At 40.6% G+C, this 72,089-nt stretch overlaps 1 protein-coding gene across 1 annotated transcript; it reads right to left on the bottom strand.

Annotated features, from left to right (window-relative positions):
• Window positions 1–12,672: 12,672 nt before the first annotated feature.
• Window positions 12,673–51,091, bottom strand: LOC126182147 (frataxin homolog, mitochondrial). Its single transcript, XM_049924827.1, has 3 exons — window positions 50,771–51,091; window positions 14,969–15,089; window positions 12,673–13,066 (listed from the first exon to the last, which is right to left on the bottom strand). Exons 1-3 carry the CDS (start codon window positions 50,959–50,961, stop codon window positions 12,818–12,820), a joined length of 561 nt encoding a protein of 186 aa, XP_049780784.1. The 5' UTR covers window positions 50,962–51,091; the 3' UTR covers window positions 12,673–12,817.
• Between the last annotated feature and the right edge of the window lie 20,998 nt (window positions 51,092–72,089).

Genomic DNA, 72,089 nt, shown 5'->3' with positions numbered 1-72,089 from the left:
TTAGTTTTTACAGTTTCTAACACACAATTCAACAAAACCTGACATTTTAATCTCACCGAATGGGCATATGATTAGTGAAACTGAACAGTTCAAATTCCTAGGTGTTCAGATAGAGAGTAAGCTGTCGTGGAAAGCCCACGCTCAGGATCTTGTTCAAAGACTTAAACCTGCCATTTTCACTATTCGAACGGTATCGAAAGTGAGTGATACTTCGACACGTAAACTAGTCTACTTTGCTTATTTTCATTCACTTATGTCATATGGTATCATGTTTTGGGGTAACTCTTCCCATTCTAGAAGGATATTTTTGGCTCAGAAGTGGGCGGTTCGGGCAATAAGTGCTGTGAGTTCACGAACCTCTTGTCGACCTCTGTTCACGAGTCTGGGTATTTTGACATTGGCCTCTCAATATGTATATTCCTTATTGTCGTTTCTTGTTACCAATATTAGTTTATTTCCAACAATAAGCAGCTTTCGCTCAGTTAATACTCGGCAGAAATCAAACCCCCATTTGGATCGGACTTCCTTAACTCTTGTGCAAAAAGGTGTGCAGTATACTGCTGCATCCATTTTCAATAAGCTGCCACTCGAATTAAAAAATCTTAGCAGTAATCCACGCGCTTTCAAATCAAAACTGAAGAGTTTCCTCATGGGTCACTTCTTCTATTCTGTCAAAGAGTTCCTTGAAAAATTAAGCTGATTCTCATTGTATTGCTGATAGTGTTTGCTTTAACTTATGGACGGATTTTCTTTCAGGCTCATGAACATTTATTTTTATCTGTTATTACTTTTATGTTGTAAGTTCATGTACTGACATGTTCCATGACCTTGGAGATTTGCTCCTCAGTTTGGTCCTATGGAACTTGGCATGTAAATAAAATAAAATAAATAAATACATAAACAAAAGCAAAACAAGGATAATGGAATGTAGTCAAATTAGGTCAGGTGATGCTGCCAGAATTAGATTAGGGAATGAGACACTTAAAGTAGTAAAAGAGTTTTGCTATTTGGGGAGCAAAATAACTGATGATGGTCGAAGTAGAGAGGATATAAAATGTAGACTGGCAATGGCAAGGAAAGCGTTTCTGAAGAACAGAAATTTGTTAACATCGAGTATATATTTAAGTGTCAGGAAGTCGTTTCTGAAAGTATATGTATGGAGTGTAGCCACGTATGGAAGTGAAACATGGACAATAAGTAGTTTAGACAAGAAGAGAATAGAAGCTTTCGAAATGTGTTGCTACAGAATAATGCTGAAGATTAGATGGGTACATCACATTACTAATGAGGAGGTATTGAATAGAATTGGGGAGAAGAGGAGTTTGTGGCACAACTTGACCAGAAGAAGGGACCGGTTGGTAGGACATGTTCTGAGGCATCAAGGGATCACCAATTTAGTACTGTAGGGCAGCGTGGAGGATAAAAATCGTAGAGGAAGATCAAGAGATGAATACACTAAGCAGATTCAGAAGGATGTAGGCTGCAGTAGGTACTGGGAGATGAAGAAGCTTGCACAGGATAGAGTAGCATGGAGAGCTGCATCAAACCAGTCTCAGGACTGAAGACCACAACAACAACCACAACAACAATAACAACAACAAGTCCCTCAGCATCACCACATTTAATTCAACTAAATTCCATTAACAATGTTTTGATTTTGTTGATGTTCATCTTATATCCTTCTTTTGAGATGCTGTCCATTCCATTCAACTGCTCTTCCAAGTCCTTTTCTGTCTCTGACAGTTACAATGGTATTGGCAAACCTCAAAGTATTTATTTCTTCTCCCTGGGCTTTAATTTTCCTTTTGTTTCCTTTACTGCTTGCTCAATATACAGATTGAATAACTTCAGGGATTAGCTATAACCCTGTCTCACTCTCATCACAACCACTGCTTCCCTTTTGAAGCCCTTTGACTCATAACTGCCACCTGTTTTCTGTACAAATTGGAAATAGCCTTTTGCTCCCTCTATTTTACACCTGTCACCTTCAGAACTTGAAAGAGTATTCCAGTCAACACTGTCAACAGCTTTCTCTAAGTTTCTAAACGCTATAAATGTAGGGTTCCTTTCCTTAACCCATCTTCTATGAGAAGTCATACGGTCAGTACTGGCTCGCGTGTTCCTACATTACTCCGGAATCCAATCTGATCTTCCCCAAAGTCAGCTTCTACCTGTTTTTCCATTCTTCTGTAAAGGATTCGTGTTAGTATTTTTCAGCTGTGACTTATTAAACTGATAGTGCAGTAATTTTCACACCTGCAAATATCTGCTTTCTTTGGAATTGGAATTATTATACTCTTCTTGATGTCTCAGGGTATTTCATTGGGGGTGAACAAATCGAACCGTCTTGAAAGCCTAGTTTAAAAGGGTAGGTGAATCCATAAGGTATTGATCAGGAATATGTTGAAGTGTACATGGAGACACAAAACTATTGGAAAGAGGCTGTCCCTTGTGCCAAAAATGTTTAAATCCGTAATCCTTGCATATACTAAAGATGTATATGGTATGGATTCTGGTTAAATGGAATGCCAAAGGGATCGCCAGAATTGAGAGTGGATAAAACTTTAGGGACCACTTTTCAAGATGTGGAGTGATGAAGATAGTGGCATCCTATTCTCTGGCCCACCAGCAAAGAACCTCCCCCAGGAGGGTAGTCCAGGCTGGGGGTGGGGTGGGGAGGGTACCTTGCTTTGGGATCTGTCTTCTGTCCTCCTTCCATCATTACACTCCTAGTTCTTCCTTTTCCTTTCTTTCTTTCTTCCCCTGTTAGAGTACAGGTACTATCCTCCCTCTATCCACATGAAATAAATCCCCTGTGTGAACCCTTCTTTACATCTGGTCTATAAAACTTGTTATAACAGGACTGACCCAAGATAGTTCAGCTCTAGAGGTTTTACGACCCCCGCAGTGTAAAAGTTAGTTGGTAACTATTAGGTATTACTCAGCACCATAATAATATTTGAAAGACATTTTCATTAATTGTGTGCAATGATGAATTTGAACAGTATATTACCAAACATTACATTATATCGAATTGCCATGTTTCATGGGAAAAATAAGCAATCTGCTGTTTTATTAATTACATACCTGCCACCTAATTTCAACATGATGGGAGATGGACTTACTTTTCCAGGTATTTTGTGATCAAGGTATGGAAATAAGTAATTTCGTTTAGTAGAAGTGAAATCTCCTATTAATTTTGAATATAAATGAACGAGCTTTATTAGTAGAGTTATATGCATTTGTGGGATTCAGGATAACTGTTCAGAATATAAAGTGTTAATTACTATGTAAGAACATTTATTAGAGGACAAGTCATGTTTTGTGTATTTCATTATTGCATGAGGTATTCCGTCTGGTTGCCATGCTGTTACAAGAAAGAAGAAGACGTACTTGGAGTCTTGACAGGCAAAGTAGTCAAAGGCAGCAAAGAGTCTTCTGTGCCAGCCACACTGGCAAGGAGTATCAATGATGAGAAGTTCATGTCAATAATGTATATATGTAAGCATCAGAAAAAAGATAAGAGTTTCCAAGTCCTGCATTTTAGTAACAATTCAGTTATTCTACAGATAAGAAGAATATTTGACAAGTTGGGGTTTTGACACAACTCCGAGCTGAACATCACAATGAGGTAACTTAAGATATAAACAAACCCTCACAATACATCTCCTTCAATTTGCAACCATTTGATTTAATATAGTTGAAAACATCTGCATAATTCTATAAAATTTTGCTGAGTAATGTGTCCAGCTACCTCCGTGCATAATTATTTGGGCAAAAAGGCAGCAGCACATAACCCACCCATAGATAAAATCGAGTCGAAATTATTGTAGCTTGTGTGCTTGATCAATCTCAAGTTGCTACTGACAGGACCACGGTGAACATGCGATTGATTTACTTGTAAGGAAGTAGCCAATGAGCTCACAAATAGTACCTAGAAGTAGGAGTCAGGCATTGTAAAGGAGCTACTTAAAAATTGGGCATCCTTACTGCACCAATTGAGTACAGCTATCAATGTGTGGTGCATATCAGAGAAAACATCACGAAGTATTTCAATAATAGTTCTAAATATAATTATGGAACAAGAGCCTGTTTGGACTTACATACACTAAGAAAGAACAAACAAAAAACCCAAAATTGCATTTTCTATCAGGGGAAAAAACTGTATAATTAACAGTCAAATGAATTGAAAAATAATACTAAAATACATCTGTTTGAAAAACCAGCTGACATGTTCTTCATAAGTAATGCATATTACACAATAAAAGAGTACTTGGAGGGCTCATAGTTGTGGGAAGCATTCAATAAGTGATCACAGTTTACTGCTATCACAAGGAAATCTTGTGTCAAGAAGTAAAATGCAAGACAGTAATATTCTGTCATTTTCATGAGTTCAGCATCTCACTCATCATGAAAGCTGGCTCACAAGTTTTTCAGTTGGGATGAATATGTGCAGACACACAATGTACTCTCTGAACAAACTAGAGTTGGTGCAAGGGACACAGTATCATCTTCACAGACCAGGAGTGTCCAACAAGAGCACTTAATGTGTTGAGTGATGAACAGGGCTGTTTTATATATGAGATTATGAACTTGAAACAAACTGTGCGCAAATCAAAAAACAATGTACAATAGGGATCAAAGAAATGGGGTAGTGTGGCTTTTGAAACACTGTTCTCATATTCTGGAGGATGGGGTTGGCCTGCTCTGATATTCTGATTTGGGTTTTCCATGTTTTTCGTCAATCATCAAAACAAATGCCGGGGTGGTTCCATAGACTCAATGCCAACCTCCTGTCATATCCTCATAAGTACATGTCCCACCCCCATAAGAAACTGTCCTTTACTGACAAGGATGTTACGACTTGTGTTGTATATTTTGAACTACTGATTCTTACTGCATTACCTTGACAATTCCTCTATCACATCAGCTGTTCCTCTAATGAAAAAAGAAACAACAACAACACTAGTATACTACCTCAACTTTATATGCTGAATCAAAATCTGTTTTCAGTTTTTTCCTAACACATACAGTTTCGCCACCATTTGACTTCAAGGATGTACTGCTGTGTCAGAAGGTTATGCATACTGTTGAAGGGTAATTTCTCAGTACGGCCCTGTATACCTGTAGGTTGTTATGCCTGTTGATGCTAGTTGTTACGTGACCCTCTAAGTGTTGCTTGCCTCACAGGCTTGGATTACCAGTGCTATGTTGTGATCATTCTGTATATTTAAGACAGTATTAATAAAACACAACAAGGGATGGGCACCAGAGACAGTTTGCTGATATTGTGTGCAAAGAATAAGATTGTGGACAAAATAAAAGAAAACATGCATTCCATCTATGGTTCCAGTGGTGTGGAGGGAGCCTAAAAATCACTTTAATTACTTTTCCTTCTGCTTAGATAATGTTCAGGGGTGCAGTTCGAAAAAAACGAGGCAAATTGTGTACCCAAACATTGATTCGGCCATTAGCCCAGTTTGTGCATGGAGAAGATGTGATTGCTTCTCTTCCTCCAGCTGTTTTAGAGAACGTGGCAGAAGATAGGTAGGTAGGTTGGTTGGTTGGTTTAAAAGAGGGGGAAGGGACCAGACTGCTAGGTCATTGGTCCCTTATTCCGAATAAAACAATGTCACAAGGGTGAGAATAAAACAAGCGAGACTGACAACACAAAACAGAGAGAGAGAGAGAGAGAGAGAGAGAGAGAGAGAGAGAGAGAGAGAGAGAGAGAGAGAGAGAGGAAAAACCAAAAGAATGATGGAAGGGCAAAAAATACTTAAATGGACAAAAGGGGAGAAAAAACCACAGAAACACAAGAAATAGGCAGAAGAGATTAAAACGACAAAACAGGTTACCATGGCTGGCTGACCATGAGAATAAAAAGGAGGAGGCAGCCACTCTACAACACATTAAAACCTCCACCCTAAAAGTACTAAGGAGGAGGACACAGAGGGACAAAGGACATGTGCTAAAACTTAGATCAAATCATAAGACCCACCCTCACGAATAAAACTGAAAACTAAATCAGCCAAGGAGGCATTGTCAGATGAAATTAGTGGCAACGAATCCGGTAACTGAAGATTTTGTCGCAGGGCAGTCAAAGTGGGACAGTGCACCAGAATAGGGGCTACTGTCAACCGGGTGCCGCATTGGCATGGAGGCGGGTCTTCATGGCGCAGGTGGTAGCCGTGGGTCGCCCAAGTATGGCCAATGCGAAGCCGGCAGAGAACCACAGAGCCCCTGTGAGAGGCCCACATGGAGGACTGCCACACACTCGTAGTCGCCTTAATGTTACGCAGTTTGTCGTGCGTACTGAGACTATGCCATACCGTCTCCCAAAGCCAAGAAACCTGGTGGCCCAAAAACAAACAAAGGTCAGTTATTGGAATGCTGATCTCCATAAGCGGTTTCCGTGTAGCCTGTTTGGCCAGACTGTCATCAAGTTTGTTGCTTGGGATTCCGATGTGTCCTGGGGTCCAAACAAACACCACTGAACGACCAGACAGTTCCAGGGCATAGATGGACTCCTGGATGGTCGCTACCAAAGGATGAGGAGGGTAGCACTGGTCGATAGCTTGTAGGCTGCTCAAGGTGTCAGTACACAGAAGAAATGGCTCCCCAGGTCATGAATGGATGCACTCAAGAACATGAGATATAGCCACCAGCTCTGCAGTAAAAGACTACAGCCATCGGGCCAGGAACGCTGTTCAATATGTCCTCTATGGACATACACGAAGCCGACGTGACTATCAGCCATTGAGCCATCGGAGTAAACCACTTCATGGTACCAGTACATGTCAAGAATCAAGAGGAAGTGACAGAGGAGAGCCGCGGGGTTAACTGAGTACTTAGGACCATATGAAATGTCCAGGAGAAGCTTCAGCCTAGGTGTACACCATGGAGGTGTACGTGAATGGACCTTGAGTATAGGTGTAAAGGCGAGGACTCCAGTACAGATAGAAGGGATCGGAAGTGAACTGCAATTGTAAGCCCTGAGCTGGGCCACCGAGGCAGGAGATGAAATGCCGTGGGTGGGAAAAGGAGATGGTAATTCGTGTGTGCAGGAGAACTACAAATGTGTGCAACATAAATGGCAAGCAGTTGTGCATGCCTGACCTGCAATGGAGGGACTCCAGCCTCCGCCAGTATGTTGGTCGCTGGACTTGTCCTAAATGCTCCTGTCGCTAGTCTAACGCCACAGTGGTGCACTGCGACGAGTAAACGCAACACTGAGGGTGCTGCTGAATCATAAACAAAACTCCCATAGTCAAGGCGGGATTGAACAAGGGTTCTATAGAGCTGCAGCAGTGTAGAACGATCTGCACCCCAGTTGGTGTTGCTCAGGCAGCGGATGGCATTGAGGTGCTGTCAGCACATCCACTGAAGCTGACGAAGGTGAGGAAGCCAAGTCAATCGGGCGTTGAAGACCAGTTCTAAAAATTGATATGTCTCCACTACAGCGAGGGGATCATCAGTAAGGTAAATTTCTGATTCCGGATGAATGGTACGGCGCCAACAGAAGTGCGTAACACATGATTTTGCGGCCAAAAAAATGGAAGCCATGGGCTAGAGCCCATGACTGCACCCTGTGGATAGCTCCCTGTAGGTGCCGCTCAGCAACACCAGTACTGGTGGAGCAGTACAAAATGCAGAAGTCGTCTGCGTACAGAGGGGGTGAGACAGACAGCCCTACAGCTGCTGCTAGACCATTAATGGCCATTAAAAATAGGGATACACTCAACAAATAGCCCTGCAGGACCCCATTCTCCTGGATATGAGGGGAACTGTGGGAGGCACCAACTTGGACATGGAAAGTACAATGCGACAGGAAATTCGGGATAAAAATCAGGAGCGGGCCCCGGAGACCCCACTCGTACGAGTGTTGGAACTTCGATAGTGGCCAATATTTGTTTACAGCTCGTACAAAATAGATACATGTTTCAAAGTTTTACTGGCCTTCAAAGTAGTCACCAGCATCACATATAACCCGTTGTCGTTGTGGAAGTTGTAGGATACTCTTAGCAGTGCCAGTTGTGTTGACATTTCGAGAAGCGCGGTCTATTGCTCAACGAATTTGTAGCAAATGCCTTGAACACCTCTTGGGGTCTAGTACCCAAAACCTCACTGATCTTTGCCCAAGACTAGGGGAGGTGACATGTGGCACCCAATAGTCAAGACGTACCTCTCCGAACACTCCTGTTTCTGTCGTTTGATAAGCTGGCAGGGGTAGGCTCGGAGCCGTTCAAAGGCTATGGGGTGCTGCAGGGAAGGATGCCGCTGTAGAGCTCACCGACGCTCCTTTATGGCCTCAGCGACTTCAGGCAACCACCAAGGGACTGTCTTTACCCAGAGGCACCCTAAGGAATGAGGGATCACATTTCCCGCCGCAGAAATGATTGTTGTAGTTACCTGCTCAACCGCCACATCGAAGTTAGCACGTGGAGGAGATTCAAAGGTGACAGCTGATGTGAAGGCTTCCCAGTCTGCCTTGTATAAAGCCCATCTGGGCAGGTGTCCATGGGCCTGACACCGGGGCAGTGACAGGAAGATGGGGATGTGGTCACTACCACACAGGTCGTCATGTGCTCTCCATTGGATAGATGGGAGAAGGCCAGGACTGCATCAGTGGCTGAATATGTGCCATGTGCCACAATGAAATGTGTGGGGGCACCTGTATCTAAGAGGCGGAGGTCGAGTTGTGACAGTGCCTCAGTCAGTAAGCACGGTGTCACCCCACAAGGGGTTATGAGCGTTAAAAACTCCCGAAAGTAAGAAAGGTTAGGGAGTTGATGAATCAGTGCAGCCAATGCGTTCAGGGGTACTTCACCATCTGGAGGAAGATATATGTTGCAGACAGGTATTTCTTGCGTCATCCTTATCCTGACAGCCACAGCTTGAAGAGGGTTATGAAGGGGCACAGGATCACAGCATACTGAGTTCAGGATATAGACACAAACTCCACCTGACACTCTATTATAGTCATTACGGTTCTTTTAATATACCCTGTAGCCGTGGAGAGCAGGGTCCGCAGTTTGGGGAACCAGGTTTCCTGAAGGGCAATGTGCAGAAGCAGGTGTAAAGCTTAACAGTTGCTTTAGCTCAACCAGATGGTGGAAAAAACCACTGAAATTCCACTGGAAGATGATGTTATCATGAGGCTGGGAAAGCATGAAGTGCGCAAGGAGGCAGGTTATGCCTCAGGGTCACCTGCTGCCTCCGAATGAGTATTTGCAGCTATTTCTATGGTGGATGAGACATCAGTGAGATCCAGGTCTGCAGGGGATGCTAAGATCTCCAATGCACCCTCAGATGCAGAATTGATAGGGAGTGCTGGTGTTGAGGCTACCAGAGGGTCCTGTTTCTTAGCAGACTACTTCTTAGTTTTCTTGCTCTCTCACTTCTCCTTAGGAGCTTGCTACGAAGATTTCTCCGAAGCAGCTTCAGGCATGGAGTAAGACCACGAAGCTCTTCCGTCCAGCAGTTTTTGGCCTCTTGAGCCACAGGCGAATGTCCGCCGTGGCTTTAGTGGAGACCTCGGGAGAGAGGGCCCCAAAGGACCCCTTCCGCACGAGAGGAGCAGGAGGAGGGTGTTGCTTCTCCGGTAGGGGGGGAGGAGACCAATGTCCTCTGCGTTTAAGGCGGGGGGGAGGGGGGTCACTTGCTTCCAAAATAGGTGCTTTGAGAGCCATGGAGGAAGATTTGGCCCCTACTACCAAGGAGGCAGATGTATTCTGGTGGCCCGGTGGACCCACTGTTCGTGGTACAAAAGGAACCACTGGTACGTGGCACAGCGATGGTGACGCAGGTGCAGCATATGTCAATTCAACCAAAGGGGGTGTAATCTTTCAAATTTACGTTTAGCCTCTGTGTAATTCAACCGGTCCAGGGTCTTGCACTCCATTATTTTCCGCTCCGTTTGGAGTACTGAGCAGTCTGGCGAGCAGGGGGAGTGGTGCTCTGCACTGCTGATGGAAGTGGGAGGTGGAGCACATGCAGTATCTGGATGCAGTGATGTTCCCAGTCTTGACATGTGGTGCTGGAAGTGCAGCGGGAAGACATGTGCCCGAATTTCCAGCACTTAAAGCACCACATAGGGGGAGGGACGTATGGTTCAACGTCACAGCAGTAAACCATCACTTGACCTTTTCAGGCAACGAATCACCCTCAAAGGCCAAGATGAAAGCACCAGTAGCAACCCTGTTGTGTTTTTGTTCCTTGTAAAAGCACCGGATGAAATAAACACCCCGCCATTCTAAATTGGCGTGGAGCTAGTCTTCAGACTGCAAGAGGAGATTGTGATGGAAAATGATCCTCTGGACCATGTTGAGGCTTTTATGGGGAGTGACAGAAACTCACCCAGCTTGTCACAGGTGAGTAACACCCAGGATTGGGCTGGGGATGCTGTCTGAATCAAGACTGCCGTGTTTTGCATCTTGGAAAGCGCTGTCACTTCTCCAAACTAATCCTCAAGTGTTCAATGAAAAATTGAGGCCTCGTAGATAGAAAGGAGTCCATCAGTTCTGCTACAGACTAAAAACTGAGGCGAATATGGCTCTCTCCATTCTGTAGCCCCACATTCCTCCCATGGTGTAGCGAGGGATGGAAATGATTTAGGGTCATACCTGTCGGCATTGTATTCGATCTTGCCCTTCTTACAGACTGTTGGTGCCATACGGTCATCAGCAAGAGATGACAGTCTGCTTCATTGCGGGTCATCTGCCCTGATGCCACCCACACCGATCAGGGGCTCTCCCCACGGGCGCCACCCAGCCACAGCAGAGGCCACCTGACATGATGGTTGTTGCTGGGAGTCCTCATGCCCCAGGAAGACAGGCATCTACTATTTGGCATACGTGTGAAGTTTACAACTCAGGCATCAGCAGTGTGATCCCTGTGTTTTCAGGGGGCTACCACCAAAAAGGTACATGATGGCCCCACCACAACGGACTGGCTGCCAGACTGGATATTGGGCACAAAGAAATCCAATAATGTCACGCGGAGGGGGGGGGGGGGGGGGGGGGGGGAGGACAGGAAACAACGGAAGAAGATGACATAGCCCAGAAAGTGTCCATGCACAAATAGTTGAATCACAGGTGGAGATGCAAAGCCTTGACAAGAGATTCGGGAGATCAAATCTAAGAGCACTATGGGTAACTTGTGCACCACACAAGGCATCCTTCCCCATACGACCCGCAGTTCTCTCTAATTTTGAAAGTGGCAGGTCAAACCATAGAATTGGGCCTGAACTCATAGGACTGAAAAGTGAGACACTCCCTTTTGTCACTTCTTATGACAGGCAGAAATACGTAGGGCCTATTCCAACCCCCAGACCTGCAGGGGGACATGGCAGAAGAGTGTGAGTTTGGTCAGAGCAGAGAAATTTTGTGCCTGTAAATGAAAGTACCCAGCACAAACCACTTGTAAAAAAATCTTGCTTCCACCCCTAAAATAAAATTGGGCTTGATGAAGTAATTTTGTGAAGTCTCTACCACAGGGTACACCCTGCACTAAGCACCTTTCCAAGAAATATTCCCTCACCACATGAGACAAATTTAAAGGTGGGACTTCTTTCATTCTGAGAAGACAATAAAGGAAAGAGGAAAAGGTACATGACCATCTTCCGATCGGTAACTGATAACTTTCTATGAAATAACAAAGATCTCTAATTACAAGGCGATTGCTGAAAAAAGTTGCAAAATTTCAAGATGATGGGTTGTTAAATGAGTGTGAAACTCCACTTTACTCACATGTCGACTACTTTCTGGGGATTTGGAACTTTATATTGAAGAGCAGAGTGAACATTTTCACCGAGATATTAAGAGGAGGGACCAGCGGCATTGAACAGCATCTGTGTTGGCTGACTACTGTCGTATGTTAAAGAGGGACAGTCATCATCAACAAGAATCGGCAAGGAAGCCTTGTTTTTATACAAGGTAGTCAAGAAACAAATTAGGGGAGTTCTGAGCCCCGTTTTTTAATGTATTTTATTTTTTTAATATATTTTGATTAAAATTTCACCTTGTGTGAAATGATGTTAGAATATTACTTCTCATTTTGTATTAAAACCTGATGTGACAGACAAAAACATTAGTTATTTCTAGGATCAGCATAAAAAATTGATTCAAGAACACCTACTTTCAACAAACCATCTGACACAATGTTTTAAAATTCTGAATAGTGTAATAACAACAACAATAACAATAAACAAACAAAAATAATAATCAATATTTATACATCATTATTGGGACAGTATGATATGGTCTTACTTTAAATTACTAACTGTGTAATGAGAACATATGAGAAATCAGGAAACTGAAGTGCAAGAATTGTGAAAATTCAAGAGGATTTTAAATTCATTACAGATTATACATTTGCTAGTTTAAACACATTGTGTAGTATACAGATGTTCATTCTGTGCATTTTCTGCAATTGTATGAGGTTCAAAATTCATATGTGTTTTAAATTTCATTCATATTTTGTTAAGAAAAGTCAAGACTTTTTAAAACTTGACAACTCTTTTCATGCAATGTGCAGTTAAGATGTGCATGTCAGTGCCTATATGAACATCACAGAGTAAAACAAATATATGTGCTTTAGCAAACAGGCACTGGTATTTTCAAACAAGCAGTACATTTCAAAGAACAAACTGATAAAGGTGCAAACACAACCACATCTATCTCTGCCAACATTTATTTTACAGGAACAAAACACATCAAAATCATATACAGAGGTTTTAATGCGCCATTAATCTGCAATACTGCCACACAAATAACTACAGTAATTTACTTACATACATACCTAAGTTATCTATGAAAGATCATTTAACATTTACATTAGGCAAACACTTTGAGAAATCTACAGTTTGTTTAACAATTTGTGATATTTCTGTATCAAGAAGTTTGTGCAATGGTACTCCATCATGTTTATATATCCACTGTCCACTGATGAAATCGTATCTCTTTGGTCCACTTATGGGTGAGGAAAGCCAAATCTGCTCGTTTGGTGTCTGCCTGTTTATTACATATGTACCATAAGGACTTCCAAAATTTACAGTGAGAACACCATCCTAAAAAGAAATAATCATGGTATCACAGAAAACTAAATACAAAATCAGATTTGCAATGCGAAAGACAATGAGACACCTAAAATTAATATTTTCATTTAAGGAGTCCATGTCAGCAAACTTATACATGTTTCAGTTAAAGCTGTGATTTTTAAGTGAATTCTTGACAAGTATTTCATTATGAAGGTTGGATAGAACAGTCAAACACAGTATCACTCTAATATAAAATCTTCATATGTGTCTTATCATACAATGGTTCAAATGGCTATAAGCACTATGGGACTTAACATCTGAGCTCATCAGTCCCCTAGACTTAGAACTACTTAATCCTAACTAACCTAAAGACAACACACACAGCCATGCACGAGGCAGGATCCGAACCTGCGACTGCAGCAGCAGCGCAGTTCCGGACTGAAGCGCCTAGAACCGCTCGGCCACAGCAGCTCGCTCATACAATGAATAAGAACCATTTACCAATAAAAATGAAAAAATGAAAGGAGAAGTAACATAAATGGCCATTACATCAGCCAGAAGTAATACTAGCCCTACAAATTTTTTTTCATTAGCCGTTACTGTTTACATTTCAACAACATTTCTTACAATAATTTGTACCTTAATTATAGCTAGCTAACTACAGTGTGAACCCTGAGCTAAAGGGGCACAAATACTGCTGCCTTGTTTACATTGTTCTGGGAACTGGCATTAGAATCCTCTTGTTATGGGATCAGCAGTTTGATAAGGGCTATAGAGAAAGTGACAGAAAAGATTAATATTACTATTTCGGCACTGTTCTGTAAGGTTTCACATTCAACTTGATTGCAGAATGTAACCAAAATCAGCACCACGTCTAGCAATATCTCCCATGTATAGCAAAAAAATCTGATATATATTGTAACTGTTAAAGTGACAATGTTCTCATTGTGCTGAGAAGTGTTAAACTGGTAATAATTGCCATAAATGTGTGGCAATTCTATAATGAATAAAAAGGTCAATACCCAGATTCCAGGAGCGGGCAGGTGGCCCCTCAAGCCCATCCCTGCGGACACCTATAACCATACCCCCCCCCCCCCCCTCTCTCTCTCTCTCTCTCTCTCTCTCTCTCTCTCTCTCTCTCTTTCCCCCCCTCCTCCCCCCCCCCTTTCTGCCTTAAAATACCTTCTTTCCTGTCCTGGCTATACTAAACAGCTGCTCTAATCTTCTGGGTCTTTTAAATGTGCCTGTACACCCCTTATTAATCTTCAGATGAGTTGGTGCCTTTCTTTATTTTTTATTTGTTACACAGTTCGGAGGATGCCATTTGTATAGCAAGTGGTCATGTGTATCATGGTAGAGACATCACAGAACATCTTTACTGAAACATTCATTTAAACTAGTCCAGTTACAAACTGCAGACACTCTTAACATAATGCCCTTCAGATATAGCTCTAACTGCAGCCATCAAACTTACAGTATTCATTACACACTTTTCATGAGCACACCATCTTTTTGGTATATGGAAAGCTTTATTCTCATATGATAGTATCAATTTGTATTGCTATCTATCACTGTAGTGTTATTACAAATAATACATCTTAATTACTCTCATAAATTTTCAGTCCCATTTAAGGACAAACGAAATTACACAAAGGACAAAAAGAAAGTGAGCACTATACATTTGCTCCACCTGCAACACAAAACTGTCATCACAATCAATTGATTGATATTATTTAGCTCTGATATGGAGCATAATGACTTAGTGCTGTAGTCTCAAGTAGTAGTCAAGATCACGATAAATTCTCGCTTGGTGCTGTTAGCTCATGGTTGTGTACCTTCCTGTGATGGTTTAAAATTGGTATGAGGGGAGCTTAATGTAAGAGTCAGAGCCACACAAACAAAGCACCTTACACTTATACTTGATGTACTTACACTGTATGTTACATCAGCAGACTTTAAGTGGCCACAACCTTCAACAAGTTCTTCAAAATAGTCAGAAAAGGCTTCTAATGTTTCATCACATACATATTCAAATGTCCCCTTGTCAGAGAATCTGTGAAAATACAATAAAATAAAGTCACCTCACATGACAAATTATTTTCTCCATATGAAAGGTGAAGCCACCTCAAAAATTTTATTTTTCAACACTATCAACCACTTTGGCAGGAAAAAAATACTGTAAGCAATAATGTTTGCTCACTCAGTTGGGCTTCTCAGTACTATTTAGCACAGTCACTCAGACCCTAGGATGAATGGTATCTGCCTCTTGTGAGAACAAGGGTACTTATTTGTCTCCCCTCAATCTCTGCCTGAATGACTTGTCCTTCCTTTTTAATCTTCCCCAAGCTATCCCTCTCTCTTCCTCAAGTAAGGGACTAATAGTCTCAAAAGCTACGATAGTTTCATGTACCTTTAAATGTATCTAATGGCAGTACTACAATTCTTCCTGAAGCTAATTACTAGCCAGCCATTCCGTCACTTTATGACTTAAGAGTTACATCACATATCTCTACAGAAAAGTAATATATCATACTTCTTAAAGTGTCTGCTTAATTTTATCAGGATTCTTTTAATGAAAATATAAAACAATTAATAATACAGAGTTTAGGACAAAAGTTCAGGTTATCAATAATTTCCTTTTGATTTCAATGAGATGTGTGTCTTCATTTCAAATTGAGATTTAGTGCAAAGTTGTTCATGCAAATGCAGTCTGATGTACCGATTAAACATGTGCAATCCAAACATCAAACGAACATGAAAAAGTGACCACGTGGAATTAATATTAACTAGACTCCTGGTCAGGTGAATACAGGGATATAAATACAAAACCAAACAGGGGTAATGCAGGAGTAGGTTTAATAATGAATTAAAAAAATAGGAGTGCGGGTAAGCTACTACAAACATAGGGAACACATTATGGTGCACTAGATAGACACGCAGCCCACACCCACCACAGTAGTACAAATTTATATGCCAACTTGATCCGCAGATGACGAAGAGATTGATGAAATGTATAATAAGATAAAAGAAATTATTCAGATAGTGAAGGGAGATGAAAATTTAATAGTCACGGGTGACTGGAGTTCGGTAGTAGGAAAAGGAAGAGAAGGAAATGTAGTAGGTGAATATGGAATGGGGGTACGAAACGAAAGAGAAAGCCACTTGGTAGAATGTTGCACAGAACATAAATTAATCATAGCTAACACTTGGTTCAATAATCATGAAAGAAGGCTGTATACATGGAAGAGGGCTGGAGATACTGTATGGTTTCAGATAGACTATATAACGGTAAGACAGAGATTTAGGAACCAGGTTTTAAATTGTAAGACATTTCCAGGGGCAGTTGTGGACTCTGACCACAATCTGTTGGTTATGAACTGTAGATTAAAAATGAAGAAACTGCAAAAAGCTGGGAATTTAAGGAGATGGGACCTGGAGAAACTTAGAGAACTAGAGGTAGAGAGTTTCAGGGAGAGCATTAGGGAACGACTTACAGGAGTGGCGGAAAGAAATACAGTAGATGAATGGGTAGCTTTGAGAGATGAAATAGTGAAGGCAGCAGAGGATCAAGTAGGTAAAAAGACAAGGGCTAGTAGAAGTCCTTGGGTAACAGAAGAAATACTGGATTTAATTGATGAAAGGAGAAAATGTAAAAATGCAGTAAGTGAAGCAGGCAAAAAGGAATACAAACGTCTCAAAAATGAGATTGACAGGAAGGGCAAAATGGCTAAGCAGGGATAGCTAGAGGACAAATGTAACAATGTAGAGGCATATATCACTAGAGGTTAGATAGATACTGCCTACAGGAAAATTACAGAGACCTTTGGAGAAAAGAGAACCACTTGAATGAATATCAAGAGCTTAGATGGAAACCCAGTTCTAAGCAAAGAAGGGAAAGCAGAAAGGTGGAAGGAGTATACAGAGGATCTGTACAAGGGCGATGTACTTGAGGACAATATCATGGAAATGGAAAAGCATGTAGATGAAGATGAAATGGGAGATATGATACTGTGTGAAGAGTTTGACAGAGCACTGAAAGCCCCAGGAGTAGACAAAATTCCATTAGAACTACTGATAGCCTTGGGAGAGCCAGCCTTGACAAAACTACCATCTGGTGAGCAAGATGTATGAGACAGGCGAAATACCCCTCATACCCCTCAGACTTCAAGAAGAACATAATAACTCCAATCCTAAAGAAAGCAGGTATTGACAGATGTGAAAATTACTGATCTATCAGTTTAATAAGTCACAGCTACAAAATACTAACACGAATTCTTTAAAGACAAATGGAAAAACTGGTACAAGCCGACCTCACAGAAGATCAGTTTGGATTCCGTAGAAATACTGGAACACGTGAGGCAATACTGACCCTATGAATTATCTTAGAAGATAAATTAAGGAAAGGCAAACCTACATTTCTAACATTTGTAGACTTAGAGAAAGCTTTTGACATTGTTGACTGGAATACTCTCTTTCAAATTCTGAAGGTGGCAGGGGTAAAATACAGGGAGCGAAAGATTATTTACAATTTGTACAGAAACCAGATGGCAGTTACAAGAGTCAAGGGGCCTGAAAGGGAAGCAGTGGTTGGGAAGGGAATGAGACAGGGTTGTAGCCTATCCCCGATGTTATTCAATCTGTATATTGAGCAAGCATTGAAGGAAACAAAAGAAAAATTCAGAGTAGGAATTAAAATCCATGGAGTAGAAATAAAAACTTTGAGGTTCGGCAATGACATTGTAATTCTGGCACAGACAACAAAGGACCTGGAAGAGCAGTTGAACAGAATGGACAGTGTCTTGAAAGGAGGATATAAGATGAATATCAACAAAGGCAAAACGAGGATAATGGAATGTAGTCAAATTATGTCGGGTCATGCTGAGGGAATTAGATTAGGAAACGAGACACTTAAAGTAGTAAAGGAGTTTTTCTATTTGGGAGCAAAATAACCAATGATGGTAGAAGTAGATAGGATATAAAATGTAGACTGGCAATGACAAGGAAAGCGTTTTTGAAGAAGAGAAATTTGTGAACATCGAGTATTGATTTAAGTGTCAGAAAGTCGTTTCTGAAAGTATTTGTATGGAGCATAGCCATGTATGGAAGTGAAACATTGGACGATAACTAGTTTGGACAAGAAGAGAATAGAAGCTTTCGAAATGTGGTGCTACAGAAGAATGCTGAAGATTAGATGGGTACATCACATGACTAATGAGGAGGTACTGAATAGGATTGGGGAGAAGAGGAGTTTGTGGCACGACTTGACTAGAAGAAGGGATTGGTTGGTAGGACATGTTCCGAGACTTCAAGGGATCACCAATTTAGTATTGGAGGACAGCGTGGAGGGGAAAAATAGTAGAGGGAGACCAAGAGATGAATACACTAATCAGATTCAGAAGGATGTAGGTTGCAGTAGGTACTGGAAGATGAAGAAGCTTGCACAGGATAGAGTAGCACGGAGAGCTGCCTCAAACCAGTCTGGACTGAAGACCACAACAACAATAACAACAACAACAACAGCAACAACAGACTGACCAACACAATGGGGCACCAAGGCAGGCAAAGAGCATAGGTATTAAGTGTACTAACACAATGATCACCATGAGACTGTTGCTAGTAACATTGGTGCTTTACACAGTATCCCATGGGGCTGTCACTAGCCAGATTTTTCAATGCATTTACGAATAATATCACTGGATAGCATGCTTTGTTATACAACCCTAGCTCACATAACAGTTTGTTGAAGTACACACTATAGATATCACGTAGCACGCAGATGATATCTCGAGCATGTGAGACATTATAAGTCGAGTCTCGGTTGCAGTTACAGCTTCTTGCAATTCTACTCGTTACTAGCTTCATGCTGTAGACATTAATTAGTAATACCTTAATGTGGAATATAAAAACATGATATGATATATGTTACTGTTTTATAATTTATTTGCAAAATTTAGTTTGAGCTAAATTATTACTAATTATTACAAAATATCAATGTCACTATATTTTCTTTTTATAGTGGACTTCTTGTTTCTGCATTGTTATGAACAGTGAGTATTGCGTCATTGAAGGCTTTAGATAAAATGGCTCCCACACATAAAGCAGAGAGACTTTATGACTTTGTAAACTTATCAAAATGACAGTTTTGACTGATTATGGTATTAGTGGTGATGACAGCAGTGGTGGGTATGATGACTGATTATAATCATGGTGGTAATGTAAGGAGTCTTGTGGTCCTAGCACATGTATTAATCACCTCAGTAAAGGTTGTTTGAAATGAATTGTGTTAACTTGCTAGGAAAAAGATAATCAGGAAAAATACAATCATAAATACTTACAGATAAGAATGATTGGAATGTACATCCAAATTTTTAACATACACTCCTGGAAATGGAAAAAAGAACACATTGACACCGGTGTGTCAGACCCACCATACTTGCTCCGGACACTGCGAGAGGGCTGTACAAGCAATGATCACACGCACGGCACAGCGGACACACCAGGAACCGCGGTGTTGGCCGTCGACTGGCGCTAGCTGCGCAGCATTTGTGCACCGCCGCCGTCAGTGTCAGCCAGTTTGCCGTGGCATACGGAGCTCCATCGCAGTCTTTAACACTGGTAGCATGCCGTGACAGTGTGGACGTGAACCGTATGTGCAGTTGACGGACTTTGAGCGAGGGTGTATAGTGGGCATGCGGGAGGCCGGGTGGACGTACCGCCGAATTGCTCAACACGTGGGGCGTGAGGTCTCCACAGTACATCGATGTTGTCGCCAGTGGTCGGCGGAAGGTGCATGTGCCCGTCGACCTGGGACCGGACCGCAGCAACGCTCGGATGCACGCCAAGACCGTAGGATCCTACGCAGTGCCGTAGGGGACCGCACCGCCACTTCCCAGCAAATTAGGGACACTGTTGCTCCTGGGGTATCGGCGAGGACCATTTGCAACCGTCTCCATGAAGCTGGGCTACGGTCCCGCACACCGTTAGGCCGTCTTCCGCTCACGCCCCAACATCGTGCAGCCCGCCTCCAGTGGTGCCGCGACAGGCGTGAATGGAGGGACGAATGGAGACGTGTCGTCTTCAGCGATGAGAGTCGCTTCTGCCTTGGTGCCAATGATGGTCGTATGCGTGTTTGGCGCCGTGCAGGTGAGCGCCACAATCAGGACTGCATACGACCGAGGCACACAGGGCCAACACCCGGCATCATGGTGTGGGGAGCGATCTCCTACACTGGCCGTACACCACTGGTGATCGTCGAGGGGACACTGAATAGTGCACGGTACATCCAAACCGTCATCGAACCCATCGTTCTACCATTCCTAGACCGGCAAGGGAACTTGCTGTTCCAACAGGACAATGCACGTCCGCATGTATCCCGTGCCACCCAACGTGCTCTAGAAGGTGTAAGTCAACTACCCTGGCCAGCAAGATCTCCGGATCTGTCCCCCATTGAGCATGTTTGGGACTGGATGAAGCGTCGTCTCACGCCGTCTGCACGTCCAGCACGAACGCTGGTCCAACTGAGGCGCCAGGTGGAAATGGCATGGCAAGCCGTTCCACAGGACTACATCCAGCATCTCTACGATCGTCTCCATGGGAGAATAGCAGCCTGCATTGCTGCGAAAGGTGGATATACACTGTACTAGTGCTGACATTGTGCATGCTCTGTTGCCTGTGTCTATGTGCCTGTGGTTCTGTCAGTGTGATCATGTGATGTATCTGAGCCCAGGAATGTGTCAATAAAGTTTCCCCTTCCTGGGACAATGAATTCACGGTGTTCTTATTTCAATTTCCAGGAGTGTATTTTTGTTGAGGAGATTTTTGTTATTAATGATTAATGTAACTGATGCAATGCAAATGCAGCACAGCTTTTAATTGTAAACTACCTAAGCCCAACTGCACAGATGAAGTATAGTTGTTTAGCTTTTTTTTATGTACACTGCACTGGTGCTGTATCCAAAAACAGATTACAAAAGCACAAATACCCAGTTCAACATTAACCTTTGCCTATAGTTTAAGTCAGAATTCTGATTCAGGTATTCGTTGTGTGTACTAAATGTGCAGACAATAAACCAGTTAAAAATGTAATAAAACCAGTAACATCTAGGAAACATTAGATGTTGTAGAGCAAATTTTGTGAAGAAGATACACAAGATAAATCCACTGCCACAGATGAAACCATGGCATCATTTAGAGGATGACCAAACAGAAGTCATAAATACGAAGTTAAGATTTTAAAATTATGTAGTAACTTTGAAAAACTATTTTGAAGTATTGCAGAATGAAGAAGATGAAAATACAGAGACAAATCAGAATTTGAAGGTAACTACTGACGCAACTAAAGAATTAAGGAAAAACAAGAATGGCTGGCTGAAGAATATGAGGAAGTTATACATGAGAGACAGCAGACCGAATTGCTATGGGTACACAATAACAAAGCAATATGCAGGAATAAGTAAAATCAAAGTTTGAAGAAATATGATGGCAAAACAGGGCATGTTAAGAACAGCAAACGTAAGATATGTAAGAATCATCATGGAGGAAACTCAGCAAGACTTTCATGGAAATAGATGTAAAGAATTAAATAGGAAACTGAAGAGGTTTACAGAAGATCAAACCACCAACACCAAATCATAAAACTTTGCAATGGAAGGGGGCTAACAGGAGATCAAGAGATTGGGATAAGATAGGTGGAATACTTCGTGGACCTACTAAATTTCAAGGAACCAACTGAATTACTCAAGTTTACTGACCCAGTAACAATGGACCCAGAAAATCCTCTACCCACCATTGAGGAGATAAGAAACCAGATAAGAAAACTTAAGAATAGCATGAGTCAAAAAGAGGATGGAATTCCAGCTGAACTTCTCAAAGCCGGGGACGAAGCCCTCTGCTCCAAAATCCACAAGCTGATTGAGTTAAGCTGAATAAAACAGGTAATACCAGAGGAATGGAAGGTAGCTGTGATAGGTCCCATACACAAAAAGAAAGATAAATCAATATGTGACAGCTATAAGGGTGTGGAACTACTCAATATCTGCTATAAGATGATCAACTATCTACTACAATAAATCGAATCCCTGGCAACAGAAATAACTGGAGAGCAATGAGGAGGTTTACAAACAAGATGATCAATCACCAACCAGATATTTATCTTACAACAGATCAGCGAAAAAAAAATTATATATATATATATATATATATATATATATATATATATATATATAAAAGAAAGATGATGAGACTTACCAAACAAAAGTGCTGGCAGGTCGATAGACACACAAACAAACACAAACATCCACACAAAATTCTAGCTTTCGCAACCAACGGTTGCCTCGTCAGGAAAGATGTAACATAAAATCTGAAGCAAATCTAGGAATAAAATGACAAAATTTCCACATGGAGTGTTATCACAACTAGATGGATTATAAACTGATCTTTTCAATCTGGCACTCAAAAAGGTAATGCAGGAATTAACAAAGGGTGACTCCACGTGAAATCAACCAATGGTTTAGTACTTAACCTTTCAGATTATGATACTTTTTTGTACATTTGTAGTAGTAGTAGTAGTAGTTTGCACGGAAAATCCCAAATTAAAACTTTTTGGATCTTTCATTTTTGAGTGATTAATTTTTAAATACCCAAAATTATGCAACTTTTGTTACAGTTTTAAACCTTAAAATAACTATATATCAAAATCTATTTAAATTACAGATCTAAAATTTGTACCACTTTATCCAGTCTCTTATAAGATTTAAAAGTGTGTGGTAATTGGCAATATTCATAACAATGCCTAATTTTCCCAATATTTTTAAATTTTGAAAATTTAAAAATCAGATTTGTCTCAGAAAAAAAAGTATGTCAGTCATCCACTATTAATACATGTGCCAAGTTTCATGATGGTGTTCCAGTGGGAATATACTGACATATGTTTCACATCACTTTGCAATATTACACCTAGATATTTAAATCACCTGACTGTATCAAGTAGCACACCACTAATACTGTGTCAGACCATTGCAGGATTGTTTTTCCTACACATCTGCATTAACTTACATTTTCTACATTTAGAGCTAGCTTTCATTCATCACACCAATTAGAAATTTTGTCCAAGTCATCTTGTATCACCCTACAGTCACTCGACTTTGACACCTTCTCGTGTAACACAGCTTCATCAGTAAACAGATGCAAATTGTTGCTCAACCTGTTTGTCAGATCGTTTATGTATACAGAAAATAATGGCGGTCCTATCACACTGCCCTGGGGCAACCTTAACAATACCCTGGTTTTTGACGAACACTCGCAGTCAAGCACAACATACTGGGTCCTATTACTAAGAAGTCTTTGAGCCACTCACATATCTGGGAATCTATCCCATATGCTCACATACCTCCGTTAACAGTCTGCAGTGGAGCCCTGTGTCAAGCACTTTTCAGAAATCTAGGTGTACAGAATCAGCCTGTTGCTTTCATCCACAACTCGCAAAATATCATGTAAGCACAGGGCAAGCCGAGTTCCCACAAGCGATGCTTTCTAAAACCATGCTAATTTGTGGACGTAAAATATTCTGTCTCAAGGAAATTTATTATATTCAAACTGAGATTATGTTAAAGAGATCTGCAGCAAACCAATGTTAAGGTTATTGGTCTGTAATTTTGTGGGTCAGATCTTTTACTCTTCTTTTATCAAGGAGTCATTTGTGCTCTTTTCCAATTGCTTGGGTCTTTGTGCTGCCCAAACTGGGATTCCATCCCATCCTGGCAACTTATTTGTTTTCAACTCTTTCAGTTGCCTCTCTATGTCAGTGACACCTATTACTATGTCCTCCATATGGGAGTTTGGGTGAGGATCAATACCATACACACAAGAAGAAACGAAAAGAAGTACTCAAGACCTTGGAATCACTGGTATTGAGGTTCGGGCTATGAATTAGTATCAAAAGGACTGAGCACATTACCACTGAAACAGTGAATTGTAGCAGGTATAAACATGTGAAAGAATTCAAATAATTTGGATTGATTTTTACTGAAGCAACATCAACTTAAGTAAAGATTAAGGGAAGGCTGCAGGGTGGGAAACAGATGCCAATACTTGCTAAACCCAGTATTAAAATGTAGAAACTCTTAACAATTAAGACTATACAGAACTTTAGTAATATCAGCAGTCTGGGACCCAAATACTGGAGAATATAGATGGGGCCAGAATACAGGACTAGAAGAGCTGTACAAGGCACCTAGCATATAGAGAGTGATGAAAACCAAAAGACCTCTATGGGCAGGACATGTAGTTAGAATGGGAGAAATCAGATGACAAAATGACAATGGACTGGATTCCATCAGGCAGCAGATCAGTGGGAAGACTTAAGAGATGAATGTGTGGGGTAAGATAATGCTGCAGCTGGGCGTCTTTGAGAACTGGAGACAAGCAGTGAAAGACAGAAGCAAATGGACAGCCCTAACTGTGACGTCGTGCAGTCCTCTAGACTTGATCACTTAAAATAAAGCAGCATAATAACTGTTGGTGGTTACCTGCATTTTGATAGCTACCATTCCTTCCATACCCCCAAATCCCTCCCACATCCTAGCCACCCGTGGACAACATATCTGCAGTGATGAGAATCCCCTTGTTAAGTATGGTGAAGGCCTCACAATGACATTCACAGACAGGCAATACCCCCGTAACCTATTCCAGAGACAGATTTACTGTTCCATATCCTCTCACACCTCACATCCTCCCACCATCCCCAAGAATCAGTTACAAAGGAAACACCCCCGTCCCACCCCCACCTCCCCAAAAAAATCACCCAATATCAACCTGGACTGGAACAACTGAACCACATTCTTCACAAGGGCTTTGATTATATCTCATACTGGCCTGAGATGAGGGTCATCCTTCCAAATATCCTTACCACCTCTCCTAAAAAGATATTCCATCACCCAACCGACCTACACAACATTCTAGTTCACCATCCTTGTGGCACTCGCACTCCCACCCCCACCCCCAGCCCCACCCCTTGCCACAGGGATTATAACTCGGTGGCACCAAGGTGCAAGACCTGCCCAGTCCACCCAAGTAGCAGCTCCTACTCCAGTCCTGACACAGTCTTATTCCACAGGCCAGGCCACCTGTGAAAGCAGCCACATCATATACGAACTCTGCTGCAAGCACTGCCGACCATCACAATGTATGGCTACTGCCAAACTGTTGCCAAGAACACAGATGACCATCTGGTGGTACAACATACAGCTGAGCAAAACATCTCAATTTCAATGGCTGCTTCACAGCTCAAAGCACCTGGATGCTTCCCTCCACCACCAGATTCTCTGTTCAATGCAGACGGGAGTTATGCTTACAACATATCATCTCCCATAATCATTCTGGCCTTGACTCAAGTAACTCACTGTCCCCACACCCTCCACCCAACAGTTTCTTCTTTCTCCAACCTGCCATCCCCTCCAAATTCACATTCCCAAAACTCCTTCAGTGTGGGCTGCTACCTACCAACAGCTACAACTGTCCCAGCCCACATACCTGTCATCCCCCCCCCCCCCCCCCCCGCATTACTAGCTGGCAAACAGTCTGCCTCCATCCAGATTGCTAGCCACCCACCCCCAATTCCTCTCCCTGCCTTCCTCTTCCTCTACCAACCCCACCCGTCACTACCCACACCACAACCAGACCACCTGCTGCAAAATAACATTGGAACTGTCAGTCTAGCCAACAGCATGTAGGGGCATAAGCATGTATAATGTGTGTGTGTGTGTGTGTGTGTGTGTGTGTGTGTGTGTGTGTGTGTGTGTGTGTCCTACCTACAACTCAACGCTTCTGCTTTTAAGCGAGTGGCCTCCTTTAACCCTAAGGCGTGTACAGTCTACAACAATTTTGCTGCAACATTTGTGAGATAGCTTGTAGTTGCTTTTTGTGACATAGTGCAGTAGGGAGAATGGGGAATTGCCTGCTCACTCTTCAGTTTGCAGACCTACCAGTAGGATTTTGGTGTATATACTGTACTCTAACATTATGAATCACCTTGAAGAAAACGACTTATTAATACATAACCAACATGGATTCAGAAAATATTGTTCTTGTGCAACACAGCTAGCTCTTTATTCCCATGAAGTAATGAGTGCTGTCGACAAGGGATATCAGATCGATTCCATATTCCTAGATTTCCAGAAGGCTTTTTATACTGTTCCTCACAAGCGACTATTGATCAAATTGCGTGAGTATGGAGTATCGTCTCAGTTATGTGATTGGATTCATGATTTCCTCTCAGAGAGGTCACAGTTCGTAGTGAATGACGGTAAATCATCGAGTAGAACAGAAGTGATATCTGGCGTTTCGCAAGGTAGTGTCATAGGCCCTCTGCTGTTCCTGATTTACATAGATGACCTAGGTGATAATCTGAGCAGCCCCCTTAGATTGTTTGCAGATGATGCTGTAAATTACCGTCTAGTAAAATCATCAGACGATCAATTCCAATTACAAAATGATCAAGAGAGTATTTCTGTATGGTGAGAAAAGTGGCAATTGGCACTAAACAAAGAAAAGAGCAAGGTCATCCACATGGGTACTAGAAGAAACCCGAAAAATTTTGGGTATACAATAAATTAAATTGGAAAGACCACAGAGATAATATTGTGGGGAAGTCAAAACAAAGGCTGTGCTTTGTTAGCAGAACACTTAGAAGATGTAACAAACCCACTAAGGAGACAGCCTACATTACACTTGTCCGTCCTCTGCTGGAATATTGCTGTGTGGTGTTGGATCCTTACCAGGTAGGACTGACGGAGGACATCGAAAAAGTGCAAAGAATAGCAGTTTGTTTCGTGTTATCACGCAATAGGGGTGAGAGTGTCATTGATATGATACGCGAGTTGGGGTGCAGTCACTGAAACAAAGGCAGTTTTCTTTATGCGGCAAGATCTATTTACGAAATTTCAATCATCAACTTTGTCTTCCGAATGTGAAAATATTTTGTTGACACTCACCTACATAGGGAGAAATGATCATAATAAAATAAGAGAAATCAGAGCTCGAATGGAAAGATTTAGGTGTTCCTTTTTCCCCATGCACCATTCAAGAGTTGAATGGTACTACCAGGCACTTTAATTGCAGAGTAACCACATAGATGTAGATGTAGACCTACGAAGGTGGGAACTGCATGACTACAATTCGGCTGCCTACCTTCCCTTATGCTAACCTCCACCCCTGCCTTTCCACCCTGTTACAGCCCCAGATCACAATTTATGGTTCTAATGCTCTTTGATGTGGTACACACACACATAATAGTTGTTTTTAACTCACTTCAATTAACAACAACCTCAGTTTTATACCATTAAAACACTATTTTTAATAATCTGCGAGTTTTCCATCCTGTACAATGCAGAAACTATTAGTCCTAGATGAAAAATGAACAAAACCTTTCTTGTAGGAAATTTAATGTATCTTAATTTTGTACTGGGAAAAATTTCCACTGCAGTTTTCCAGATAGTCAAGAAAAACCTAAAAAGGTGACTTTCACATCCTCCGCTTCTCCCACTCCCAAGCTCACATCCCACTGGTCAGGGTATTTAGTATGTAGTTCATGACACTCGCCTACATCACTGTTCAAAAATTTGTGACCATACCAATTTCCCCCTCCCCAGGTGACATTTTTTTGTTACTGGCTTACTGGGAAAAATCATGTAAATTGCAAATAACCAGAAACATAAAAATTTAACCTTGAAATTAATTTTTTATAACATGTCCAGTTCCATCACAGCTCAAAAGACTAGTCTGGAAACAGTCTGAAATGGAGTTAGTTATTCCACTACTTTTAATAAACTTCAAGTTATTAATATACTAAGCTTCAAATCTCTCATAAGGGAGAAAAATTCAAAATGTTTGCATCTTAAGTAATTCCTGACATTTACTGCCTTTTTCTTTTTTCATGGCGCTGGTCTAGTACGGTTGAAGTGATAACATTCTACATAATACAAAAAATATTAGTCTAACAGATCATGGGAATGGTGCTGTTGATGGAGTTACTGATGAGAGTGAGTTTGGTTGGCTGGTTGGTTTGGGATATAAAGGGACCAAACTACAGGGTCATCAGTCCTGGTTTCCTGGCGAAAGCAAGGCTCGACTTACTACACGTTCTAGCAGCTTACAAATAACATTGGTGAGGCTGATGGACAGATAACTATCCACATCAAGCAGGTATTTGCTGGGTTTGAGCACTGGAATGATAGTGCTCTCTAGCCATTGCGATGGAAGATGCCATCGCACCTGATCCAGTTTAAGATGACGAGGAGCTGTCGCTTGTAGTCGGATGAGAGATGTTTGATCATCTGACTGTGGATCTGATCTGGCCCAGGAGCTGTGTCGGGGCAGTGTGCAAGGATGCTGAAGAGATCCCACTCTGTAAATGGAGCATTACAGAGTTCACTGTGACGTTCGGTGAACGAGAGGGATTTCCTTTCCTGCCGTTTGGAAGTGCAAAATGCTGGGGGATAATTCTCCAATGCGGAGACTCAAGTATACTGCTCAGCAAAGTGCTCGCCAATTGCAGTTGCGTCGGTAGATAACACACCATTGATATTAATGCCAGTGACACCTGTTGGTGTCTGGTAACCAAAAACATGTCTGATATTTGTCGACTTGAGAAGGTGGCATATGGCACCCAATGGTCGAGACGTACCTCTACCAACATTCCTGTTTCTGTCTCTTTACAAGCTGGCGAACGCGGGCACGGAGCCGTTTAAAAGTTATTAGGTGCTCTATGGAAGAGTTCCACTTATCTCACTGCAGAGCTTGCCGACGCTCTTTAATGGCCTCAGTAATTTCCGGCGACCACCAAGTTACTGACTTTCGCCACGGGCACCCTAAAGAACAAGGGATTGTAGTTTCAGCCACAGAAATGATCATTCTAGTAACCTGATCAACAAACACATTGATGGTACCATGTGGGAGAGATTCAATGGTGACAGCAGAGGTGAAAGCTTCCCAGTCAGCCTTGTTTAAAGCTCATCTTAGTAGACGTCCGGGGGAATGGTGCTGGGTGAGTGACAGGGAGATAGGAAAGTGGTCACTACCACAAAAGTCATTGTGGGCTCTCCAGTGGAAAGATGGGAGAAGTTCTAGGTTGCAGAGGCATAAATCAATGGCTGAGTAAGTGCCATGAACCACACTGAAATGCGTGGGGGCCCCAGTATTTAAGAGGCAGAGGTCGAGTTGGGACAGGAAAGTTTCGACATCCTTACCTTGGCCAGTAAGCATAGTGCCACTCCACAAGGGGTTATGCACATTAAAATCTCCAAAAAGTAGGAAAGGTTTAGGGAATTGATAAATCAGTGCAGCCAATGCGTTCAGGAGTACTGCATCATCTGGAGAAAGATATAAGTTGCAGACAATTATTTGCTGTGTCGTCCTTATCCTGACAGCCCGGGCTTCAAGAGGGGTTTTAAGGGGCACAGGCTCACTGCATACTGAGTTCAGCACTTCGACACGAATTGCACCTGACACTATTATAGTTGCTACCGTTCTTGGAATATCCCCTATGGCCGTGGAGGGCAGGCGTTCGCATTGCCGGTAACCAGGTTTCTGGAGGACAATGCAGAAAGCAGGTGTAAAGCTTAACAGTTGCCTTAGCTCAGCCAGGAGGTGGAAAAAGCCGCATCAATTCCACTGGAGGATGACGTTATTGTGTGGCTGGGAAGGCCTGAAGCACGCAAGGAGGCAGGGTACGCCTCAGTGTCACCTCCTGCTACAGATGAGTATTTGTACCCATTCCTATTGTAGATGAGGCATCAGTGAGATCCAGTTCCTCAGGGGACACTGAGATCTCCACCTCATCTGCAGGTGCAGGATTGGTAGGAGGTGGTGCTTCTGGGGCCACCGTAGGGTCCTTTTTCTTAGCAGACTTCTTTGTTTGCTTGGCCTTTCGCTTCTCTTTAGGGACTTGTTGGGAGGACTTCTCCCAAGTAGCTTCAGGCATGAAGGAAGACTGTGAAGTTCTTCATCCAGCAGCTTTTGGCTCCTTTAGCCACGAGCGAGTGTCTACTGTGGCATTAGTGGAGACCTTGGGAGAGAGGGTCCCAAGGGATCCCTTCCGCACAAGAGGAGCTGGGGGAGGCTGTTGCTTTTCCGGCTGGGGAAAGGGGGGGGGGGGTCCATGTACCCATCATTTGGGGGGGGGGGGGGTGGCACTTGCTCACGAAGTAGGTATTCTGGGAGCAACGGAAGGTGATTTTCCCCCATCACCATGAGGGCAGATGTATTCTGGAGGCCTGGAGGGCCCACTGTTCAAGGCACAGAGTGTGGTATAACTGGTACTTGTGACGGCAATGTTAATGTAGCTGCATCATAGGTGGACGTCAACCGAATGGGATGTAATCTTTCAAATTTACGTTTAGCCTCTATGTAAGTCAACCAGTCCAGAGTCTAGTATTCCATGATTTTCCGCTCCTTTTGGAGTACTGTGCAGTCTGGCGAGCAGGGGAAGTGCTGTTCTCCACAGTTGACACAGATGGGAGGAGGAACACATGGAGTATCTGGATGCAGTGACTTCCACAGTCTCGACATATGGTGCTGGAATTACAGCAGAAAGACATGCCCATATTTCCAGCACTTAAAGCACCGCATAGGGGGAGGGACTTATGGTTTAAAATCACAGCGGTAAACCATTATCTTGACCTTTCAGGCAATGAATCACCCTCAAAGGCCAAGATGAAGGCACCAGTAGCAACCCTGTTGTCTTTGAGTCCCCTGTGAATGCGCTGGATGAAATGAACATCCTGCTGTTCTAGATTGGAGCGGAGCTGGTCGTCAGACTGCAAGAGAAGGTTGCAATGGAAAAATAATCCCCTGGACCACGTTGTGACTTTTTGAGGAGTGACGGAAACAGAATTATCACCCAGCTGGTCACGAGCGAGTAATGCCCAGGATTGGGCTGGGTATGCTGTCTGAATCACTACTGCACTACTTCTCCTCTTGGACAGTGCTGTCTCTTCCCCAAACTTATCCTCAAGATGTTCAACAAAAAATTGAGGCTTTGTAGGTAGAAAGGTGTCCCCATCCATTCTGATACAGACTAAATGCTGAGGCGAATATAGCTCTCTTCTTTCTGTAGTCCTAAGTTCCTCCCATGGTGTAGTGAGGGAGGGAAATGATTTAGGGTCATATGTCAGCATTGTATTCTATCTTGCCCTTCTTAGAGACTGTTGGCGCCGTACAGTCACCAGCAAGAGATAACTTAGTCCGCTTCATTGCGAGTTATCCGTCCTGATGCCACCCACTCCGATCAGGGGCTCTCTTCCCATGGGCGCCACCCAGCCACAGCAAAGGACACCTGGCATGATGGCCATTGCCAGGAGTCCTGATGCCCCGGGAAGACAGTCATCTACTCCTTGGCATATGTGGGGAGTTAACAGCTCAGGCATCAGCAGTGCGATCCCTGTGTTGTCAGGGGACAATCACCAAATGGGTACATGACAGCCCCACCACAATGGACTGGCTATTGTGCTGGATATTGTACGCAGAGAAATCCCCAATATTGTCATGTGGGCATTGTGCTGGATATTGCGTGCAGAGAAATCCAATATTGTCATGCGGGCAAAAGAGGACAGGAGACAACGGAAGCAAATGACATACCCCAGAAAGTGTCCTCGCCCAAATAGTTGAATGGCAGGTGAGGATGCAAAGCCACGATAAGAGGTACAGGAGATCGAATCTAAGGGCGCTATGGATAACTCATGCACCACGTAAGGCGTCCTTCCCCATATGGCCCGCACTTTTGCAGAATTTGGAAAGTGGCAGGTCAAACCGTAAAATGGGACCTGAACTTACAGGGCCAAAAAGTAAGACACTCCATTTAGTCACATCTTATGACAGGCAGGGATACCCCAGGTCTATTCTAACCCCCGGACCCGCAGGGGGTGGGAAACTTTGAAACAATGATTCCTGAGCACATTAATAATGAAGTCAAACACCAAATGTGTGACAAAAAGATATACTTGTGAGTTCTTTTGGTCTTAAATTTACAAAAATAAAAATCTATTAAGCATGTCATGCAGCATGTACGAACTGCATACTTTCATCATGAAGATGTGACTTCTAGAAAGCATAGTGCATACAAAGAATTTCCATTCAAAGCCGATAATATTGCATGGGTGCTAAGGTCTGATAGTCTTCGAATTCTTGATGTATTTGATACTGATTATTGACAAAGGTTTTCATTCCCTGGCCTGGCTGTCAGTATTTCATAAACTGGTATAATTTCCATAATACTTACAATTTGTATACTTGTTGATGTTAGAAACTAATATTTTCTACATAAAATATGTTAAAATTTCTGTTTTATACTAGTCTCACTCCATCACAACAAAAGGTCCATTCTGTCACGTGAAGGGTTAATATAACTGATGATAATTAAAATAACAGGTAATAATTAAAAAAGTAATGCAGATTAGACCCCTGGCATCACCCACTTAAAGTTTCAAAATTAAGTTAGGTGTAATTCCATAGAATTTTTATACTGTGATGCCACAGATGGATCATATATCATGTTGGTTTCACGTTCCATGGAACATTTGTACAATTAATCATAAAGGTGTGGAACAAGTAGTTTTAGACTCAGGTTCATATATAAATGTGGCTACATGCTAATCATTTGCTTTTTCTTCTTTTTTAGTACTATTGTGGGTTAACAATTCCTACCCACCATCTTTTATATATCATGCACAAAATTAGATTTTCTTCTACAGGTACCAACTTTAAATTTGCTGTCTTTCAGATGTTTTATGCCATTGGGTTAGGGATCAAAAATTTTGGTGGCGGCATTGTGCACACCTTTTTGCGCTAAAGACAAACTTACTGTGGAGTAATGATGTCATATTTTCTTCTGGTCCTGTAATTACGTACATCATTGTGCCTTTTGAACTACAGTGAATTATTTACAACAAACTTCAGGAGGGAATATATACACTGTGAGGTGGTAGGATGCCCAACTCCTTAAATAGATGCCTACAAGATGATTGTAGGTGAGCACCACCTAGTAGTCTTACACCACATTTTTGAGCAATGAAAACTTTCTTGCTTAAAGAGTTGTTGCTCTAGAACATTATTCCATATGACATTATTGAATGAAAATATGCAAAATATGTAAACTTACTGATTTGTTTCTCACCAATATTTGCAATTATGCAAAGAGCAAATGTAGCTGAAATAAGTTGTTTGACAAGTTCCAAAATGTGTTTAAAATCTCATCAATACAAACGCATAATAATTTTGATGTTTCCACCATAGTTACTGTTTTCTCGTATGTGTTACACAATTATTGTTCGTGTAATACTTCTATTAGTGCAGATTTGAATATGTTGTGTTTTTTGAAATTGAGAGTGAGACCATTCACAGAAAACCACTCAACAATACCTTTTAAGAACATTATTTACCATTTCTTCTGTCGTCTGGATTGATTACAATACTGGTGTCACCTGCAAAAAGAACTAATTCTGCTTGTTGCATGGTAGAAAATCAATTACGTATATGAGAAGTAACAGCAGATTTAAGACTGGGCCATGTGGAATGCCATAGACATCTCTCTCCAGTGATTTCTCACCATTCCGAAGAATCCCCCTTCCTTACATTGACTTAATTATTAAGTATCACTTACTGCATTATTTTTAGTTATATATGACATCATTCACTGGTTGACTATACTACTAATTCCACAAAACCTCAGATCATCCAATTGGAGATATTTTGTTATTTAGTACTTCTAATGTTTGGTGAGTGAACAGTTAAATAGCATTCTCAGAAGAGCAACTCTTTTGAAAGCAAACTGCAATTTAGCCTACTGCGGATGTTGCTGTTGCTCATGTCACACATTATTTTAGAATATATGACCACCTCAAATGTTAGTGATGTTATCCTGGTATGTGAATGTTTGCTCTGTTTCTCTTTGTACTAGATTCCCAATAGCCTTAAGTCTGATGTCAGAATTATTGATTTCTGACAATGTGTATGTTTCTTTGTTTATTAATAACTTTTCTTAGTAATGTTGAGTTATTTTTGTGGTATAGAACTACTGCGGAATCTTTATATTATTCTTATCCACACATACAGTTCCCTTTTTTCTTATGGCTGTTCCATGTCCTTTCCAGCAGGTTTATGAGAAATGCTATTTTCAAATAATGATATGAATTTATTGTGGATTAGATTAAATTTTATGTCAGTATTTGATTTATTATGAATTTCATCTCAGGTCGTCTCCTGTAAACTACTCTCAAAAATGTTTATCTTGGATCACTAATTATCCTAACTGATTTCCACTGAGGCATACTATATTGTAATACACACACTCATTTACTGTAACTGTGCATCATGATCAGAGAAGACATTTGTTACTGAGTACACAGTTATTTTCTTGCTTTCAGCTTCATCAAAGGAAACACTAACAATTACAGTCCTCCGCTCTTTACTCACTAATGTTGGAAGGTTAATGATGGAGATCAAATTTTAAGTTCCAAATAAGGTTTCCAGATCATTAATACTGTCACAGTGCTTTACAAAATCTACACTGAAATAATCACAGACTATTAACTGTTTGCTGCTGCCTGACAGTTATCCCAGTGGGTATCCATATACAGATTCAATTAAAAACTACCTTTTTTCCGTAGTAATTCACAAGCGCACACATCTATGTGCTGATCGCTACAAAATTTACGTGTCTCAATGTTTCTGAATTTGTGTATTGTTTAATGTATGTAACACCTCATTTTCCCTTGTTACTTATACATGAGTAAGATGCCAAGGTGTTATCTCTTATATTTAACTTTTCTAACTCTGTGATTATGTAGCGTTCAGATAAGCACAGGATGTCTTATCTTTTTAGAGATCTCTAAATTTTCCAAACAGACATGATACTCTTCTACTTTGTTACTCAACCTAACACTCTGATGAAATAAGCTAACCTTACTTTTCCTTGCATTCTTAAGCATTCTGCAGGGCTCTTCTCTTGTTTGTTGTTTTAATTCTTTCACAACGGTTCACTGATTCCTTACTCTAACCTAGAAAAAAGGTACCCTCCTGTCACAATTAACCACATTAACACCAAAAACAAGTACTATCATAACAATTAGAACTGACTTAATTTTACAAGGTCTCACAATAGATTGTGAGATGTCAGTGTTGGCCTGTGAGTAAGAACCATCCTAGAGTCAACATGGAATGATTTAAGAAAACCTTTGAACACTGTAATTAGACACTCTGACTTGTCTCCAACTGCACATTTCTTTCCTGCCCTTCAACCGCTTTTTGGGTCATTCCATGTCAATTCAACCAATTTGAGAAAATGTTCCAGCTGATAGTCTCAGTTTTGGCTGAAATTTAGCACACCAATGCTACCAAGTGTGGAACACTGATGTACAAAATTTTAAGTTCCCTGCCAATTAGTTCCAGAATTATGAATTGTGAAAGAAGGTGGCGTGACCCAGAAATTGCAACCCACATCTGGCAATCTATCTTCAGACCCAACTTCAGGTCTTAATAACTTTGGAACTATTCTGTACAGTTCAGTGAAATTTTTATAACCCAGTAACATCCACTTAGAGAACACACTCTATGAATCAAAACTCCAACAACATATTTCTGAGGGAAAATAAAAAATTCCAAAATATGAATAATAAATGTAATATGTTAAAAGGTACATATTGTAGGTGACCTCTATGCCAAATATAATTCACTCAAAAAGGGTATAATTTTTTTGTGGTAAGCTTAATGTGGCCTAAACACACACAGAAATCATCTTTGCCATATCAGTCACACAAACAAAGTAACATGCACAAGAAAATACAGAAATTTGAAAAATTACCTGAAAAACATGGATTTTCTAAGTGTGGTAGCACAAACGGGACAAGTGATATCCAAGCCAAATTTCAAACACTGCATAAATAGATCATAACATAATATGTGGCAAAATTTCAACTTGTTATTGCAAGGCATTTGTGTACAATAAAAGTTGACAGAGATGTATTTGGTTACATTTCTTTTAACACGATTTAGCAAGTAATAGTGATGATGCAGACAGCTTGTTTCAGATAAAGCTGCAGCAATTGTTGGGAACCATTAGGCAACAGACAGTTAAACAATGGTAGTTTTCAGGGACAGAATGAGTCATTGTTAGGCAGGAACAACAAAGTAAACAAGCAACAATTACAGGTTACTCATGCTTTTAAGATTCGGGTTCAGACTGGTCAGTACTGTTGTGGAAAGTCAGTATGGCAGCAGAAGAGTGTACTAGTGGTGCTTTTGTTCATACAAGTTGCAGTATTGGTAGAGCACAAGCATCTGAATGTCATAAAACAACATATGGAACAAAATGTGGCATTCGCTTTGTACTGTATGATCTGGATGAATCGGACCAAAATTTGTTGCTATGGAGATCTGGGATACACCCTGTGGGCACAAGAAGTACAGTTCCAGGGAACTTTAGTGTTTGTTATCATCATATGAAAGATTTTCTGGATAAGTATTCTTTCCTACAAAGAAGTTGTTTTGATCCATTTCGGATTCATAAGAAGACAGTGAAGTGTAGCCTCAGAGAAATTGATATAAAATCAGTAGTGAAAGTGAATCAGTGCTTGGGACTTAACATGAAACCAGGACAAAAGTTATGTTCCAGGTGTGTTACACTGCTAAAAAATGAAGAATGTTCTGATAATTTACATGACAGTGATGAAGAGTTTCAGCCATCTACAACCACAGCGGATGAGAAATTAAAGACTTCAGTGACTGCTCTTGGTTTGTCTCCCATGAAGACACACAAAGTTGGGAAAAGAGACAGGCCCAACTATGGTGGAAGAAAACTACAAGAAGCTCAAATGGAATTAAAACACAAAATAGCTGACACACTAACGGTGGAAGAGGAAGAACTATCTGCTCCAAAGGAACAGAAATCATGTCAGATATGCTCTGATTTGGACCAAATTGTGCATGATTGGAAAGAAAAATGTGCCATACCCACACACCAGAAAAGAGTAGCTATTCTTACTCTTGCACCTTCCAGCTGGTCTATTGACTACACTGCAAAGGAATTCAATGTTTCTACATATATGGTAAAGCAAGCTAGGAAAATAAAAGCAACCCAACAAGTGCTTCCACAACTTCAGCAGGCTAAGGGTAAGCAATCGAGTTCAGAAGTAATGGTGCTAGTGTCGGAGTTTTATGAAAATAATGACTACAGCCCAATAATGCCAGGAAAAAAAGGCTAATGTAACAGTGAAAATGGGAAATGTACATGTACAGATGCAAAAAAGACTGTTGCTATGCAACATATCAGCACTATATAGACTTGGCCACTGTTTCTATGTTTCGATACAGTGTATCGATACGTGGAACTGTTTCAGTGTTTCGGAACGGCGACGGTTCACTGTTTCGAAACAGTGGTGTTTCATTCCACCCCTGTCTCGGATAACTGGGCCAGATTCGGTCTCGAGCCAGACACAGAAACTGTATCGTTGTTTCAAAATAAGGCTGTTTCAGTCCACCAGTGCTTGGAATGGACTAATTGTATCGAAACAGTGATGTTTCATTCCCCTCTGTGTCAGACGAGATTCGGGCTCGGCACAGGTACTGAAACACATTTAACATACCACTTCATGAAACACTTTCAAGAGTGTTAAAATCTTTTTGACAAGCAATAGCATGAAGCTTAAGATATCCGAAAATAAAGCTTCGTTTCTAGCTGACTGTCATATTCCAAAATGACGTAACATCTGCTTTATAAACACCAACCAAGCAATAAAACAACGCATACTATTCACATTCAAAATAATAAATATGTGAAAATCATTAAGTTAAATTACACTTTTTGATAACATACGCTTCTCTGTTCATGTACAGTAATCATATTAAGAAGCGTAAGTAAGCCTACAACATTTTGAATAAAAAAGGTGTAGAGTGATAGTTATTAGACATATACATAAATCTGATGTAGGTATAATTGCAAGCAATCTGTTTGACATATCACTGATAGTGTAATGGTGAACGGGAAGGACTAGGAAGCATGGTGAATTTATAGTAACGGTTCGAAACACCTTGAAAGACAAAATTTTTTTCTGTTATATTTTGTTATTTATTCAAATTATTTGGCGTTATTTGTGAGTCTATAGTCACTGTGCCTATTATCCTCAATGATTCCCTTTGTGTGCATGGCAATTAGCAGGATGGGTATATTACCCATACTAACGGAATGTGGGAATTCCAGTAGCATATCCGTTGTTTCTGCAGTTTGCTCCCACCTCCAGTTCCGTTCTTGGTGGCCTCTCTGTCTTCAGCTATGGCTGTCCTCAGCCAATTGAAAAGTATGAAAGCCACACGACACGAAAGCAGCGCATTTTCTGCAGAAATACGAAACTGCCAAGACGCCTAAGTGATAATTTCATACTTTCTGCGATATGATTAGCGCTCTCGCAACTCATTTGTGTTTATGTGGACATACTTATACAGTAAACATTCAAGATGATAAAATGTGTAGGTTTATTAGATTACAAAACACAAACTGTTTCACTGTTTCGAAACAGCATATCGAAACATTACATTGTACTGTTTCATTTGTTTCGAAACAGTTACGTGTTTCAGTTTGCCCATCTCTAGAACTATATGTAGAATTCAAGGAAAAGTATCCCAATACCAAAGTAGGTTTATCATCTTTATTCAATCTTCGGCCAAAATGGGTTGTACCTGTAAGTGCAAAGGGCACACACAATGTTTGTGTATGTGAGACCCATCAAAATGCTAAGCTGATGTTTGCTGCTATAAAGGATTCTGGTCTGGATTACAAAGGTGCAATGAAGCTGCTAGTGTGTGACATCAATTCCTACCAGTGCATGATACACAGGTATGAAAAAGTGTCCTGGTAAGGCAAATCTTGCAGACCACATGAATAACAAACTGTATGGTGAACTCCTTATGGATGACGATGAACTTGTTTCTTATAACCAATGGACACACATCGATCACACAAGTCTTGCAACAAAGCAAAGTACAGTCGAAGATTTTGTTGAAATGTGTTGTCAAAAAAACGGATGAACTGACCACACACAGTTTCACAGTAACAGCACAATCAGCTTATCTCCAGTTTTGTATGGATAATTTGAAACAAGATGAAATTATAGTAAGACTAGACATTTCTGAAAATTATGCATTTATAGTTCAAGATGCCATCCAAGGATATCATTGGGACAACAGTCAAGCAACTCTCCAGCCATTTGTGATTTACTATAGAGGTGAAACAGGTGATGTGTCTGTCATGAATCTGTGCGTTTTTAGTTACTGATTCATGATGCGATTGCAGTTCATGCCCACATTCGCACTGTCATGGCATATGTGAAAAACACGCTGCCTCACATATATTTTGCGAAATACTTCAGTGATGAGGCAGCTAGTCAGTACAAAAACTATAAAAATCTCAAAAATTTATGCATGAAATTACCATGATTTTCAGATTCACACAGAATGGAATTTTTTCGCAACAAGTCATGGTAAAAATGTATGTGATGGTATTGGTGCTACCATTAAGTACATGGCATCACGAGCTAGTCTGCAGCACCCTACAGGAGGTCACATTTTAACACCTCTTCAATTATTTACCTGGGTACAGAAAAATATGTCTGGCATACAATCATTCTATGTTTCAAAAGATGAGGTGAAATCGGTTGAAGAGTTGCTAAAAAGCACACTAGAACACGTTAAAACTGTTGCAGGCACAAGGAGCCACCATCACTTCTCTCCAGCGGACTCTGACAATGTGCAGATGAGCAGACTGTCTGGTTATAACTATAGGTTCATGCACAACATGTGTCTTCACAGTGTATCTGACACAGGATTCAGAAGCAAAAGCAGCAACATGCAACCAGGTTGCTATGTTATTGCTGTTTATGATGACAAATGGTACTTAGGATGTGCTGCAGAGTGCTGTGAAGCAGAAGGTGATGTATTTGTGAACTTCATGGCACCAGCAGGACCAGCAAGATCATTTCATTGGCCATGTTTGGCAGACAGGTGTTGGATTCCTTTTGAACATATTCTTATAACAGTTCCAGCTCCCACCACAGTGTCAGGAAGACAGTACAATTTGCCACTCAATGTACAGAGTACAGTAGCTAGAGTGTGCGAGAACTTCTGTTCGAAGCGCAATCGTCTGGTTTTTAGCAGTTAAGGTGCAGTAAACATTAATGATAAGTTGTGTTAATCTGTCTATATGTTGTTGCTTAGTGATTAAACAGTTGTGGGAGAGGATAAGAAGAGGCAGAACAGTTTACAACATGTTTTTACAAAATTGTGTTGTGGAACAATGGCCACATCACCAAATACATCTCCCAACTTCCATTGTACACAAATGTCTTGCAATAACACGCTGAAATTTTGATATATGTATCATTATGGTCTACTTATGCAGTGTGTGAAATTTGGCTTGGATACCACTTGTCCCTTTTGTGCTACCACACTTCAAAAATCATGTTTTTCAGGTAATTTTTCAAATTTCTGTATTTTCATGTGCATGTAACTCAGTTTTTGTGACTGATATAGGCATGATGAGTTCTGTGTTTGTTTAGGCCACATTAAGCTTTCCACAAAAAATTTATACCATTTCTGAGTGAATTATATTTGGCACAGAGGGCACCTACAATATGTACCTTTTAACGTATTACATTTTTTAAATCACATTTTGGAATTTTTTATTTTTCCTCAGAAATATGTTGTTGGTGTTTTGATTCAAGGAGTGTGTTCTCTAAATGGATGTTACTGGGTTGTAAAAATTTCACTGGACTGTGTTAAATAATTCCAAAGTTATTAAGACCTGAAGTTGCGTCTGAAGATAGATTGCCAGATGCGGGTTGCAATTTCCGAGTCATGCCACCTTCTTTCACAAGTCATAATTCTGGAACTAAATGGCAGGGGAAATTAATACTTTGTACACAAGTGTTCCATACACGGTAGAATTAGTGTACTGAATTTCAGTCAAATCTGAGACTATGAGCTGGAGCCCCTGGTTGAACTGACATGGAATGACCGTTTTGCAACTTACAATTTTTTTAACACAATTAAATAGATCCAGAGTATTCCAACAAGAAAAAGCTGTCAAAAAACTGAAGATCGGTTTGAATAATGGTAGTTTTACTAATCACGGTTCTATTACAGGTGGTATGCTGTTGCTTTCCTTTGAAATGACTTACCCAGTCAGTTATGGGAACCTGCACTTTAATGTGCACTTCTCCATTTTGCACATTAACAAACATTGCCAGAGGTGAAATAAGTGAAAGTAACACACAAAAATACTATGACTGACCAGGAATGAAATCCACGATGTTTGGATCCCCTAGTCCTGCACTTTACCACTGAGCCATATTTTCGTTTATAAAGAGTACTTGCTACTTCCATTTATTTAATTGAAATCACATTCTCATAACACAGTTAAGTAATTCTGCACAGAAAAGAAAGAGCTTGCAAGGAGAACAGACATCAAGAGACAACAGGAAACCCGTTTTTTCTCAAACAGTCTTAAACTTGTGCTCGTGAAACGTCAGAAAAACCATCAAACAGATGTCAGCTGGAAAATTTTAGACAGCAGCCAACAGGCAGTTTTTCAACAAGTGGTCACAAAAGCCTTACCAATGCCTCTACTGGGAGGAGATTTGCATACTGTACTGACATCTTGAGCATGGCAGCTGGATGAAGGGGCCACACCACAGTTCTTTAATTCACCACCATGCAAAAACATTATATCTACAACAAAACGGAACAAGCTTTCCTTCAGAGTGAATTCATACAACACGGAGATACTTGGTAAGAACAGATGAGGAACTGCTGGACGTTTTCTATCAACTATGTTGCTGCATGCATCAAGACGACTGGGACAAGATCGACAGCATCACTCACAGGAGCATGCAGAATGAACTTGACTGCTGCACTGAGTGACAAAAGAAAAAGCTTGCAAGATGCGGAAAGCAGATTGAAAAGGCCCTTAACGAAATGTTATGTACAGTAGTCAACCTCACTGAATGACAACTGACCAAAGAGGAACAGCCTGTCCTTCAACACTGAGAAAAACCACCACCTTGTAACCCGAAGAAAGAACAGTTACAATCTATCAAGAGTCTTAATGTTGACAAGAACACATTGGTACTGCCTGCCAATAAGGGAAATGCAACTACCATAATGAAAGAAGAAGATTATGAGCAGAAGATATAGGAGCTATTTGCTCCAACAACATACCAAAAACTAGGTGCAAATACAATGCAGTAGATCACACGAAATACAAATCAGATAATCAAGGCATCTTCTCTCTCAGCGGACATTCAGAGGAACCTGCTCAACACAGAAACACTAGCATCTCAGACATATGGATTTCTGAAGATCTAAAAGACTATCATTCCATTAAGACCAATTGTTAGGCTCCTGGTTCATTGACAGATAAACTAGCAAAACACTTCACCTCTAAGCTTCAGTCATATGTAGGAAAGAGTGAAACATACTTGAAGGTCATAGAACAGTTCACTGAGAAGCTGAAGAAACAAACTTTAATAAAATGAAATCCTGGTCAGCTCTGATGTTTAACAAAGTGCCACTCAGCAACACTCTGGAGTACATCAGTTCTATTTTCCCACAAGACATAACCAAGCTCTTTCATGCACATTTCACAATGAAATATTTCATGTGGAATGACAACTTCTACAAAGAACAGCTGGAAGGCTTCACCATGGGTAGTCCACTTTATCCAGTCGTGGTCGGCTTCACAAAACATTTCACAGCACATGTATCGGACTTGGCTCTTTGTAAACATAAGGTGTGGTACACATGTCAACAGTACCTTTGTTGTGTGGAACCACAGTTAGGAACAGCTCGGAGAGATGTCCTAAAACAGCTGAGTAGTCCCTATGCCAATATAAAATTTACCATGGAGGCAGAAAAGGACCAAAAGCTACCCTTTTTAGATGTGCTGGTCATGATCAGTTGTGAAAACCTGGGATACAGTGTGTATCAAAAACTGATGCACACAGATTGCTACCTGCACAAATTATCCAATCATCACCCAAGTCAGAAAAGAGGCATTATTAATAGACTCATAACACGAGCAAAACCAATGTGAGTGCCACAGTGCAACAGACAGTATCGCATCGGAAAAGAAATGTCAAGTACGATCTTTCTGCCATACAGTCCCAGAGTGACAGATAGAATAGGCTCTATATTGTGTAAACACAGTGTAAAGACTATTTATAAACCAACAAAGAAAATCAAAGAGTGTCTCAAATTGGCAAAGGAGAAAAGCACCCACTTACAATGTCTGGAATATACCATATACATGTTGGAATAACTTGAAAATCAATTCACAGCAGTATCAGCAAACATAAGTGGCACTGCAGGTTGGGGCAGGTGGACTACTCAGCCGTGGCGGAGAACCTACTGTGCGAGGCCAACCACAAAGTAAAATTCGCCAACACAGAAGTTCTTGCTGTAGAGAAGAGCTATTACACAAACATGACAATACATTCAACAAGAAAGAAAATGCTTCAAGATGAACGGATCCTGGATTCTTGTGCTGCAGCAAACAACCGTTGCAAGTAGCAAAGGGAAAAACACAGTGGAAACGCCTACGAAAAGCCCTTCGACGTGAGCTCGACTCCAGTCCACCACTGGCAACGAAGGGTGAAGCTTTGACAATGCAATCCACCCATGCTGGCACAACTTCACAAAAATCACGAATATATATCAGCCAAAGAACCCTCGACAGAAGCCAACAGGCAGTTTGTCAGCCCTTAACTCTAGTGCAGCCCAGAAAATGTATTTTTTTAGGAGAACTATACACTTTAGTGAACAATATGGAAGAAAGAGCTTCCACCAAAGCTCATACTCCTGCCTCGTGTTCATTTTTAAAGTGCGTAATAACTGCAAATCTCTTACCTAAGTATGGTAAGGATGTGCAGTTCAACTCTAGACATGCAAATTGAGCCTGACTAACCTCCGTGTCATCCTCTGCCATTGGGATCGCCACGTGTGGTATGGAGACACATGAGGTCAGCACACAATAGTTCCTCTGTTGGCCTTGCACTTGTAGAAGTCCTCTCATCAAGAAAAATCCCTGGCAGTCCCAAGAATCGAATCCAGGTCCCCCACATAAGAGTCAGCCATGCTGACCACTCAGCCTAACTGGGGGAGAGTTAAAATACTTGAAGACAGGGGATACTTGGAACACTCAATCTTTCTCACCTGTGCTTGATATCACAATACAGTGTTTACTAGTTTTTTACAGAGGAAAAAATACTGTCTAGGGGTGGATTTGAAGTCAAGCTGTCTGTTTATTGTGAATAATGAAATACACAGTTTTCAACTTTTTCTTTGATATAATGACTTAAGTAATTGCAGTTTAATCTTAATTTTTCTGTAATAGTATGAACAGCTGTATATGTAACAGCCACTTGGACAAAATGAGTGCTGGCAGGGATACCTGTCATACTCAAGTAACTTTCATAGGTACATATTCCAAACTACATTATTTTTCACAAACAGTTATACAGCTTTCACTACATAAAAATGTTTCTAAAGGCCTTTAGATAGTCTAATTTTTTAGTAGATTTAAAGTACATTTGCCAAATTTTGCTGGAATAGTACTTTGGTTAACGTAAACATACCTATCTCTCTCTCTCTCTCTCTCTCTCTCTCTCTCTCTCTCTCTCTCTCTCTCTCTCTCTGTGTGTGTGTGTGTGTGTGTGTGTGTGTGTGTGTGTGTGTGTGTGAGGAGGGGTGGGGTCTACATTAGATTCCATAAAATTGTGAATTTAATAAGCTACAACATCAATGCCCATGAGTGATACAAACCCATGAAAAGCCATTACTAATAACATTATGCAAGCTAACTGCAAGAAAATCACTGAAAGAGTTTGTAAAGTTCGTCTTCAATTCAGAAATTAGACGCAGACAAAATGACACTGACCACAATATGTAGCTAAGGATAAACAACCTGAGTGATCAGGTAGTCTCCCAAAAAATTTCTGAGTCAGATGAATTGCTACCAAAGACAAGAAAGAAATGCTGAAGTGCAGTATTACAGTCAACCAGATTCAACAATGGAACCTAGGGAAAATGTGTGAATAAATTAGCATTTTGTTATGACCAACAACAAAAATGTATACCAAAGCTGAAAAATTTCATGCCAGTATTGACTGCATTCAAGATTTTATAAGACCGAAGACACAGAACCTTGTCTCTCAGAAGGCACCAAGCAACAAGCTAGTCAAGAGCAACATATTTCAGCTGGGCTAATGTGACTTCCTTCTTTGTCTTTAAACTTGAACCTTTCTTTTGGAAAGCACTCTTCATTTATCCAAAACTCAACATAAAACATTGTTTTTTTGAAAGCTGTTCAACTGTGTTCAGAATATGAATCTGACTGGCTTGCTGCAACAAACTCTGAACTCTATTTGAAGCACTGCTTAAAATATGCCAATGCTCCAAGGAAAATACAACACTGATGCTTTTTAACAATATTAGGAAAAGGATAGTCGCTACTCACCATATAGCAGAGACACTGAGTCACAGATAGAAACAACAAAAAGACTTTCATAAAGTGAGCTTTCGGCCAGTAAGGCCTCCTTCGAAATTATACAACACACAACTTACGCTTGGCTGTGTGTTTTTGCACTGATATTCAAGTCAGCCAGATTTCATTTGCTTCACTGAATTTGACCAAAGACAATGTCAGCACACTTCTCACCTTTCTCTACAAACTAGCCACAAATTACAGTCGCTCAAATGGACTGTTTATGGACCAGTGAAATAATATTACAACAATCTTGTTGATGGAAAGTTGTTAACACATCCCAGGCTGGCTTACTGCTATCTACAATGTGGTTGAAATAGTAATAGTTACCTACTTTCACAAGTATGAACACTTAAGGATTCTGAGTGAGAACCATCATTTTCCTATACAAAAATATTTTCACTGGCAATGAACTTCTAAATTTATTTGTACCTGACTGGCCATTGATAGTCACAGGTTTCTGTGTAAGACATTGACACCTCTTCTAAGAGAAGGTACCAAAAAAGGTATGGTTGGACTTAGGTCTTCTGTCACCATAAGTCCCATACTGATTAACTATGCAGAGTGTTTAAAATGTGTTGTCTAGTGAACAGCAAAAGCAAACAGTATATCCTTTGAAGTGTGACATCAATGTTGCATAGACAGCATCTTTGATGTTTTTATTTGTATGTTTCAGTTGGAGATGTCTCTAATATGTTGTGAATACAATATGTCATTTAGTTCTTGTGGGTGATGCCTTAGATTGTGTTATTTGCTAGACACTTAAAGCTCTATGAGAGATGGCGACTTACTAAAGACCATGATACTGTCATACTGCTTCGACAACTGACATCTAGTGTGCTCTAGATTTATTTGTTGTGTAACAATTTGGAAGAGACATCAATGAAAACATTGGCCAGAAGGAAAGAGAAAAAACTCTTAAGCACATCTTCCAAACATACAAAATATATCCTGAAAGACTCAAATGTCATAGAAAATGATAAATACTCTAGAAAGAGAGTATAACACTAGTGACATTGTAAAATAGGTTATCAAAGGAAGCCAAGCATCAACGATTGGTTATTGGTAAAATTTGAGTGGGGGAGGGGAGGCAGTGTCAAGTTCAAAATGATCTGATGGAAACATTATTAATACAGAAGTGTAGGGACTGAAAGTTAAGTTTGCACGAAGAACTGCTCATTTTCAGTTTAAATGAAACTTCATTGATGTAAAGAGTTAGATACTATACACACAGTATAACTTGGTCCTTTTCTGAGAGTGTAGGAACCGGTCCGAGCCAGAAAATTTAGGGGAGGTAGTGTGCTCCTACTTGTCGCCAAACATAGCTACTAAATAATACAACATGTTGAAGCATTTTAGTAGACACTGTGAACACAATGTTGATTTTAGTGTGCTACCTGGCCTGTGACAAAGAGGCAGCCCACAACCTTTGCAGCATCCCCTGCAGGAGAGCCAAGTTATGCTGCACTTACAGTAGTGAATCAGTGAGTTCCCATAATGATTTGTTATTCACATACAGGGGCTCCAGAAACACACAACCAAATAGACACCTTTGAACTTAATCTAACCTACACCTCGAGTAGGTCAACAAAAGCTTGCAGTACCATCCATCTCCTTTGACCTACGATGCAACTGTGCTGCCGACCACATGGTGGTACAGTGTGTGTGAAATGGATTGTGACTGCATAGGGCATGTTGGAGTATGTGGTGGAACACACCAGTGTGGAATGTTTATGTTTCTGAATTGTTTGCAGTTATTTTAGTGATTCATTAGACTACAAGAGTGCTGTTTGTGAGAATAATATTGGAGGAATTTGTAACAGTTTATAAGTGAATTATTTTTATGCGTTTTTAGGTTTGGAAATGTTAGCGCGGTGTATTGTTTGTGGTTCAAGACTTAATTTTATGTTTTATTTCATTAGTTATGGGCCAGCCAACTGAAGTTGACCCAGTTGTGGATGACAAAGTTCATGTGTAGGTCCCTATGTGACAACAAGTTGACCATGATTAAATCCCTACAGTTATTCAGTCTGTCAACTATGTTAAGCATTAAGATTTTTGGAGAAGGTATAAAACTAACCATATCTGGTGCCTACCAGACCAAGGATCAGTATAACCTGAATTGTTGAGAAATCTAGGCTGGCCATTCGAGAGATTGTGTTGATGTCACGGGTAGGTATTGTGGGTTTGTGGACTTCATTTGTGCAATATTCAAGGCAAATTTGCTATACTAGTTCTCTCTCTCTCTCTCTCTCTCTCTCTCCCCCCCCCCCCCCCCCATAGTGGTTTGCATAGTATAGATATAGATGCAGATATTTAGTTTGTCCCACTCATAACCCCCACATTTCAAGTTGTCCTGTTAATTCATTATATTTCTGCAATTAAATATTTCTCATATCAACTGAGTAATGAATGAAAGGAACTGTTTGTGAACTGGGAACGGTGGATTTTATAGCAGAGGTAATGTTGAAAGCGGGGAGAGGGGGGAGGGGGGGGGGGAGAGCCAACACCCTCTTGTTGCCATGGATCAAAGGTGCCAAGTGGTACAACAATATTCTGACTCGACCCTCAGGTTACACTACAGATTAATCTGCCAGCACAACCCAGATTTCAGCAGCAAGAAAGAGGGGGATGGGGGGGGGGGATTGCACTATCACACTTTTAGTGCAATTTCTGTTGTTTATGATGGTTAAGTGAAGATAATTCTTCATCCTCCAGCCAGTACCAAAAACATTTGTATGAGTCATTCCATACAGTAATACAAGATTTTAAATCCCAGATGTTTATAGATTAAAAAAATGGTGGTCTTATTTTCCAAATCAGTATCTTCATACCATCGATCAAATGTCACCATCAGGGTCCTTGAGCTGTGCTGCATATAGATGCACAGTGGTGGACTTCAGGGATGTCAGGTAGGTGGGCATCCAAAGGGAGTTCTTTACATGAAAGAATGACGTGAGATAAAATTAATTATAGTCAAATATATGGTGCACAATCAGTTGTGCCCTGGTGTTGTAGAACAGACCACCAGCCAGTCACGATAGTTATGGCAGGTGGCGTTCTGAAGTGGAATACAGTCCAAGAATCATCCGGAGAGAAGAGAGGAAAGGATGTCATGCCTCAATGAGAGTCAGTAAGAGGGCCAGACTTTCATCCAATGCTCCAGTTGCATCTCACAACCAATATGAGACTTTCCTCCCACCCTCCCCAGTGATCACCAAGATTTGGAGGATTGTCAGTCAATGTATTTTACCGGAAAAGAGAACTTATAAGGTAATGGTTCTCCTCATCTTACAGACCACAAGACTCAACATGTGGGTATTTAATGTGAAAAATACAGGAGGAAAAAAATGATTAACAGTAAAAATTATTGACATTTTCATTTAATTATGCAGTAACATCGCTGAGATACTTAGAAACGAAAATTTGGCACACTTGCCATTCTTCTCCACACAGTACTTCGATATCAGATTAAGAATCGCCATCTCATTAACAGAATTCTACACGATTTTATGAATCGATACCAAGTACGTCTAGTTGTTGCCTGCTCTACAAATACATTAAAGAATTTTTTGAAGTTGGATCTTCTTAAGTCTTGCCCAGTTTCTTAATTTTCTTCTACATGGACATGAAGTATCAACTTATCCAGGGCATCCTATGGGCCTACAACACCATCAAATGATAATCACTGCTCCATCATCAGTAAGTGCTCCTTTTCGCAACTCGAGAAGGGATTATTGTTTCATGGGATAATAAGTGTAGCATCATGCAGCATCTACAGACATGTGCTTTCTGCTGGCAATCAAGATTTTTGAAATAGAGTGATACTCACACGCGTCGTTGGCTTTGACCAGTGATTTACGAAATGTGCGACAAATGCAATAAGCAACTAAAATGTTATATCAGTAATGATAATTTCATTGAGGCGGCTATGTTACAGATCAGTCTGTCACCATAACCAAGCTGCCACCCCCCCTTTTTTTTTACTTTCAAATTCACTGAATTTCCATCTCACAACCAAACTGTCAGCTTAAACATAAACTGCAATGCTGTAGATAAGTCTTCCCCCCCCCCCCCCCCTCCACACACACATTTGTTGACTTTTGACTTCTCTAACTTTCAACCGAACCGTCATCATCCAATCATCCAACCTAACCTAGACCTTGGTCTCAGCTATACCTCAAAGTCTTCACACAACCCTTCATTGGTTTCACAAACTAACAAAAAAACTGTGAAAACATGCTCCAAAATGTGACATTACAGCAACCATAAATATTATATCACCAGTGAAAGCTGACGACTTATCAAATATTCCTCTTGACCTGATAATTTGAGTACATACATTCTTAGTTCACAAGTTTTCACTACAGCAGATGGAGGGAAAAAATGAATAATATTGTCACTATCAACTCACAAAGTAATAGCGGCCTGTATACATTTTTAGTTGCCAGTATCGATAAAGTTTTAGGCAATTTTATACAGGTTTCTACAAGCAAAATGAGGTGCACCTAGGAAATAAAACTTGTGTTTCAGAATAGCGTGTTTCTATAATTTGTAAATGGTTTCAAATTATTCGCAGTGAGCATTACTACAAGGTGCAGGATGGTGTATTTTTAATGAGGCAAGGGAAACCTTTGCTAGAATGAGGCCTACACGTATTATCAATAACACTGACACAGCTTGGCACCTGGCTCTTACACGTTACCACCATTCCAAAATATTAACTAGCCTATATTGTCATGAAATTTGCATGATACACGATTCTGTTATACACAACTCGTACAGCCAAATATCTTTCACTAGATAACATTCAGTAGACGTTAAGAAATTATACTGTACGATGATGACCGATATTTTCATGCCGTTAATGCATAAATCATTTAGATACTATCATTACGTTAAAATGACTTGCACATCCGACAAAATGAGTTGTTTCGCATACATCCACACACGACATTAAATTTAATGCGTGTAAATGCTGTTTTCATTTATACACAAATAGTCTATTGACAAGTACTTTCATATTTCCACATGCAAAAGATTTTCGGCCAACTTTCACCACTGTCGTACAATTTCGTTTACTACCAAAATCATTGGTAACTAAATCCTATCGGCTTCATTTACCTGATTCCAACAACAATAAAAAATGTCAAACTTACTGCCTGCAAGCGACAACTACCGTTGTAATCAAATTTTCTGGGCGTTTTGTTCTATAAATTACCGGTGCTTTCGGTAACACGTTTCCATATATCGAACTATACCGACTTAATTTTGACACAGTGAATATCTCTCCATTCCAGTTTCTCTTGGCCTCATTGTACAGGCAAGCGACAGCAACTTTTCTGAGCATGCCTATACTATTCAACAACTTTCAAATTTTGCTAAACTCCATGCCTTTTTTAAAGACACTGCCACTCCACTCACTGTCGGTGCAACCATGGCATACTAGTTGCTACTTGCTACATAGTACACATGCATTGCATAACCTTCAAGTTCGCGTAAATAAACAGTAACCAACCACAGCTATCGCCAGTGGTAAAGTACTTTCGATTCATACCCCATGCGATATCGATCTTTCTGACTCTGTACCACTTCAAAAGTACGACCATAAGTGGTACCAAGCTTAATTTGTTTCTGGATTGAAGATTAATTGCAAAGAGAACGTAGTGCTTTAGCTCCGATGGAGTCGTCAACAGAGGAATCAAGAATCTTTATTGGCCGTTGATCATACAGGATGAATTAGGCTTCGTCTTTTACACAAATCATAATAAAAATTTCTGACACTATTTACATTAAATAGAGTTGATACACAAGTAATTTGTAAATACCATAAGTATTTACACAGTGAATATAGTGTTCATTTCAAATTACAGTACCAACTTGGTGATCACAGTTAACATAAAAGCTAACACATACAGTGATTGAGTACAATTAATAATTAATGATTCACAACATTGCTTATCTGTTATCTTACATGCTAATAACCATTATAAATTATATTGTTATTTCAATAAACCTCTTCCTAAGGATAAAAAGTGAGTGTAGTCGCATTTACAAACTGATCTGCATACACTAAACCGGGTTGTGTGACACCCAATAACACCATCTTTCTTTAAGAAGTTTTAATGGCGTGGTCTGAGCAGTTTGTGATAGTTTACTAAAGATTTTTAAATTACCGGTATTCACCTTGTCTGAGTTACAAGTATTTGTTATTGTACCTATAATGTCATAATCTGCCTTCTTGCTAGTGCTGTTGCCATGAATTTCTCTCCTCGAAACCCCTTTTAAGCCATTGCTTTTTTCCAAATGGGCCTCTAGCACACAGACGCACATGTGCAGGTTTACAACAGTCAATAATCTGAGCCTGATAAAGAGAGGACGACAGTGTTGCTCCAGAGAAGTAAGTTCGGATGTGCCCCAGGGAAGTGTGTGGGGACTTGCCATTCATGTTGTATATTAACGACCTCACGGAACTGGACGTCACTTTACGTCACTCCAAAACATTCCACAGTGCATTGCAGGGACGAAATTCACACAGGGCGTCAATGTCACGGAGCGTCACGTCATAGTTTCCAGAGGAAAACTAATTTCTGACTTTGGTAGCTGTCTTGTCGTCTCCTAACATCGTAAGTATTGCCTATACTCATTTCTGATGTTGTTTCTTCTTAATTTTCAATTTATTGTTTTGCTTTGTTTTCGTGACAAATTACAAATCTTCCATAACGGCTTGGATTTTTTTTCCATTGAGTGTTCTTTTATAAACGAGGCCAGATACCTGAAAGTTTTGCAGTAACGGAATAGAGCTGACACCTAACGGTGTACAAACGACAGCCCAAATCGAGGAAGCAGTTTTTATTAAATAACGTGGCCTTCTGTTAACTGAAAAGTCAGCTATATTGAAAGATTAAAAGACAGTTATTTTGACATTATTTGCTATGTTGGAAAAAAACACCGTAATAGATATATAGGCATTCTACTGTATTTGGACTGTCGATAGGAGAGGAGCGATAGGGGCAGACAGCATTGGCTGCTTGTCGCAGTCCTGTCACCATTACACTTAACAACGTACACAGTAATGCTTCGTGGCTAGAGGCAGTTTTACCAAACTTTTTATTCAACAGTAAAGGCATATTGCAACCTTTCACACAGAGTAGTGTGTATAAAACCAAATGCAAGCAGGGTGAAACAGAGTGCTGTATTTTCACCAGTCTGACAGAGCTGTGGCATTTAGATTATTTAAACAAGGGAGACATTGAAGATCAATGAAGAAAGATTCACCCTTTGCTGAACACCATTTAACAGAACCAAAACCATTCATATTGTGATGACGAAGTAACCAGAATTCGACTCAAGAACAACTGCAAACATGAGTAACTTAGAAGTAGATATCCTTGGTGTTGCGAAGCAGCTTAAAACAGCAGTTTCCCGCCGCAGAGCACGTTGCTGGCGGTTGCTACGGAGCCATGGCGAGCGACTAGCGTTACGCAGCCTTGGAACAACCCGAGCGGACGCTAGGCAGAGAGGCATATCGCCGTGTTTGCGAGCTTGGAGAAATTTATATGCTAGAGAAAAATAGGTAAAAATAAAACTAAGAGTGACATGGAGGTGCGAGTTGGCACTCACGGACAGAAAAATATGTAAAGCTAAATTATCTGGACGCGCCACAAAATAATACGAGGGCAGTTCAATAAGTAATGCAACACATTTTTTTTCTCGGCCAAATTTGGTTGAAAAAACCGGAAATTTCTTGTGGAATATTTTCAAACATTCCCGCTTCGTCTCGTATAGTTTCATTGATTTCCGACAGGTGGCAGCGCTGTACGGAGCTGTTAAAATGGCGTCTGTAATGGATGTGCGTTGCAAACAACGGGCAGTGATCGAGTTTCTTTTGGCGGAAAACCAGGGCATCTCAGATATTCATAGGCACTTGCAGAATGTCTACGGTGATCTGGCAGTGGACAATAGCATGGTGAGTCGTTGGGCAAAGCATGTGTCATCATCGCCGCAAGGTCAAGCAAGACTGTCTGATCTCGCGCGTGCGGGCCGGCCGTGCACAGCTGTGACTTCTGCAATGGCGGAGCGTGCGAACACACTCGTTCGAGATGATCGACGGATCACCATCAAACAACTGAGTGATCAACTAGACATCTCTGTTGGTAGTGCTGTCACAATTGTTCACAAAAAATCTGAACAAACTTCTCCTTCTTCATGACAACGCAAGACCTCACACCAGTCTTCGCACCCGAGAGAAGCTCACAAAACTTCAGTGGACTGTTCTTCCTCATGCACCCTACAGCCCCGATCTCGCACCGTCAGATTTCCATATGTTTGGCCCAATGAAGGACGCAATCGATGGGAGGCACTACGCGGATGATGAAGTTATTGATGCAGTACGACGTTGGCTCCGACATCGACCAGTGGAATGGTACCGTGCAGGCATACAGGCCCTCATTTCAAGGTGGCGTAAGGCCGTAGCATTAATTGGAGATTAAGTTGAAAAATAGTGTTGTGTAGCTAAAAGATTGGGGAATAACCTGGTGTATTTCAATGCTGAATTAAACAACCCCTGTTTCAGAAGAAAAATGTGTTGCATTACTTTATTGAACTGCCCTCGTACAATAGTTTAAAAGTTATTGTTGTCTTACAAATAGTAAATTTATGAAAGTTCAAAAGCTAATATCTCGGCAATGCTTTGTCCGACTAATATGAACAAAGTGTCTACAGATGCGGCTAGTAGAGCTGCATCGAACAATAATAGTCAATTTAGCAAAACATGTACCAGTTTTGAATGAGAGGTCGGAATATAGGATTCAGAAAAACTGTGTTTTTGGTAATAAATAAATTTAAAGAGACAAAATTAGCGACAGCATTCTAAAGTTTAAAGAGGTAGATGAGTAATGAACTATGTATTTTTATTTGTTTATTTATGTTAAGTATCAAAAATCTGGGAAAAGCAACATCACAATACGAGAACATTATTTATGAAAAAACGGTGGCAGATACAAAAAAAAAGGACTTTAAATTGTTATTGCCCAGAAAATTTTCCATATTTTTCAATGTATCAGATGAGTTTTTATGTAAAGTTTTAGAATATTCATAATTCTTTTTGTCAAACATTGTTTTGAGTTAAGCAGTCGTTTTGAGGGTGCATAGGGTGGCCATTTTTGATGTCAAGGGAGTTGGGTTTGAGCAATGCTAAGAGACGGATGTGCTGCCCATCTGAGGGTAGTAGTTTGTAGCCACGTTTTGGGACAAGTATGTAGGTAGCGACATTCAAAAGCCATCAAGTGGAGAGCAATATAGTGGGTTAGGACAGCAAACAACACTGTATTTTGTGAACTGTGAACAGACTCTCGAGTGTTGTGATTGCAACAAATTAATTTTATAGTGAACTGTTGTATCATCAGTTATTGACAACTGCACTTATGTAAAAGTCCCTCAGACTGCAATTTGAGTGTTTAGTGAATATATTGGGGAAAAAATAAACCACTTGTTCAAATTACAAATCAGCATTAGTGACTCAATATTCTAAATTTCACCACAATACCTGCCTGCATTGTTTTGTTATATTTTATTTCAGCTTAAAAACTGAGTTTACGACAGGTGTGAGCTGGCACTCTATGACGAAAACGTAGCCAAACATTGAGACCAGCCGGCCGAAGTGGCCGTGCGGTTAAAGGCGCTGCAGTCTGGAACCGCAAGACCGCTACGGTCGCAAGTTCGAACCCTGCCTCGGGCATGGATGTTTGTGATGTCATTAGGTTAGTTAGGTTTAACTAGTTCTAAGTTCTAGGGGACTAATGACCTCAGCAGTTGAGTCCCATAGTGCTCAGAGCCATTTGAACCAGCCATTGAGACCAGCCACATCTCTGGACCACTCAATTACGATGAGTGTAACAAGTATATATATTTTCGTGCCATAGCACATGGAGCTCAAGCCAAACTATTAAAACTTCAGAGCATAGTGCCCAGTACTGTAGTAACATGGGGTTTCTCGTCTGGGATTGTCTGAACAGGCTTGGTAGGCAGTGCAGGATTGCATTTGAAAGTGAAGATTGGGAGGAACACGTTGTCGATCACTGAGCAGTACACCTGAGCCCAACATCTACCACCAAAGCGGGAGTTGAAGCGCCGCTGGCCGCCAAACATAGATGCGCCAACTTCGCCGCAGCACTCCGGAATTGGGACCACCTCGACCACCAACCTGCAAGCCATTCTGCACCAAACTGCACGGCAGCCAACAGCATCAGGCAGCAGTCGTCACACAGCAGCAGTCTCAACAAAGATAAGTGTTGGCAGCAGGCTCATTAATTTCTCAGTTCTCTATCTCACAGCCAGTTTAGCTATGGAGTCCGAATTTAGCGAGATGGTGATACAGAAGTCAGCTAGTGATGTTGAGTTTACAGGGAGTGAGAGTGAGCCTCAGAGCCAACATGCACAGGAAGAAGAAGCAGAAGCTAATGTAGTGGCTATGCTTAGATCATTAATGAGCCAAATGGAGGAATTCAGAACTGAATTAAAAACTGATATGGGGGATATGGAAAGTTCTTTGGGGACAAAAATCAGAGAATTAAATGATCAGTTGGGAGATTTATCAGAAAAATTTGATGAGGTAGAAGGAAATTTGAATGCTAAGATTGATGCAGTTGCTGTTGCATTAAGGGATAGAACTGATTCAGGCAGGCAGTTGTGTGACACAAGGAATGATGAGGCAAGGCTTGCTCTGATTGATGTGGATCGGAAGATTGTGGCTAGTTGTGATAAAACCAGAACTTCATTATTAGGTCAACTGACAGAGACAGCTAGCGACCGAAAAAAGGAAATTGAAAATGTGGCTGCTGTTACTGTAAACAGTAATGTAGAAATTGACAAAGTTAATGGTACAAGTATCCAGTGGTAAGACTTTCCAGGAGAAAGCAAATACCATGCTGTACATTTTCTGGCAGTATGCAAGATTTGTTTTATTGATGGTGTGAGTGACAACAGCAAAATTAAACTGGTAAAAAGATTCTTGGAGAGTTCTGCTCGGACATGGGCAAATCAATGTAGTGAACAATTTAAATCATATAGTATATACAAACAGATGTTTCTGAGCAATGCAGATTACAGACCGATTTTTTGAATGGACCAGTATGCAGAGGAGGTAGGCAAACAATGAGAGAATTTTGTAATGAGGAATTAAGGAAGTTGGTACATTTGGATAGGCCACTGGGAATTCTGACTGAGATTTCTACTCTAAGGAGAAGGTTACTTGAAAATATACAGGGGAAACTGATACATTGTTCAACAGATTCTATGGAAAATATCTTGGATTTTATTGAAAGGATAGACCAAGCAATGTGCTATAAGACAAACTCAGAGGGTAATAATTTAGGGAATAATCAGGGGAAAAATGGAAAGAGAAGAAATAATGTGAGTTGGGATAATAACCACCATAATTCAAAAAGGGAAGGAAATCAGAATGGTAATTGGAGGAAAAATGGAGATAGAATTCATAAAGAACCATGGAGGGATAATAGGGAAAGATTTAATGATGATGTCAGGTACCAGAAAGGTGTATAGGAAAATAGAAACAGGAGTGATCAAGGGCCAATGCAAGAACAGGGGACAGGAGAAAATAATGTAAGGGGAGCACAGGGACAAATTCTTTAAACTGAGATTTGTTCCAAACAGGGTCCAATTTGGGACAATAAACCATGCAGGAAATAGGACCATGATATGGGAAAATAATTGTGGGAGAAATAATGGTCGATCTTTTAATAGTTTTAGGCATAATAATGGGAGGTATTTCAATGAAAGCAAAAGCAGTGGAACAAGGGCAGAGAAACTATGGAATGAGAATTATAGACAAACTAACAGGAGATTTGTTGATCATGATAAAAATATACAAGTGAGGGCAATTATGGGTAATGATGAGATGTTGGGAGGCTGGTTTAATCAGCGTGATAAGAGGGCCTTTAGAAGTAAAAAATAGGAAATGTAGGAATCAGGAGGGAGGAATAAATATTGGGCGCTTGTTAAAAAAAAGGGTTCAATATGTGGGGATAATGATTCAAATAGTACTGGCTCTGTAATTATGTTAAGTAATGATCATGTATTAGCTATGCAACCTTTGGGAGAAAATGTGTGCTGTGTTGTTGAGAGTATGTATGTGAATGACAGCAGACGTAGCAGTGTGCTAAATGCAATGGAAATTTCACCAGTGGTAAGAGGCATAAATTATGTGGAGGCCACAATGCCTGATTCAAATGTTATTGTAGATGAACATATACAATAAAGTATGTGCTCCAGCAGTGTGAATGTATGAAATAGTGAACAGGCAGTAGATCCTCTATCATTTGTTATCATGAGTAATAATGTTCATATGCAGCACAAGGCTGCAAAATGTGTTGTTAATATGTGTGGCGGGACTCGCTCCAGTAATGATAGGGAATGTATTAGTGAGCAGGATAGAGTTCTTGTAATCGATGGAGGAGCAGTAGTTGTGGGTGAAGTTTTCAATGTGCAGAACGGAGGTGCAGGTGTTGTGGTTGAAACTGTGAGGGATTCTGTTAATTAAAGTAAGTTTAATTCTGTTGCTAATGGCATGAGTGAAGAAGCTGGGTAGACACTTTTTCACGGAATCACGGGAGAGTAAGGCAGGGAATGATTTTGATTCTGAAGATTAGGTGACCAGAGCAAAATGGTTTCAAAAGTGGGCACCTGACGATTGGGGGATTAGCAGACATGATTATGCCAGGCAAATCAGGGATTTATATAGGGTAAGTGAGGTGTTCAAACATGCTTACAAGGAAATAGTTAATGGGGACAAGATTCTAAATCATTGGGTGAAGAATGTGTATTTATTATGGGAAATGATGGTATAGGTGATAATAATAATGTTAATAATGATGCAGTTAGTGAGATAGGTGAGGATATTAATTAAATCCAAAATTTCATAGTATATAATGATGAACAACAGATATCCATCCATGAGGGACTAAACAATGAATGGATGGGGAAACATGAGTGTGATTATGATGGTGATGACTGGCTTAATTTTGCAAAGTTGCGCCATCAGTTGGTACCAGAGACCTGAGAGGAAGAAAAATACAGAGCTGCTGAAAAGCTAGGGGATTGAGTGCAGGAAACTTTGGAATTAAAGAGGCCTTTGATTTAATATTTTCAGGGGATACGGATATTGAACCTGTTAGTGAAGAGCAGGTGTGCACCATGACTAAAGATTGCATACATGAGATAGAGGAGGACTTGTTAGCTGAAACAGAATTGAAGCATGACTTTATTGAAAAGGTGCAGCCAATAATAACTGTTGGTGTGGCAGGGGTGTGTGAAACTGCTTTAATGGACACTAGAAGTTTATTGTCTGGGGTGGCAGAGATCTTATATGATAATATTAAGAACAGGGAAATTTCCAGTCACAGGGATGAGAAATAAAAATGCTACAGGGACTTTCAATAAACCAGTGAGAAAGGAGGTAGTTCTAGATGTCAACATTGGAAGTGAAGTATTTAGTCACTCATTTTTGGTGGTCCCAAATTTAGATATGAATCTGGTGTTGGGGAGTGATTTGCTGAGTAAATATGAGGCATGTGCAGATTGTAAGGGCCAGATGGTGGAACTGAATACTGTTGAGGGAAGAAAAAGGATTAAATTCAAAGAGGCACTCAATGATGAAGAATTGGTGGCTAGTTTGCATGTAGCACAGTGCTTATATATTGAGGATAATTTATCATGTGTATGTTAAATAAGTTTTTTTGCAACGGACTCCTTGTTGTATACTATTGACATATGTGTTTAGCTTTAAGTATTTTCTAGATGGCCCAGTGTTTTTCACGTTTATCTTGGTACAAGTATAGTGGTACTTGAAGTTGTGGAGCAGCTGGTTGACAGCTAATTCTCTCACAATGACTAGGATATAGGCTACAACAGTTGTAGTCATTGTACAGCACTTATATGTATATGCTAGGATGTAAATGTGGGAGAGGGACATTGAGTGGAATTTTTCTTTTTGTTTTTAATAATACAAATATTGATTCAATTTTTCATGAGTGGTGATTGTGATTTGGTCACACACCATTTTTTTATTTTGGTTTTGTCTGTCTGATGGAGATAGTTCAGTATGGGATTGACTGATGAGAATACAGAACTGAATGGTATACTTGTAGTATGTTCTTGTATTCATTGAAGAAATGTTTGGATTTGGGGGGATATATAATTTGTTTTTTTTATTTTTGTTTATATGTTTAGGGTTACTTAGTCTCAGGGGAATATAGACTGATTTGTGGATTATATTGTGCCTTGGGGTATTTTATGTATTTGATTTTATTCAGTTTGCAGTGCTGTAATTTTCATTGGCCATTGAGCAGCAGTTAGATTATTGTTTGGGTTAAAACTAGAGACAGGGTTGTTGTTGGAACCTACAATGGAACCCATCAAATAATAAATTTTTGAGTACTACTCTGGTCACATATTTTCTTAGTTTCACTTTGGTTAGAGAAATCTTGCCTCAATGCTGTACAGTTGCAATGATTTAGGCCGTTCCTGTTCTGGAAAGGAACAAATTTTTGTGATCAAAGAAAAGTTTGTAGCCAGCATGTATTTCTTGGTAACACTACCATCTGTATGTTTGTGTCAAGTTTCTCCCTGAAATTTGGCTTTAGCTGTATTAAGTCTGGATACCAGAGAGGGTGGGTTTACATCGGACCGGTTCTTGGTACCCAGACACCTATGCTGACTGGAAATTGATCAGGTGAATTTTGTTTGTTCCTGGTAGAATCAGGTTAGCTGACTGGCAGGAGAACTTGAGAAACAGTGCCTGAGGTCTGAGCTGCAGCACTGCTGCATATTAGGGACAGACCACAGAAGACAATAAAAGATGTAGTGCTTACTGTATGTTCTGCGTAAGAAATATATTACATCGAAATAAAAAAAACAGATTATTATTATTATTATTATTGTTATTACAGGATTAATCAATACAAAGATTAATTAATAACAACATCTTGTTATCCTCCGACAAGCCCCTTCATCCAGCGCATCTTCCTTGTTGATGCTGTGATGTTCCATTACTCCATTTATGTGATCTAAGCAAGAATGTTGCGATTTTCTGTGCTTACATCTGCCAGGTAGTTTCCATCCATAAACCTTCTTTGGCCACCAATGATCTGGCATTCTCATCATATACCCATACTATTTTCGTGATTTTCTTTCAATTCTACCTATCACTGTATCATATGCCTTCATTCTACCTCTTACTACGTCACTAGTTTTCCTTTCGATTCTTGATATTCTGGCACTTCCACCCAAATAATCCATTTCCACAGCTATTAGTCTTCTTTTGAGATCCACATTTAAGATCTGTAGTTCTGATCCATAGCATAGCACTGATTCAACCGTTATCTTACCTACTCATTTCCTTATTGCTTATGCCTCGGGATATTTAAATTCCTGTACCTTTCTCATAACTGCTTTGTCAATGATGTGTACTTCAAATTTAGCATCACTAATCACCACCAGATATTCTGTTTTTGATAGACTCATTTGTAATCCCCATCTGTTGTATTCCTGACATAATCATCGAATCATGAACTCAAGGTCATAATCATCTTGTGCTATAATAGCTTGATCATCAGCAAAACTTAATGAAAATATCTGTACATCGTTGAAACAGTGATTCCCGTTCCTCTGCAGCTGTTTTCCAATTTTGGAGAGCCACCTTTGCATGTAAATTGAACAAGATCGGTGACATGCTAAAACCATGTCGCAAACCTTTAGTGACATTAATAGGTTCTGATAACTTTCAACCTCGTTTAATCTGTACCACATTATCCCTGTACATTTCAATAATAATTTGTAAAAGGTGATCATCCATACCTATATCTTTCATAGCTTCCCACAGCATAGATCTAGGGACTGTATCCTAAGCTTTTGCTAAATCTACAAAGGCAGTGTATAGAGCCTTCCCTACTACTATAAATTTCTGCATTAGTTGTAAAATAAGTAGCTTAAATATTGAAGAAGAAGGTTATAGAAAAATATACAATATTTAGAGGACTTTAACAAAAATTGTTGGTCCTCTTCGATTCGTTTATGTTTTGTTACTCTCAACCTTTGGCCAGTCATATCAGCATCATGGAAATGCTGATGAATGATTGTATTTAGCGTAAGTTTAGTTAAGTTATGGTAGGAAGTGCTGCTGCATAAGATAATGCAGGGACTTCTTCATTTCGATTTTTCTGCTTTCATATGTAGAGTTATTTTGTGTATTATTTCGTTTCTGAGGGTGCAGGTTGGGTTTGGTGCTACTTGCGACACTATGCACTACGTTTATGGAGTAGCAAGTGGCGAGTGGCTAGCGCAGGTGTGAGTTGGCACCCTATGACGAAAACGTAGCCCAACATTGAGACCAGCCACATCTCTGGGCCACTCAATTAAGCTGAGTGTAATAAGTATACATATTTTCATGCCACGGCACGTGGGGGTTCGAGCCAAACCATTCAATCTTCAGTGTGTAGTGCCCAGTACTGTCATAAAGTCGATATTGTATATTAGTCAGGTTCATTCCAGAATATGCTAATACTGTAGCTCCATACTCATCAACCATATACAAACGCTCGCTCATAGAAATATCCGTGCCCAGAGACTGGAAAGTTGCACAAATCACACCAATACCGAAGAAAGGAAATGGGTGGAATCCACTGAATTATAGACCCATACCACCAACGTCGACTTGCAGTATGATTTGGGAATGTATGCTGTGCTCGAATATTATGAATCACCTTGAAGAAAATGATTTATTGACAAATAGCCAACATGGATTCAGAAAACTTCGTTCTTGTGAAACACAAGTACCCTCACGAAGCAATGGGTGCTATCGACAGATAAGTTGATTCCACATTATTAGATTGCCAGAAGGCTTTTGACACAGTTACTCACAAGTGATTTCTAATAAAGTGTGTGCCTATAGAGTATCATCTGAGTTGTCTGTCTGGGTTCATGATTTCCTGTCAGAAACGACAAAGTTCGTAGTGACTGATGGAACGTTATCGAGTAAAACAGAAGTAATATCTGGAGTTCCCCAAGAAAGTGTTATAGGCCCTCTCTTGCTCCTACATCAACATAGACGATTCAGAAAGCAATCTGAGCAGTCCTCTCAAATTGTTTGCAGATGACGCTGTCATTTTCGATCATATAGTATCATCTCATGATCAAAACGAATTGCAAAATGATTTAGACAAGATATCTGTATGATGCAAAAAGTGGCGATTGACTCCAATCACAAAAAGTATGAAGTGATCCACATGATCACTGAAAAGAATCCGCTAAATTTATATCACCCGATAAATCAAAAAAATCTAATGGCTGCAAACTCAATTAAATACTTAAGGATTACAATTATCAACAACTTAAATTTTAGTGATCACATCCACTGGTGTAGAAAATTAAAGCAACAAGCTTCTGTTTCCCCATCCTGTGTCTAATTCACGACATAATCATACAAACTGTCAACACATGTTCGCATGATAGTGTTTTACGCAGAAGATGGTATTCCAGTAAACTAACAACCATGCCAACGATGGCATCAGGGCACCTTCCTAAAGGTGTAGTGTTTGCTGGATAACCCGACATCCACAATTGCTGTGTGAACAGCCATAGACGGTGCAGCAAGGCACAGAGAAAACATCTACCAGACTCCCTGTCGTGGAAGACCATGGAAGAATGGAAGCAGGTCAGTTGCTATCTGATATGGCCTGGCAGCTTAATGTGACTCGTTCTGTTGTTTCTCGTATGTGGCGATAGTTTTCAGAGACCGAAACTGTATCCAGAAGACCATAGCAGAGCTGACCATGTGTGTCATCAGAGAGAGATGACCGTTCTTTGGCTGTAAGGGTATGATGATACTGCTGTAGCACTGCATCGCAAATGACATCTGATTTCGCAGCACCTACTGGACTTGTTTATGGGGAAAACGGTGCACAGAAGGCCTCAGCCAATGTTCTTTTCATAGATGAGTCCTGATTTGGTCTGAAGTGTGATTCTCAACAGATTCACATCTGGAGGGAACGTGGAACGCGATTTCTGGAGCAAAACATTGTGGAAAAAGCGATGTCAGTGAGGATCCCTAATGGTGTGGGCAAGGACTACGTTGACCACTCGAACTGCTCTTCGTGAAATTGTACAGGTGAATCGGTAAGGTTTAACTGATGTTACATATCATGACAAGATCTTGAAATCTCATGATTGGTTGTTGCGAGATGCTGTGGGCGCAAACTTTGTACTGATAGGTGGTAATGCTCGACCTCATAGAGTATGTGTCGTCGATGTTCACTTGCAAATAGAAGATATTGCACACACTGTGTGGCCTGCTCACTCTCTCTATTTGAAACCCACAGAGTATGTCTGGGATGCACTAGGGAGACGGTTTGAACCACGTCAGCATCGACCAACCACTCTCCAAGACTTGCGAGCAGCTCTGCAGGAAGAATGGGTGGTGTTGCCTCAAAGTGAGACTGATAACATCATTCACAGCATGCCCCGAAGTTGCCAGGCCTGTACTGCTATTGGAGGTGGTCACCCCTTACTGTTTACATTAACCAGGTGTTGGAATGTGAGTGCAAATCCGTTACATTGGAAAAAAAGAAGAACATTTTTGTCTATTGTTATGCATGTTGCAGTTGTTAAGATTCTGTATTCTTTACATTGTTTCTACTATACTGTCAGCTGTTTGACTGTTTTGTGGCAAAATAAACGCAGCCTTTCAAAATTTCCGTTTGTTGCTTTAATTTTGGACACCAGTGTGGATAATGTTCTGGGGAAAGCAAACTAAAGACCGCAATTTATTGGCAGAACACTTAGAAAATGTAACAGATTGACAAAAGACACTGTCAACACCACACATGTCCACCCTCTTCTAGAGCACTGCTGTGCGCTGTGGAATTCACATCAGATCAGATTGATGTAGGACATCGAAAAAGTTCAAAGAAAGGCAGCTCGTTTTGTATTATTGTGAAACAGAGAGTGCCACAGGTATGATGCACAAAATGGAGTGGCAATCATTAAAACCAAGGCGTTTCTCACTGTGTAAAGACATCGTGAAATTTCAGTCACCAACTTTCTCCTCAGAGTGTGAAAATATTTTGTTGGTGTCAACCTGCATAATGAGAAATAATAATCATAATAAAATAAGAGAAATCAGAACTTGCACAAATGGATTTAAGTGTTCGTTTTTCACGCATTCTGTTCTAGAGTGGAACAATAGGGGCACTTAATCGTGAATTACAGAGTAATCATGCAGATGTAAACATATACATCAGTGGCTGTGCAATTAGCTGACGCAAGGGATAGAGATGAACCACTGTTTTCGCGTATATTTGTGGTGATGTCAAGCAGACAATGCAACACAAGTGAATAGTGGTCTCTGTCAAGCATAAAAGAATTATCATTTCCGCTGTCAGCGTAGTAACTCACGTTGATTCTCTTGTATTTGTTCTTTGAAGTATGATACTAAATAGTTATCTGAAGCAACCCTTCGTATTCACATATATGACGAACTCCCAAAGAGCCTTTTTTTCAATATAAGGTTTTGTTAGATACTCTTTGTTTTCACGTGCTTGTCACGCATGGAGGTAAAAATAAGAGGAGTTGTCATGACGCCACAAACTTGAAGCCGACCCAAGTGAAGATCCGCCATGTTAGCTACCCCAAAACATTCGCTTCTGGTGGTTTGATTCCGTGTAGTCGTGAAGTGTTTTGATAAAAAATGCCGGCTTGCGTCGCTTACTGGTGTTCTAATCGTTGTGATTGTAGTCTAAAGTTTAAACAAATCACATTTCATTCGTAAGTGGGCTTATTTAAGCGATATTTTCTTATGTATACTTGAAATTCTGATGCACTGTAAAGTTTTACAGTATGGTCTTATTTCTGTGATTTGACTTTAGATTTCCTATCAATCCAACGCGAAGAGCTCTCTGAAGGTGAGCAATACACTTGGTTTTCATCGTTTGGTTATTCCCAAGTAACTGAAAAGTCCTGGCTAGAAATATCCTGTAAATGAGGGCTAAGGTTTTAAAATGCAATAATTTAATATACTACATTTAGTTAATTAAATCTTGAGTAAAATGTGTGGAACACCTGTTACAGTGGTTAAATTATAAAGGGTTACATATTTGTTAAAGCAAAGTTCCCTATCTAAGACCAGTCTTAGATAATTACACTAATCACTGTGTTGTCGTGTTGCCCTGTAAATTGCTGTTATTTGCCACACTGAATGTCATTTGGTAGGTACAATTTAAAAACGAAGCAGATGTGTAAACTACAATGGGCCTGACAATCTTAATTCACTTCTTTTCCTTCGTAATTTAACGAATCTTTCACTTTGTTGACATGACAGCTTGTTTATTCCATGCCTGCATACATCTAAGGGACACCAAAGGAAACTAGGTAAATTTTTTGCAAACTGGAACATTTAAAATTTGCATTTGACTTGAAAATACAACGAATACAAATCGGTGCCTGTAAACTATCAATCATTGCTTTTGGAGTTCTGGCTTTATCAATTATCGACACAAACACAATGAAAGTGAGTAGAAATGGATTACGAAAGCACGCTTTTCATAACACTTACTTCTCTTCTCGGTTATTCGAAGCGTATAAGCAAAAAGGAATTACTGTACTGAGGCCCGAAGCGTCATATTTTCGTGTCGTATTACTGTATCGAATACGCATTTAAGACCAGAAAAACGTTTGAAGTTGCGTTCCTTATGCTTCGTTGTTCACTAAACCAGTGTAACATTTACTATATAAAACCAATATCGCGTGTACACGACAGAAATAACGAACAAGAAGCAATTGTAAACACTCGTCTGCTAATGTTTTGGGGGATCCAAGATGGCGGCAGGCCCCGCCCACTGGCTTCAAAACAACGTACAGCGTAAGTCTGTAGCGCCATCTCCCCTTATTCTACCTCCATGTTGTCACGACCCAGGAGGTTTTATCTTAACCTCCTTGGTCACGAATTAAGAGGGCTACACACGCCAGGCATGCTAGGCCAGTACGCTTGGACAAGCATGCTTGCACTAGCATGATTGAGTGTCTGTAGGAAAAATTTTCCCTAGCATCAGGCTCGTACAAGCGACTTGTTAGTTGATCGGATTTCGATTACGCGTGTTTGTGCCACCGTTCAAGCGTGTGCATGGTTGATCATCTGTATCAACAATAAGGAGGCTTTTACAGCCATTTTCACTTCTGAGCCAATCTGCATAGCATGAGAGTCTTGTGTTTTTGTATGCTTTCGTTTCGCAACGATGTCTGAGCTAAGAAACGTAAACTGTGACCTGTTAAGCCCATTCTACACGCGGCGCATGAGCTTGCAAGATTACCCATGATGCACCATTTCAACTGGTGCCTAACATGTAGACAAGGCCTCTTGCACAAGATGCACGATTACGATCGCTAGAGGGTGGAATAGAATGGATGTAAATCTCACGCGTATGTAGGTGTTTCGCGCAGGCGCAGATGACCAAGTGGGGAGCATAGTGCGAAGTTGTGTGTGAATTGTGTTCCTTGCTCCTGCTCAGCGAAATGTAGTACAGGAAGTTGTCTGTCTTACAAAAATTAACGCGTGAAATATCTGCAATTTTTCGGTGAAAATTATTTGAAGCTTTATCTTTATTACACAATTTATCAAAAGCTGGTGCTATTCTAAGCCATTCCTCTTCAGTTGTTGAAGCGTGTGAGAACGTAGAAGTGAAGTGAAAGATACAGGAAACAAGTATCTTCAAATACTTATCCCTCAAAGAGTTACGGATTTCACAGCATACGTATATGACAGATTCAAAACTGAAGTACAATGCTCAAACGACAAGCTCTTGTAAGATTCGCCAGTCGCCAGAAATCGCACTGTAACTGTTAACATGGAAAGGAATAAAATATGACAATTTTGAACTAATATAGTTGAACAAACAATCGTGTGAAAAAATATACACAGAAAAATAATGTCTTGCCTTCTGCTTGGCGAAATTTCTCCCCTCACTACAATGTCTCTCCGGCGAATGTTGGGCTCAATGAAGGATGACAGCTTGTCGAAATAAGTTGCACTCTTCCTCACAGAATTCTAAACTGTAGTGGATCCTCCAGCCTCAACTCCACCATCAATGAGGAATAATGGTCATTTTTCTGGTCCCTTTGTTGAAGCCAGGGCTGAACCAAGCAGCTTCTATTTTTGCCATGTCTTTCTTCCGATTTTATTTATGATGAAAATCACAGATACGATAATATGAGCCAAGGCGACATCTTCTTCCATCCATCTGAGATTTGTCTTCTGAAAGTATTTAAATGGCTTTTATAATGAGGGCGTTTACACATGTGAGCGACTTGTAGTTTCATGTAAACTCTGTGAAAACAGTAAATGCAGCATTATAGTGACCATCTAAAGTACAAATAAATGTAGTGCCTTTAGAAAAAAACGTAAAATACCTGAAATTCTCGAACATAAACTAAAGCCGGCGATTCACGTGCTGGAACTTGTTAACAAATGCAGCAAACACGTAGAGCAGATGAGGTGACAAGAGATGTGCCATATAAACGCTTTTTTGTGGTTGGATGTTCTACCGCATGGTGCGCTGCAGTAGACAACGACTTTATTGTGAGTCGTACGTCTAGTGTACAACGGGCTGAAATGGCTCTGAGCACTATGGGACTTAACATCTATGGTCATCAGTCCCCTAGAACTTAGAACTACTTAAACCTAACTAACCTAAGGACATCACACAACACCCAGTCATCTCGAGGCAGAGAAAATCCCTGACCCCGCCGGGAATCGAACCCTGGAACCCGGGCGTAGGAAGCGAGAACGCTACCGCACGACCGTACAACGGGCTTTAGTGGAATTTATTATGCTTTACGAAAATCATTCACGTTTGGGGAACTTTAAATGCAAGGAAATCATGATGTGTGCTTATTCTGTTCTTACTCATGACTGATGTATAACAGAAACACCGCAACTTCGGATAAAGAAGTCTTATTGAGGATAGATCATAGAACAGTGCAAACAGTGTGCATGTACAAATCCAGTCAAGAAAGAATTGTCCAAAGACCTTCAGCCTTTTAGATATCACTTGAGTTGTTGAGGTCGATAGTCAGTCCACAATTGATTGCCACCAAAGAGCCACCTATTTCCTCCCATCCCCTGGTACTGCCCAGCTTGCGGCGTATGATGTACCACAGGGGCTAGGGTGAGATTGCATAGGAGAAAGTAGCGGTGGGGTGGAGTCGATGATGTGGTGAGGCAAGTTTGCCTTACCAGCTGTGCAAGGGCCAGTCCTGAAAGAAATCTGATACCTCAACCTTGTAAGTCATAGCACTACAGAGGAAAATTATCAAAAGGCAATCACTTGGTTGCACACCCTTGGCTAGGAGGGAAATATCATGTAGGCGACATCTCGACTTGTGCAACACAAGGGTTATCACTAGGAGATTATGGAAAGGTACATGAGTTTATTTTGTCATTGGCCTGCCCTCACTGGGGTAATATGGAACCACACATGAGTTCACATTGTCATTGGCTGGCCCCTCCAGAGCAGTTTCTGTGTCTCAAGGTTTTTATCATCCAATGTCCATGCATGTTTACCTCTATTGTGTGAGACTGTGCGACTCTTTCTGTTTAGAATAATGTTTAACGTGTTTGTCGTATGACTGAGAACCTTACAGGGGCCTAAATAGGTAGGTAGAAGGGTAGACCGGAAAGTGTCATTGCATAGCATGATGAATTCACAATGCGCTAAGTCACTGTGATTGAACACTCGTGGGAGCATATATGCACATGGAGCCAGAAAGCAGATATTCGAAATGTGAGTGTGAATGCACTTTACCAGCCCAGGAAGGGCCTCTCATGGTGGCAGAGGTTTTTTTTTTTCAATGAATTCAGCTCTTAAAACGATAAAACGAGCGGCTCGCTGTAAAGAGAAGCCATTAAGTCGTATTTAAGGGTTGCTCAAATTCACATAGGACCCAGGCAAAGCCTTTGACCACAGACCTCTGTGGCACATTAGGGCTTCTCTAAGTTCAACTAGCCTGTTGCTTTATGGCCTGTGGTATGGAATAGCCCATGTCGTATAATGTGTACAACTTGAAAAACAGTAAGGATTCGAAGTGACAGTTTTGTTCCATCATAAGGGAAGAGAGACGCCAAAGTGTGCAGTCAACATAGATATGAAAGTTGAGCAACTGAGTCCGCAGTAATGCATGGCAGAGGAGATGCTTCGACACAACTGATAGAGTGATTGATCACTGAGAGAATGTACTTGTTGCTCAATGAAAGAGAAAGAGACCTTATTAAATCTAAGTGCATGTGATGCAAGCGGTCCTTTGTGATGTCAAAACTGCTCAACGGTGGCTGTGTATGTCGTTCGTCTTTACTACATTGGCACAGAGTCGTTCTGTTCTTGCTGAATGTTTGTAGGGTGTACGAATGGTCTTGATGACAAAAACATGGTGTGCTAGATGGGTGTTGTTGTGAAGAAACCGAGACCATAGGCATGAGATCTCGGACAAAGGGGTTGAAAGGGGCAGCATTGTAGCCTGGGGTCTTGTTGGCTTGAGTGAGGTTATAGTCACGTGTAATGCACAGTGCAATAAGGACTGGCATGATATTTAGTGTACTGGAAGAGACAACTGATGTCATCTGATTGTAGAAGGGAACATGACCAAAAGGCGAGGTGGCAGTCTCAAATGTATACTGGGTACTGTTCAATCACAGGATGATCACATGTTGATTTTGCAGCACACGTTGTAACGATAATGGTGAACATTAACAAAGTAAGCAGTAATGTCCGGTAGCGATGTAAGCAAATTAAAGTTTGGTGCCACAGGTGAGAACCGGTGGTCAGTGTGACCTTATGTTTGAGGCACATACGTTTCCCACTGTGACAGACTCATGGAGGTTAGGTGTGCCATAGAATGTCTATGTGGACAAGATAGTACGGCAAAATGTGTGTCTGTCAGCTGAGACTGAGACAGCACTATGATTTGCAGTCATATCCAGGAATGTAACTTACAAGGGAATGGTCAGACTTGTCATGCCGAAACATGTATTGATTTTTTTAGCACTGTTATTTAACTGTGCAAAATGTCCGTTAGCAAAATTGTAGCTGCTGACATGAACTGGAAGTCCATAAAAAAGAATCACGAACATGGCTGTGTTTCCTGCTTGGCGCTTGCAGTGACGGCTGGCCACCCCTGGAAATGGCGAGTCGCGAGCGTTGTGCGCATGGTCGGTAAGAGCGGCCGTCTTATCGCGGCGTTCACTAAAGAGGAATATCGCTGCACGGTTTTGGTGGAAAGGGGAAACGAATGTTCGTTTCTGTGGCATGCACGTCCTTTTAATTTCTGGTACGTATTTCGAAACGTACCGTCCTGAAACTGGTTATAGATATGAAAGATGTTCTGTACATGTTCATCTGTACTCCGCAAGCCACTTTACGGTGAACATTCAATCTCCCCTCACAGGTGATGGCGAATCCTATAAATGTTTTGCTGCTTGCCATGGAGATATACCACAGACGCCAAATGAAGAAATCAACAGAAAACACGCGTGAAGACTACGTGTTGTGCGACATGGTTGTTAAAGTTCTAGACGAGCATGTAAATGGCGCAGACATGTGGCTAGAAACAACTGGAACACTCGATATTGCAGACTGTGACTCTACAGACGGCGAAGACACCGACGAAAGTTGCACTCATGAAGACTCTTCGAGTGATAGTGCCACATACCATCATCAATTATCTCCGAAAGTAACATCAGCAACTACAATTACCTTATCAGACAAAGAAAAAGCAGTGACGTATTGGTTGAACGAAAGTGGTAAGAAACGCCTACGTGTCAGTACTGTTCAAAATAAGTATAGCTTTGTCCGTTCTGAACGTGAATTGTATAGATGGAAAAAGCAAGTCGCTCGACGACGTAATAGTCGACTGGAAATTGCGACGGAGATAAATGCGCGACTTTTTGAGTTATTTACCGATGCCAGACAACAGTCATTTGGTGTGAGCAATACAACTTTGCGTGATTGGGCGTTAGAGATTGCCAACGCGATAGGCGCTAAAGAATTTACAGCTTCTCAAAGTTGGATTAGTCGCTTCAAAAGATCGCATGAAATTGTGGCAAGAAAAATAACAAAATTTGTATCGAGAAACAGGTCGGAAAATGAAGTGACACAAATCGAAATGATAGAAGCTTTTCTTACGAAAGTAAAAAAATAAGATCGGTAGTTTTAGTGAATCGTACGTGTACAGTGCAGATCAATCAGGTTTTCAAAAAGAAATGCGTGCGAAAAGAACAGTCATTCAAAGGGGAAAAACATATTGAGGCAATTTCGCAGTCCACGACTGCACTCACCCATTCATACACTATAATGCCCATAATTAGTCTGTATGGTTCATTGCTGCCTAAAATATATGTGTGTCTTCAAGAAACAACTGGAC

This window comes from Schistocerca cancellata, chromosome 1 (assembly GCF_023864275.1).
Source record: "Schistocerca cancellata isolate TAMUIC-IGC-003103 chromosome 1, iqSchCanc2.1, whole genome shotgun sequence".
Taxonomy (NCBI): Eukaryota; Metazoa; Arthropoda; class Insecta; order Orthoptera; family Acrididae; genus Schistocerca; species Schistocerca cancellata.
This window is presented reverse-complemented; position numbering and strand designations above follow the sequence as displayed.

What these genes read in the sequence shown, in the direction of transcription:
- LOC126182147 (XM_049924827.1), bottom strand. Translation starts at nt 50,961, where the DNA reads ATGCTCAGAAAAGTTGCTGTCGCTTGCCTGTACAATGAGGCCAAGAGA. An exon ending in GTAGTTGTCGCTTGCAGGCA is followed by an intron (nt 15,090 to 50,770) that starts GTAAGTTTGACA and finishes GTATTTTCACAG; the next exon opens with ATTCTCTGACAAGGGGACAT. An exon ending in CTGCTGATGTAACATACAGT is followed by an intron (nt 13,067 to 14,968) that starts GTAAGTACATCA and finishes ATTTCTTTTTAG; the next exon opens with GATGGTGTTCTCACTGTAAA.